This window comes from Garra rufa, chromosome 17, assembly GCF_049309525.1.
Source record: "Garra rufa chromosome 17, GarRuf1.0, whole genome shotgun sequence".
In the NCBI taxonomy this organism is placed as follows: domain Eukaryota; kingdom Metazoa; phylum Chordata; class Actinopteri; order Cypriniformes; family Cyprinidae; genus Garra; species Garra rufa.
The window spans coordinates 15,994,005-16,066,093 of NC_133377.1; the positions used below are offsets into that span (position 1 = coordinate 15,994,005).

General features: G+C 35.4%; 1 protein-coding gene across 1 annotated transcript; it reads left to right on the plus strand.

The window, feature by feature from the left end:
* The first annotated feature begins 4,931 nt into the window (after positions 1-4,931).
* zdhhc18b (zDHHC palmitoyltransferase 18b) lies at positions 4,932-46,659 on the plus strand. The gene is made up of 9 exons (XM_073822051.1): positions 4,932-5,446; positions 15,158-15,318; positions 24,920-25,075; positions 29,048-29,185; positions 31,856-31,907; positions 32,628-32,730; positions 36,095-36,207; positions 36,334-36,430; positions 41,439-46,659. The coding sequence occupies exons 1-9, from the start codon at positions 5,208-5,210 to the stop codon at positions 41,784-41,786; spliced, it is 1,407 nt and encodes a 468-aa protein (XP_073678152.1). The 5' UTR covers positions 4,932-5,207; the 3' UTR covers positions 41,787-46,659.
* Positions 46,660-72,089: the final 25,430 nt, after the last annotated feature.

Here is a 72,089-nt window from a genome sequence, read left to right on the forward strand (position 1 = left end):
AAATTCTTGTTTTCAAAATAAGAACAAGTCAAAATTAAGTGCGCCAAATAATCCGCCAATGAGGTAAGAAAAAAAAATCTTATTTCAAACAGAAAACAAGATTATTTGTTTTACCCCATTGACAGATTATTTTGCTTGTTTCAAGCAAAAACGCACTTAATTTTGACTTGTTTTTTTGTTGTTGTTTTTTTTGTTTTTGAAAACGAGACAATAATTTTTACTCGTCTAGAAAATCCTTCTTGATTTAAGAATTTTTAGATATTTTGGCTGGAAACAAGACAAACAAATCTAAGTAAGAAAAGCGTTTTTGCAGTGTAGCTAGTTACGGTCTGATTTCCTTTAGTGTGTTTCTGCCGTAATAATGTCATGCTTGTGAGATGCATAACCCAGCAGCACAACTACTGAAACCTTGCTGAGTTCTGTTTTCTTCATGTTCTTTGTTACCTTCATTTTTTATCATATGCTTCTTTGTATCTTCCTTCTTTTCTTGTTTTAGTTCTTCTTCATTTTATTCTCTATGCACGGGCTGTAAAGAACTAATCTAATGATATCCATTCAAACCTGGAAAATGTTCTGTTGTTCCAATTTAGCTTATTGACCTTCATGACATGCTTTAAAAATGTATTTCCTGAACACGCTGATATTCAGACTCTGTCTGATTTTCAGAAGTGCAAACAGGATGCAAAAGACATGCAACACTTCCAGAAGACAGAGCAGAAAAACTCAACACAGCTGTCAATTACTAACAGTTAACATATAACAGATATGTGACCCTGGACCACAAAACCAGTCATAAGGTTAAATTTGACAAAACTGAGATATATACATCATTTGAAAGCTCAATAAATAAGCTTTCTATTGATGTATGGTTTGTTAGGATAGGACAAGCTTCTAGAGGGAACATAAGTTTGAAGTAATGAATTTAGGTAAAGGGGTGCAGAGCCAGTGGTGTTGTTTTTAGGCAAACATCAATGCCTTGAATTTTATGTGAGCAGCTCTTGTTAGCCAGTGCAAATTGATGAAGACAGGTGTGACGTGCGTTCTTTTCGGCTCATTCAAAATTAATCTTGCAGCCACATTCTGGGTTAATTGCAAAGGTTTGATAGACCTGACTGGAAGACCTGCCAAGAGAGCAATGCAATAGTCCAGGAGTTATGGCAACATGCTCTTTATGTTCATTTCCTTGCCACTGTCTCTTTAAGACAAACATTTAATTTTTTTGTTGGAAAGAGAAGACCTTAGTTTAGCCATTGATGTGCTTTGATGTGCAACAGACTGACGTCGATTGTGAGTAGCTGCTGAATGCAAACCAAAACGTCTATAAAAACAAAGGATCAACTCGTGTCACATCCACAAAAAAATCAGAGACATCACCTCCAGGAAGTTATGATGACATATTCACCACTCAAAAAAGTTTTTATGAAATTAGTTTTTTGTAAATCGATCAAATGTATGTGTTGCCAAATGGCAACACTGTGCAATAGTGGAATGTGCAATATTGCAATAGGTTAGCTAGCTAGCAGGGTCAGCTAACAACATTAATGCTAGTAATATAATGTTGATTAGTCGTAAGTTAATGGCATTTGTATTATGGATGAAATCAAATTTTAATGGCAATGGTACTTTTCAGCGAACAGTATATCAGTGAGCACCAGCATGTTCTGTGGCAAGGGAAAGAAGAAAATGAATTTTCATGAACTGCAATGCTTTTGGGTTTTATACCAATGTTTATGATACATGATAATACAATATTATATTTGTTTTCAATAATATTCAGCAAAAAAAGAATGGAGTAAATAAAAGCCATTGGAATACAAGTTGTTGGATATTATATATAAGGTGTCATTTTTAAGTTCTGTGTTAAAGCTTATAATACTGCAAGACCAATTAAATCAACACAAACAACATTTCAAACAACAAAATTATTAATTATAAGGAAACTTAGAAATTTCTAAGTTAGATCCAGGGGAGTTGCTAGACCTAAAGCTCTACTGGGGCACAGGCCCCCATTACTCGTTAATTCAGTTGTTGCATGTAGTTAAATGTCTTTATTTTGGGATTATCAATGTAAATTATAACTCAAATTTGAGTGCCCCAGTGAAAAGGGTCTAGCAACGCCCCTTAGATCCACTATTGGATGTTGTTGCCATATGGCAACATATCATAAAGTACCTTTAAAAAATTCCCCAATTTTTTTATTATTTTTTTTTTTTTTTTACAGCACTTCAAGTTAAGCCTTTCTAAGAAAAGAAAAACAGTCAAATATTTTTTTTTATAGGTCTATCATAATGCGTGCAGTAGAGGGTTCAAATATATATGTATAAAAATGTACAAAATAAATAAATGTACACTTTGGGGTGAGGAAAATTTAAAATCTTTTATGCATGCATGCTCAGCTGCATTTATTTGAAAATATATGCATAATAAAAGTAACATATTTTTTTTAAATATTATGGTAAAATATTAAAAACAACTGTTTTCTATGTGAATAAACCGTAATTTATTCCTGTGATCAAAGCTGAATTCTCAGCAGCATTACTCCAGTCTTTAGTGTCAATAGATCCTTCAGAAATCATTCTAATATGCTGATTTGATGCTCAAGAATCATTTCTGATTATTATCAATGTAAAATTTAGCGATTTATTAAGTAAAATCCTTATAGGACATAGGCGTAATTCTATGGGGGGACAGGGGGACACGTCCCCCCCAATATTCAAAGAAGGACAATTTGTCCCCCCCAATATTTGATCATACTGTATGATTATGAGGGCAATATCGACGTGATTGCAAATACGTCTTTCTTTCCAGCTCCGAAAATATAAAATCCTGGCCGGTCCATTTCCCAAATCCATTCGACTGGCCTTACTCTATACATTAACAAAACCTAATCCATGTCATGTTTTCCCCTATACCTTTAGTAGCTTGTGCACCATCAGTGAGTTAGGAAAAAACAAACAGAAGAAGAGCGCGAAATCTGACAGACATTTGGCACATATCTATGAATGGTAAATATCCTGTTTTTGGCTGACATAATCCCTTAGATAACGACCAGGTGAATTTCACTAGAATTTCGAATTGTAGAATTTGTAAATTTCGACTGTAATATTATACAGCTTGTATGAATGGGGCTAGTGACAAGCTAGCCGACAGCTAGCTAACATTACTGTATATACGCTAGCATGTAGCCTGGCTTTAAAGCAAACTGGGATAGCGGTCAGTGACAGGCGTTTAAAATAAAAAATAGAATGCAGGAGTATCTGTGATGATACATTAAAAATACAAGTAAATGTTTTATTTTAACGTGCAAACAGCAGCATACAGAGCAACAACAAAACTGTATTGACATATACTCAAATTATCACGCATCAGCAGCGCTTCTGAACAGAGAAAATCTGAATAAAATAAAACATATAGGCCTACACTTAATATATAAATTAAATAACTATCTATTTAAGATGACAAAACTAAAACACACTGGCGCTTTGAAGAACGGTGCCGGTCTTGTTCTTCCCGTCGGACATAAAAATATATAGCAGGCCAGCCTCTGCCTCAGTGTACCTAGTTTTTAACATGTGGACATGCTGTACGGATAGACTGGACCGCTGCCTGTTAACTGTTAGACCCGCGACAAAAACATCATCACAAAAATCCTTTCAATTTGGGGTTCGGGAGTTCTCATTCACTGTCATATGCTGTGGAGAAGCGCATGTTTTACAGCGTTCAGCAATAGCTAATCACAGACACATATGTTGATTTGATTATCACTGTGGTCAATCAGAGGAGGCTATGGTACAATCCACTCACCACTCAAAGTGCCGGTTTCAGTTTTGCTGATTTCTACACTTTCGCGAACTCTCTTATTAAAACAAAGAAAGTGTAGGCATTATATAAATAAGAGATTAATTGTGCAGTGTAAATGTTATTTTATTACTTTTTAATAACTTTATGAGATTGCGATGAACTACTGTAAGATGAGTGACAGCTTTGTAACTGAGCGCCTGTTGCGCACTTTCTAGACTGTAATTTATTCAGAATTTGAATACATTCACTTACGCATTTACTCTCTAATAACCCAATAACGCCACTTGCCATTGAGTTGCATATATTACATCAGTTTACTAAGCAAAGGTGAAGCGAAATATTTCTGTACACTGCACGTGTCGACACGCGCACGTGAGTAAACAGATAACTTACAAATAGCATTATTTATTTCACCATGCAGCAAACGTAAAAAAAAAAAAAAAAAAAAAAAAAAAAAACTTTTAAACCGTTTAACTGATAGTAATAATCGGTTAAAATTCTTACTGTCGGTTAACGGTTAAACTGTCAATGCATCCCTATTTCTTACCTCACCATTTTCATCCCTTGGAATTGCGTTGCTGTTATATTTCACAAAATGTGTGCATGCGCCAACACAAAAAGTCCCACAGCTGTCCCCCCCAATGTGTGATTGACAATTTCGCCCTTGTTATAGGAAGAATAAAAAATTCATAACAATAGCATTTCTTTGAAATAGAACAGGTTTACAGCAACTACGATGATTTATATCCCTCTTCTAAAAGCTACAGTAAGACTGCAATAGGTTAAGAAACATTTCTGCAATTATCTTTGCATACTGTTTATGATTTTCTCAATTCTTAGTATTGAGAAAACGAAACGTGTCTTTCTTATGTCAGTGCTTTAATCACTCCACATCCAGAGTGTTCTCACAGAATGACACGATAAACGCCATCGATGGCTAATACATCCTCCATGGGGAGCTTTCGAAAGATTATGACATGAGCGTCTATCACAGCCCTGCTGCCATGCGAAGAGCATCTGAGGACTGAAGCGTCACATCCTGTGTGCCAACCATCATCTGTGCGGCGCTATGACTATGAATATGTGCGGCTGGTCACCATTCATTGCGCTCTTCATGTAAATACCGATGAAAGCGGAACGGCAGCGTTCGCGTCCAAACAAGAAGCGTGCGTTTGCCTTTGCGTCTTTTAAAGCATAAAGCCGCTGCTTTATTGAAAAACATGTAGCGAGGACGCGTCTGTGACGCATCGCGTTACGTCACATGCTGGTAAATCCGTCGCGTTTCGTCGTGCGCCGATTGGATTGCGTTCTGTTTGCTAATAAAGCGGGACGGCGCGCGTTTTTGGGAATGACACCGTCGCGCTGCAGCTGATGTTTGATTGATGGACACTGAGCCGCCGTGAAGGATGAAAACCCGCGAGTATCAGCAAATAGATCCTCAGGCGCTCGCGACCCCTACCCCGACACCTCCACCGCGACCTCTGCCCGAGCACAAGCCCAAGCGAGCCCGGAGAAAATGGGAGGTGTTTCCCGGGAAGAACCGCTTCTACTGTGACGGTCGCATCATCGTGGCGCGTCAGAGCGGCGTGCTGCCGCTCACACTGGGGCTCATCCTGCTCACCAGCGGACTCTTCTTCATTTTCGAGTAAGTCCGCTGCCTTTGGCTGGGGTACAGCATGGTCACTAGCCTGGCGGGTGTTCAGACAGCAAGAGGTGTTGAGGAAATTGTGAGGAACACCACGATATAGGCCCAGGAAAGTCACAGGTGCATCTCAGATTTCGAGTAAAAACCTCTGTTTACACACCTGCTTCAAAATGCTCTTGAATTAGGACGTGTTTGTTAATTAAAGCTTGCTGACCATGTGAAAATGGTTATTTCTTCGCTCATGTCGTTATAAAACTGCACGAAGATTTGTTTATTTGTCTAAACCTGTTTGGTTACTAACAATGCTGGGTGGATTACTTGTAATCCGTTACTAGAGCTGAGTGGATTACTTACAAATTGTAATCCGTTACTGATACCGAATTATATGACAAAAATTGCCCTTAGTAACGTAATCCATTATGTTACACAAACTAGGTAATGTAATCAGATTACTTTTTTGATTACTTTTAGATTACTTTTGACCTAACTCAAAAGAGTAATCTTGTACCATAGTGATGAAAATACAAAGAGTGAGAAAATGTATTGAAATTAACAACATGAAGTGCATTATCATTTTGTTATTATTATTAACCTCTGTTAACCAGGTTTCCTAAACTCAGAAAAATGTCAAATAGATCATTTTAAAATAACAATCGAAATAATTAGCTTACTAAAAAATAAATATTTTATGTCATGCAATATGACCATTAACCAGTGTCAGAGAACTGTGAACATGCAAATGTGATGCTTAATTATTTAAACATTTATTTTAAAATCTCTGGGGTACTTAAGGGGGTAATTGATTATGATTTCGCTTTTTAAACTTAAAATAAATAAATGAACACTTTGGGGTGGGAATTATTTTAAATCTTTTATGCCTGTTACACTCAGCTGCATTTATTTGAAAATATGGTAAAAACAATAAAATTGTAAAATATTATTACAATTGAATACAGCAGTTTTCTCTTTGATTATATTGTAAAATGTAATTTATTCCTGTGATCAAAGCTGAATTTTTAGCATCAATACTGCAGTCCTTGATGTGATTTATCTGTTTTTCAGGATAAATAAAATTCTCAAGAGCAGGAATTATTTGAAATAAAACAGGTTTACAGCAACTATGATGATTGTAATTGGTTATCACATGGTGGGTGTTCAGACAACAAGTGTTGAGGAAATTGTGAGGAACACCACGATATAGGCCTAGGAAAGTCACAGGTGCATCTCAGATTTCGAGTAAAAACCTCTGTTTACACACCTGCTTCAAAATGCTCTTGAATTAGGACGTGTTTGTTAATTAAAGCTAGTTGACCATGTGAAAATGGTTATTTCTTTGCTCATGTCGTTATAAGACTGCACGGAGATTTGTTTATTTGTCTAAACCTGTTTGGTTACTAACAATGCTGGGTGGATTACTTGCAAATTGTAATCCGTTACTGATAACGAATCATATGACAAAAATGGTCGTTAATAACGTAATCCATTATGTTACGCAAATTAAGTAGGCTAATGTAATCTGATCACTTTTTTAATTACTTTTAGATTACTTTTGAGCTAACTCATTTATCACAATGATTTAAACAGAGTAATATTGTACCATGGTGATGTAAAAATACGAAGAGTTACTAAATAACTCTCTTATAGTAATTAACAACTTACAGTGCATTAAATATTATATTATCATGTTGTTCTTTTTATTATTAGCCTGTGGTACCAAGGTTTCCCAAACTCGGGGTTCGTAAAGGAACTGTAGGGGGTTTTGTGGGTTTAATGAAAGGCTAACAAGTAATTAAATCATAAAAATGTCAAATTAAAATAAATTATTTTAAAATAACAATCAAAATAATTCACTTACTAAAAAAATGTAATATTTTATGTATACTTGCACGCAGTATGACCATTAACCAATGTCAGAGAACTGTGAACATGCAAATGTGATACTTAATTATTAAAATATTTATTTTAAAATCTCAGGGGCACTTAAGGGGGGTCATTGATTATGGTTTCACTTTTTAAACTTTATATAAATAAATAAATACATACATAAATAAATGTACACTTTGGGGTGGGGAAGGTTTAAAATATTTTATGCCTATTACACTCGACTGCATTTATTTGAAAATATAGTAAAAATAATAAAATTGTGAAATATTACAATTTAAAACAATGGTTTTCTGTTTGAATATATAGTAAAATGCAATTTATTCCCATGATCAAAGCTGAATTTTCAGCATCATTACTCCAGTCTTTGATGTGATCCTCCAGAAATCATTCTAATATGCTCATTTGCTCGTTTATTTATTTTGGGAAATCTTTTTCAGGATAAATACAATTCTCAAAAGAGCAGGAATTATTTGAAATTGAACAGGTTTACAGCAACTATGATGATTGTAATCATTACTAATTCCAAATTACATGACAAAAAATGTTGGTAATAACGTAATCCATTATATTACACATTTTAGGTAATATAATCCGATTACTTTTAGATTACTTTTGACGTAACTCATTTATCTCAATGATTTAAACAGGATAATCTTGTACCATAGTGATCTAAAAATACAAAGAGTAAATATATTCCTTTATTATTCAATATTACTTTATTCCTTTATTATATTACATCAAGGTTTCTCAAACTGGGGTTCGTAAAGGAGCTGCAGGGGTTTGTGAGTTTATTGATATGTGCAAAATGTACAGAAATGTCAAATTAAATTAAATAATTTTAAAATGCCAACATAGTACACTTACTAAAAAAGATTGCACGAAATATGAACGTTAACCATTGTCAGAGAACCATGCAAACATGCAAATGTGTTACCTAAATATGAAAATATTTAGGGGTACTTATTACTGGTTTGAGTTTTCTTGAACTGATAATGTAACATAAGAGCATCAAGTTAAAACAACAAATTACCATTATTTTAATAAATTGTAAAACGTAACTTCTTGAGTTGAAACAGAGTATCTTCAAGTTGAGATAACTCACATTCATTCTAAAGGCAGCAGGTTTAACCAACTTAAAATGTTTTACAGTGGAGTCATTGATTATTTCACTTTCTAAACTTTAGTGTGTAATGTTGCTGTTGGAGCGTAAACAACATCTGCAAAGGTGCGATGCTCAAAGTTCAATGCAAAGAGAGATACTGGGTCTCATTCACTAATAATTGCGTGGATTATTCATATTCGTACGCACATTCAAACTTCTCACAAAAACTTTCTGCCCAATTAACATGAATTTGTTCTTATTCTGATTGTAGTGAATTTGGAGTATTCTAAATGAGTGGTCGTGTGCACGAGGTTAGTCATTTGCATAAAACACGCCCAGACCATCTCCATATAAGGGTTTTCCGCGCATACTTTCCTTACAGCCTTTTGTCACTCCCGTCAAAAAAACTCCACACAACAACCTCATATGACGCTATCTACAGATGCGCTCTCGCCAGATCTTTGAGCAATGCCGAGTGCGCAATCCTCAATATCAATTCATACACAACAAAACAACTTTTATACAGATCCAGTTGACAGAGCTTTCATTAGCCTGCTGTCATTCAGAGAAACCTCACAGCTCGAGCTATAGTCCAACTCAACTTTTCTTATCTTTTCACTATAGGCTATATACGATTAAATAATTTTAAGATGAAATATATGCATTTTATCGAAATTATATATAATTATATCATATGTAATATATAACTATTAACTACAAGCATAAACAAACATTATATATAGCCTGTATTATGTAGGTTACACTGCAAAAAAACGGCTTATCTTATTTAGTATATTTGTCTTGTTTCTAGTCAAAATATCTTAAAAAAAAAAAAAAATCTTAACTTAAGATGCATTTACTAGATAAGCAAAATGATAATATTTTTAGTCTTGTTTCCAGGGGGGAAAACTAATAATAACTATTAACAAAGTAAAATATTCTTTTAAAAAATTATTTTACTGTACTTACCCCACTGGCAGATCATTTTTCTTATTTTAAGCAAAATGCACTTAATTTAGTTTTCTTCCCCTAGAAACAAGACACAATTTCCTACGTCATTTGCTTATCTAGTAAATGCATCTTAATTTAAGAATAGACAGACCATCTTTTGCAGTGTATTAAGACTGGGCAGAGTGTGATTTTTTTTTTATTTATTTTTTTTTATTTATTTCAGTTGTTCCTATATTTGTTCTTAAATTTAGAATCAATTTTGGTATGAAAGTTTTAGCGAATCATGATTTGTTCGTGAAAACGTTCCTACGCTGCTTTCACGCACATATCTGTGTGTACGTATGCTTAGTAAATGAGACCCATTGTCTTTTGCAGAATTGCTGATTGACCATCCCTTTAAAGTAAATAAATTCGCAAAAAGAGGTTCAGATGACAAAACGTTTGTAAGAAATTGAAAGTGTGTGCATTGGAATGAGTTTGAAGGACAAAAGCCTTTCAATAATGCATGTTTAAATAACCCGACGAGTGATAATTCAGATAAAAATGAATGTGTTCATCAGCAGTTGATGCAGTGTTGAAACACTTCTTAAACCTGAAATGATTTTTGTAAATCCAGTGGTCGAATGCTGTGACTAATGACTAGTCTATGTCTGAATGTCTACAAAAATGGATTTTCTAAAAGCGGTAGACTATTTTAGAAAGGAAAGTTTAATAAAAAAGTAATTAGAGAGATTTATTGCTATAGCATTGTGTGAATAATATGTAATAATGTAATCAATAATAAAAGTAATTGTAGTCTGATTAAGGGTATTTTAAAATGCAACTTACTCTAATTGCAAGTATTTGATTTTTGTAATCCAGATTACATGTAATCAGTTACAACCCAGCTCTGTCTGTTACTTATTGCAATTTTTTTTAGCCAATATAATTAGACTACTTTTGGATTACTTTTAGTTTATTTTGACACTTTAATATGTAAAAGTGTTATGAACAATTCATTGCTGTTGCGTGAATAATATGTTATCATGTAAGCGAGTATAATGCTAGTAGTTTATGTAATATAATCTGATTACAACTCAAGTTTGTAGTCTGATTGCGTAATCCAGATTACATGTAATCAGTTACTACCCAGCACTGGTTACTTCAAGAAGTCTTATTTTGTGTTCACAGAAGAAAGAAATGGAAACAGAAATGAAAGAATTTTCTTTTTTTAAGTCAAGCATATACTACATAATGAAGGTAATATTGAACTGCAACTGCAAGATAAACAGTAGGTTTCCATTGTGACAACTTACCTCATTGCTAGTATACATCCCATTTTTATGTTATAAGTTCTTGTTAACTTACAGTTGAAGTCAAAAGTTTACATACACTTTGCGGAATCTGCCAAATGTTAATTATTTTACCAAACTAAGAGAGAAATAATAATTGAATTAAAAAAATGACCCTGTTCAAAAGTATGTTCTTGATTCTTAATACTGGGTGTTGTTACCTGAATGATCCACAGCTGTGCTCTTTTTTGTTGTTGTTGTTGTTGTTGTTGTTGTTGTTGTTTAGTGATAGTTGTTCATGAGTCCCTTGTTTGTCCTGAACAGTTAAACTGCCTGCTGTTCTTCAGAAAAATCTTTCAGGTCCCACAAATTCTTTGCTTTTTCAGCATTTTCGTGTATTTGAACCCTTTCCAAAAAATGACTGTATGATTATGAGATCCATCTTTTAACACTGAGGACAGCTGAGGGACTCATATGCAACTATTGCAGAAGGTTCAAATGCTCACTGATGCTTCAGAAAGAAAAACAATGCATTTAGAAAACTTTGGGAGGGTGAAAACTTTTAGAATTTGAAGATCAGGGTAAATGTAACTTATTTTGTCTTCTTTGAAATAGGCTTGCTGTGATAGACGGTGATGACGATGATACCGGTGTGAAGCTGCAACACCGGTTTTGTCACTTGCCCACCGTGGCACCACCCCACAACCGTCGTTTGCTATTTTTATAGTAATAAAAATTTAGTTCAGTTAAAGAACAGACAATTAAAAACTGAATGTGGCTGCTTAATGCAGTGTGCTGAACAACAGTTGCATCAGATTTCATTTATCACGTGAGGAGAGTGAGTCGAGCTGACTGACGACAAGAGAGAGATGAGAAAGACAAGACGATAGCGGATTTAGTTTCAAAACGAAATGCAAAAGATGCAAAAAATGTTAATTTTGAAAAGCCTGAATTTCGCCGTTTATCTAAGGTGATAGGAAGTGTGTTTTAAAAACATTAATTTATTTAATTGGCACCAGAGTGTTTGCAGATTTGAACTTTTATTTAAACTTAACTTGTAATTTGTTTTTTTTGTTTTTTTTGACGTCAGTGTGTGTGCCGTGCCTCCAAACTTTCTTATTCGTTCAACTATAAATTATCTATGTTTTTTTATTTTTTTTTTATTTGGTTCCACATGTTTAGCCTACTTATTTTTTAGTTTTATATAGGCAACCTTAAACTTTGTAAGTTATTTGTTATTTTATATTAGGCATATAGCATGGTGTATTGTTATTCATTTTGTTAAAGTTATATGACTCATATAGGCTAAATGAGTTTAAAGGCCTGTTTATTGTAGTTTGAGTATTGTAGGCCTATTTTGTGGTTGCTTGAATTGCATTCGATCAATTGACGCCGAATTGCCGCTAATTCAAAAGTGAAAGTAAAATGTGCACGGCACTTGAGGAAGAGAGGGAAAATTCAAACTAACTAAAAACGAACAATTGCTTTACGCAGAATTGCCGCTAAAAATGAAAGTAACATATGCACAGCGCTTTTAAGCTATTTAAAGGAACACTCCACTTTTTTTGGAAATAGGCTCATTCTCCAACTCCCCCCGAGTTAATAAGTTGATTTTTACCATTTTGAAATCCATTCAGCCGTTCTCCTACCCTGGAAATCCAGAGATCTCGCGAGAGCACAATTTGAATTGTCTCTGCAAGACACTCTGGCCTCGAGCAATGATGCATGTTACTGCAATACGTAAGCAATTGTGGGAACCAATCAAATCGGTGTATCTGATGTAGGCGGGCCAGAGGTGAGCTAAACTGATGACGACAGCGCTGCGACGTACGGAATCATTTAGTAAACATTCAAAGAGATCTATTCTACAGATGAAAATCAGTTATTTGAAACTGCTTTGGCCGCTACAAAAGAGGAACAGAAAGCCGCGCTCGAATCGTTCCTTTGCAAGAAGGACGTTTTTGCCATTTTGCCGACTGGATACGGCAAGAGTTTAATCTTATCAGTTAGCTCCGCTGGTAGTTAAGCACGAAGAGGAACAGATCCGAAGCGGGCAATGCCAGATAGCATTCGGCAGTCTCGAGTCCTGGCTGTTAAAAAAGAAGTGGTGATAAATGTTATCGAACAAGGTCTACCGGGACAACCTGATCGGGATTGTGGTGGATGAGGTCCATCTCATTTACAAATGGTAAGAATCACTTGGTAAACTTACTGTAACGAAAAACGGAACTATTCAATAGTAATACAGTAGCCTAACTGGAACAGGACGATATGTCTCGCTGCTAAATGAATAATCCACATATTAGTTGATAGTTAATGAATAGTTTGATCGGACCTAATTGTTTTAATGAGATTGATTCGGCTGTCGTAATTAATAGTTATTAATCTTGTCACATTGTTTATGTTATAACATTGAAATCCACTCTTATATGTTCACCGTCGCTCTGGATACGTCACACCATGTATTGTTGTGATTGGTCTGGAGTTATCCAATTGCGTGCAGTGAGAATTTCAAATGCATGCTTGGTGCCGCCCCTCGAGTTAGGTCCTTTTCATTGCTTGAGGCCAGACCCATAATCTTAATAGATTAGGGTCTGGATTTTTCCAGGCTACCGTTCTCCTGTTCTGGCGATATCACTTTTAGGATAGCTTTGCATAGATCACTGAATCCTATGAGACCAATAGCATCAAGTTCAAAAATGACCAACGAGTTTCGATATTTGTCCTATTTAAAACTTGACTCTTCTGTAGTTATATCGTGTACTAAGACCAGTGGAAAATGTAAAGCTGCGATTTTCTAGGCCGATAAGATTAGGAACTACACTCCCATTCCGGCGTAATAGTCAAGGAAGTTTGCTACCGTAATATGGAAACAGCAGGTGCAGTAATATCACGCAGCATATGTGCAAATGCTAACCTAACTGGGAACTAATTTCAGACGCTGCGTGATATTTCTGCGCCTGCTGTGTCCATATTACTGCAACAAACTTCCTTGACTATTACACCGGAATGGGAGTGTAGTTCGCAGCTTTACATTTTCCGCTGGTCTTAGTACACGATATAACTGCAGAAGAGTCAAGTTTTAAATAGGACAAATATCGAAACTCGTTGGTCATTTTTGAACTTGATGCTGTTGGTCTAATAGGATTCAATGATCTATGCTAAAAGTGATATCGCCAGAACAGGAGAACGGCTGAATGGATTTCAAAACAGTAAAACTCAACTTATTAACTTGGGGGGAGTTGGAGAATGAGCCTATTTCCAGAAAAAGTGGAGTGTTCCTTTAAAGGCGATGGAAAGTGAAGAAAAAGGGAAAACTCCCCACCCACTGTGATACTGGTATTATCGGTGTTGTCACACGTCGATTAACCGGTGGGAAAATTTCCTCACTGTCACAACCCTACTAGGAAACATGTAAGTATCTTCTGTAGTTTCTGAAGGGCTGTACTAAATGAAAAACAAAAACAAAAAACAATTAGGCAAAATAAGAAAAATGTACATATCCTCATTCTTCAGTACAAAGTTTTTCACCCCCAGCTCATAATGCGTTGTTTTTCCTTTTAAAGCATCAGTGAGCATTTGAACCTTCTGTAATAGTTGCATATGAGTCCCTCAGTTGTCCTCAGTGTGAAAAGATGGATCTCAAAATCATACAGTCATTGTTGGAAAGGGTTCAAATACACAAAAATTGTGGAAAACCAAAGAATATGTGGGACCTGAAGTATTTTTCTGAAGAACAGCAGGCAGTTTAACTGTTCAGGACAAACAAGAGGCTCATGAACATGTATATGTAAATGTATTTTATGTTAAATATCTTATTCAGGTCAGTACTAAATGAAAAATAACATGCATGTTGTATGATCCCTCTTATTTTAGTAAAATAATTAACATTTTGCAGTTTCTGCGAGGTGTATGTAAACTTTTGACTTCAACTGTAGCTATATGCAGTACCTTAATTGTTCCTTTCAGCTGTAAGTATTCAGTAGGCAAAATTATTACTCCAAACCGAGAATGAACTGAGAAATATTCACTGGAGCAAGATCATCTCTATTCTGATTCTTGCAATTAGAGATTGCAGTATGAATCTACACGCGTCTCTCAGGACATTATTTGTACTGAGGCCACTTTTAGAAACTTAATTAATGATGTATGGTTACTTAAAAGTGGCTCATTTAATTTTGGCGTTAATCATCCGCTCATTTTAAAGCGGATCCCTGTGGATGCCGCACATTAAGTAGATGAGTTGAGTTGAGTTTAATACTGTAGTCCAGATCATTAGGCTTATGTTATTTATTTTCAATGCACTGCAACACTTTAGACATCAGTTACTGTTTGGATCCTCTCAGTTGTTCTCTTTATAGGGCATTTGTTTAGCGTTAGATGTCGGATTGGGGATCCGCAGAGCTGCAGGAAATGGAACGGCTTAATGGAGCAGCGCAGTGTTTTAAAGCCTCCTTGTTCCACAATCAATGTTTTCCTAATTGAGGCGTTGTGTGGTTCCAGCTGCCCGTTCCTGGTGAAGCACCTCACCAGCTGCATCCCGGCCATCGGAGGGGTCCTGTTTGTGTTTGTGATCATCTCTCTTCTGCAGACCAGCTTCACAGATCCGGGGATTCTGCCCCGGGCCACACCAGAGGAGGCCGCAGACATTGAGAAACAGATCGGTAAGGGAGCACGTGTCCAGATTACTAGTGCACTGCTTACACAGCTTAATGCAATGCACACTTTTGAATATAGAGGTTCTTTATTGGAATTTCTGGTTCAGTGGAACGTTTTAATTTCATACAAAGGTTCTTTATATTTAGAACAAAGGTTCTTGCGGCTTCCATGGCATTGCTTTGAAACCCCTCTTTTGGAACATTTATTTTTAGGAGTATACATACATCAGATTTCATCTACAGAAATAAACTGGATTACTTTGCATTTTTAATCTATGTTTGGCCAAAATGTCTTTTGACAGTTGATTATATAATGAGCTAAGAATGAGACGTCTGATGTTGCTTCTGGTTCATTCGTCAAGTCTAGGGCATTGCATTATGGGATAGAGGGTTCGGTGAAGTGTGCTTTGTTGCTGCTACGTTTTTGCAAATGTATTTGCATATTCATGCATACAGATGTAGATATAGATCTACACACTTACATGCTCCTGGAGTATAGAATAAGAAAATCATGTTATTCCAAATTTTCAACTTTAAAACTGAGATTAAACTAAACAAACAACAACAAAGTACAAATTATGAATACAATTAGTACATTAAATACACTGTAAAAAATGTTTGTTTCAACTCCACTTTTTTTAATTTTCAAAAATCAAGTTTTTTCTTAGTTTATCATGGTTTTATTATGTTAGTTAGCTGTATTTTTTTGGTTGTTGTTGTTATTTTTACTTGCTTCAAAATAACCCAACTGCAGTTTGATGGAATAAACATTCACAATGAAAAAACATGGTTTTTGAAAATTGTTAAAACGTTATGTTTTTGCAAATGAACTCTTCAGGTGTTCATGCTGCCTTAATTTTTTACATTTAGTTAACTTATATATTCAAGTTGTCACTTAGTACAACTTAAGGGTGGGCAATATGGCAAAAAATATAATTTCACGATTTTGTATTTTATTTATTTGAAAAAAAAAAACACCATTTATGATTTTATCACTATTCTTTTTTTAAACTATTATTATTATTATTATTACTAAGCTGTCTGAGCAGTACAGTACAGTATCATACATACAATTATCATACAGTTAGTTCTTATTAAACCAGTTGTATTAAAGTTCTTAAAGACTTGAGTCAAGAGCAGTTTGTGATTTTTCTCTTTTGTGTTTGGTTGTTTTATTCACATTAAATGGACAGTTCATGCAAAAATAAAAATAAAAATCAGTCATTTACTCACTCTCAGAGTTAAACCTGAATAAGTATCGTAGTATAATAAGTATCTAAAAGTTATTTTGAAGAATGTGGGTAACCAGACATGATATAATATTTCTTCATAAGCTGATTGTGGAGACATTTTAATATAGCACAATAAAAAAACAACATGATATTGCACACACCTACAACTTAATATTTCAAGTTGACTGAACTTAAAATTTTAAGGCAGCATGAACACTTGAAGTTGAAACTATATATATATATATATATATATGTGCAAAAATAAAAGCATTGTTTGAAAAACTGATCAAAAGAAAAATATGTGAGTTATGTGATGCATTCCACTCTGACTTTCCACTGTTTTTCTTTCTAAACATGCACAAGACGAAAGTCTTTTGACTAGGGCTGGGCGATTTGGCCTAAAATCTAAATCTCGATTAATTGAACATTTTAACTCAATTACGATTAATGAACGATTATTTTATTTATTAATAAAATTATATTTATATAATATTTATATAGTATTTATTTTTTTGCCCTCATAGTTCTACAAGTTTTGTACAGTAAATATGTTTACATTTTTACAAGTAAGATTTTTGAATGAAGGGTGCATTACTTGATTTTAAAATAATTGAAGGAAACACACACTATCTACTATCTATGATTATTTATTGAACATCAGTGTTGAACAACTGAAATTAAAGCACACATTGCTTAAAATGAAAAGTCAAATTTTTCTTAAATTAGTGAAAATAAATAACTTGGACTTTTGGAAACAAAATGAATTATTTTCAATGTTTTTATATTAAAAGTAGAAAATAAGCAGTATTTGTTCTAAATAAAATTACTCTTGTATATTCTGTAAATACTTTTAACTGTATTAATACTGTTTAAGCTCTCCATGGACATGTCGGCGGAATAATGTAACGTATCGGAGCAGGGTCACGTGACTCCACACGCGGTAGTGTTTTTAAAGGGCAAGTAATTGAAATAATCGACCTGGAAAAATTTGATCGATTACAAGTTCTAAATGTCGATTTCGATTACTTTTCGATTAATCGCCCAGCCCTACTTTTGACTGTTGTCTTTGTGTCGTTTGCAGCATATATCATATATAACCAGCCACTCAAGTTAAAATAAGTTCAACATTAAAACAATGCATCTCTAGACTTTCCTTGTTCCTCGTTTTTTTTTCATTTAATTGCTATGTGTATCATGTTTTTTTAAATGCAAACTATGAACAGAAGTAAAAGCATTGGTTGGAAAAACAAAATAAACCAAAAAAGTAGTTTTTGAAATTGAATTATTGTTACGCTCTTAAAAATAAAGGTGCTTCAAAGGGTTCTTCACAGGGATGCCATAGAAGAACCATTTTTGGTTCCACAAAGAATCATTCAGTCAAAGGTTCTTTAAAGAACAATCTTTTCTCTTTCTTACCTTTTTATAATCTGAAGAACCTTTTTTTACCACAAATAACCTTTTGTGAAACAGAAAGGTTCTTCAGATGTTAAAGATTCTTTATGGAACCATTTGGACAAAAAAGGTTCTTCTATGGCATCGTGAAGCACCTTTATTTTTAAGAGTGTAGTTATCTAACAGTGTCTGCGGAGGGGTGAATAATCCATATGAATGAAGAATTTTGCATAAGAAAGATTTCCTAATGCAGATTTCTCATTGGGTTCAAGTTACCGGTAGTCATAAATTTGGATTTGCGGCATTGACCATCATAAAGCTATTTGGTTTGAAAGTGACTTCTTTGTGAACACATCACTTAATTTTTTGCAAACTTCATTCATCAAAACTTGCAAAGTCTTCAGATCTCTCTTGTGTGTGTGTGTGAGAATTTCTCAGGTAAAATTGAAGTCACATTTTCCATTGTGCAATGAAATTCTGCTGGCAAAGTCATCTCAATAGAAATCCAATCGATCTAAAATTTCATGCGAGAAGAGTCATTCCCCACGTGGATTTTACATCGGATTCTAGTTTGTTGAATTTTTAACACTTTACTTGCCATGTTGACCAATATAAAGCTGCTTATTTTATAAGTGATCTCTGAGTTGCTGTGCAATGCTTTCTTGCATTGCTACATTTAATAATAATGGAAAATAGACCATTTTTGTTTGAAGTTTTCAAACTCTAAGACATTTTCAAAGCAAATCTATAATAACCTTGTCTAATAAACCTGGCTTTGTGTGCTTTGAATATTGTTAGCTCTTTGATGAATTGCTTTGTTTCTCTGTTGTAAGTCGCTTTAGATAAAAGTGTCTGCTAAATGCATATGTATAAACATAAATAATAACCTTTTTTGAGAGGATGAGTCTAAACTGGCTGTCTTGTTTCCAGCCAAAATATCTAAAAATTCTTTAATCAAGAAGGATTTTCTAGACAAGTAAACATTATTTTCTCGTTTTCAGAAAAAACAAGTCAAAATTAAGTGAGTTTTTGGTTAGAACAAGCTGCCAATGGGGTAAGAAAAAACGTCTTGTTTCAAACAGTAAACATTATTTTTACCCCATTGGCAGATTATTTTGCTTGTTTCAAGCAAAAACGCACTTAATTTTGACTTGATTTGAAAATCTTTTTAAAATTGTGCATAATTTCTGCTAATGTGACCTCACTTTAAGACATTTGCAAAGCAAATCTATATAACCTTGTCTAATAAACCTGGCTTTGTGTGCTTTGAATATTGTTAGCTCTTTGTTGAATCGCTTTGTTCCTCTGTTGTAAGTCGCTTTAGATAAAAGTGTCTGCTAAATGCATATGCATAAACATAAATAATAACCTTTTTTGAGAGGATGAGTCTAAACTGGCATCGTTTTAGCTTCTAACAGAGAAAGCTGCATTCGAGGCCCTGAATACGCCTTTGAACAGCTCCGGATGTGCTGCCATCTCTTCATCTCCATGACAAATTAGAGGACATTCTGTGCTAATTACAGAGGACAGCACTGACACGATGACTGCCACATGACAGAATGATTGTCATGAACGCACTCTCCCCCAGGACTCAAAATGAGATCTTAACCTGCTCAATAGTAATACATTCATGTCCGGTTGTTGCAGTGAGACGTTTGTTACTCTCTGAACAAGGTCACATGATTTCGGTGCATGCAGACTCCATTATTATCCATTATTTTGATGTCCTCCAAACAGAAACATAATCTGCCAGTCAGAGAGCTGAAACGGTCTGCAGTTAATAGTTTTAATAATAATAGTAAAAACAATCATCGTAACAGAAATTCTGCTCTGCTCAAGCTGTTCAGACTGACGTGTTTGTGAGGGACTGGGAAATAGAGAAGTGTGTGATGTATCATTTTCTGTAACAGGGTTTTTTTTCTGGCTCAAGGCAAATTTATAGCCGTCTGACGTCTGTCTTGCTTTCACACTTATGACCTTCACCACAGACTGTTCCTGGAATAAAAGCTTAGTTTGTGTGTAGTTTTACATCTGTAATGCGTGTTATTTCTGACTGGCAAATTTGACATATTTCATTGTCACCATGTTTAAGTTGAAGTTAAATCAGAATTGATCCTTCGCCAGTAGTGAAAAAGTACCTGAAAGCTATACTTAAGTAAAAGTATACATACATTGCAAAATGTTTTTGTTATTATTATTATTTGTCTTGTTTCCAGCCAAAATATTTAAAAATTCTAGACAAGTAAAATTCTTGTTTTCAGAAAAAAAAGCAAGTCAAAATTAAGTGCGTTTTTTGCTTGAAACGAGCTAAATAATCTGCCAATGGGGTAAGAAAAATAATCTCGTTTTCTGTTTGAAATGAGATTTTTTCTTACCCCATTGGCAGATTATTTAGCTTGTTCTAACCAAAAACTCACTTGATTTTGGCTTGTTTTTTTCTGAAAACAAGAAAATAATGTTTACTCGTCTAGAAAATTTAGAGATGTAGATATTTTGGCTAGATTTCTTACAAAATCTAAGTAAGAAAAGCATTTTTTTGCAGTGTACAGCTTAAGTAGCAAGATTTCAGAATTCAATTGTAACTTTTTTATGCAGGTTGTATTTTTGGGTAAGAATAAGAAGCACTTCATCCGGTGCTTGGTGTCTTTCATTGCATAAAACATAAAAAATTCTGTTCTGAAATCTGCATCTGAAATGGCATTTAGATGCATTTACAGTTTAATGTGTCTCAGAGGGGACATGAATGCATTTAAACTGCCGTTATAGATACATAAACAGGCATAATGTGTTTTTTTTTTATCAAAAAACATTGAATACTAATATTTGAAATAATTTATGAGACAAAAAAATAGTTAAAATGTGAAATTAAAACCGCCAGTAGGTGGACTATTAATGAGTGAGTCATTGAGATTCAACAGATTCACTCAAACGGCTGATTTATTCAGAAACAAAGCATTTGACTGTTAATGAGTGAATCACTGAATCATTTTTATCAACTGTCAGTTCGTTCAAAAAGCTGATTCATTCAATAAGTAAACACCGTTCATTGCTCAGAGACACAAAACAGTGCTGTGATCTTTGTTTGGAACTATTTTCGTTGGCAAAATTCAGCAAAAACAAGCAGTGTAAAAATGTATAAAAATGATTCTTAAATGTGTTATCATGCTGATATGTGCAGAAAAACGGTACTCATTGTACGATATAGATTAAGTTAATTATATTAAATTAGATAAATATAAAAAGCATGACCAACGAGTTTCGATATTTGTCCTATTTAAAACATGACTCTTCTGCAGTTATATCGTGTACTAAGACCGGCGGAAAATGTAAAGATGTGATTTTCTAGGCCGATAAGATTAGGAACTACACTTCCATTCTGGCGTAATAGTGAAGGAAGTTTGCTGCCGTAATATGGCCGAAGCAGGCGCAGTAATATCACACAGCGCCTGAAATTAGTTCCCAGCTAGGAATCTTCCAATGTGATGAAGTTAGCGTTTCCACATGTGCTGCGTGATATTACTACGCCTGCTTCGGCCATATTACGGCAGCAAACTTCCTTGACTATTACGCCGGAATGGAAGTGTAGTTCCTAATCTTATCAGCCTAGAAAATCACAGCGTTACATTTTCCGCCGGTCTTAGTGCACGATATAACTACAGAAGAGTCAAGTTTTAAATAGTACAAATACCGAAACTCGTTGGTCATTTTTGAACGTGATGCTATTGGTCTAATAGGATTCAATGATCTATGCTAAGCTATGCTAAAAGTGATATCGCCAGAACAGGAGAACGGCTGAATGGATTTCAAAACGGTAAAACTCAACTTATTAACTCGGGGGGGGGGGGGTTGGAGAATGAGCCTATTTCCAGAAAAAGTGGAGTGTCCCTTTAAGAGTCTAACTTGCAAGTGCCAGGCCACTGATTCGCCAAACCTGCTTTCCTGCAGTTCGTAGTAATTAACGAATAAGCTTCGGGGATATGTATCGGAGTAAACGTATGCATTTTAATTAGGAAATGTAGTGGAGTAAAAGTAAAGGTAGACTGAAATATTGACAAATAAAACAGATAGGAGAGTAGATGAACTTTGGTGGACAGTTAAACTTGAAAAATTGTGTATTGACGTTTTTCTGTGGTTGAAATCAAATACAATCTGATGTTCATTCATGTTTATGTTGTGCTTTAGGTAAATAAGAAAAGACGGCTGGTTCACGTGTTGATTGATCTAATAGGGCAGTACGAGCTATCCTGACACATTAAAGAGCCACAAAACAGAATTAATTGTTTGAATTTCTTAAAAACCCAACATTTTTAAGTTGAGACCTCGTTTCATATCAGAAGTAACCTGCTCTGTCTTGTCTGTCGGCGTGTTGTCTGTTTCCTCTTTGTTCCACAATTTATTTTTCACTGAGTAAGAACATGATGTGCATTGTTTGTTGGACACAGCAACAGTAACTAAGGAGGGTGGGTTTTTATTTATTTAATTAAACAGGGGAATTCCTGGTGACAGATATCAAGCACTGTTTGTTTTTGAGAGCGTTTGAGGATCAGTTCGATGTAGGATAAATGTTGTCGTTGAATAGATTGGAATCAAGCATGTAAGAAATGAATCAAATTCTGGTGCAGAAAACAGAAAATCACAGATTAGAGGCCGTTCACAAAGAATGTGTTTTTGCATTCCATTGCACTGGTTTACCATTGTTTTTCTGTGTAAACATGCAGAAGATGAATGTCTTTGACTGTTGTCCTTGTGTTTTTGTGGCCTGTTGCATGACAAGTCCTTCTAAAAACAAGCAGCTGAAATTCAAGTAAGTTCAACTGTTGAGGAACACATCTCTAGACCGAGTGTTTATTTGACTCTAGACTTGGTTTTAAGTGCATAAATGAATTCTGTGTGAAGTGAACTGGCTCTAAAGGGTCTTTCACACACAAGACGTTTTTGCATTCCACTGTGCTGCTTTTTTACAGCTTTCCAAAAATGCAGTTTTCTAATTAAAAGAAGCTATTTTTACATTAAAAGTATTATCTGTAGACCTAAAGGATTGGTTCACTTCCAGAATAAAACAATCTGACCATTTACCTGCCGCCATGTCATCCAAAGACGTTCATGTCTTTGTTCAGGTTCAGCTCTTCAGGTTTTTGAGTAAAACATTCCAGGATCTTTCTCGATATAGTGGACTTCAATGGTGGCAAATGGGTTAAAGGTCAAATTTGCAGCTTTAATGCGGCTTCAAAGGGCTCTACACAATTCCAGCTGAGAAATAAGGGTCTCATCTAGTGCAACAATCTGACATTTTCTTAGAAAAACACAAATTTCTTTACATTTTAACCACAAATGCTCATCTTGCACTAGTTTGAGTTCGTCATGCGTGATGTAGGCGAAAGTACCAGCCCAGTGTTTACAAAGCGAACATGCAAAGTCAAAAACTGTTTACAAAAAAGGTAAAATAACAATGTTTGAGGATATGAGACAGTTTTTCACACCTTTTTGAACCAACGAACACAAACATAGAACTACAGCATGTGATTTACGTAATGTGTGAAGATGCGCATCGCAGAGCCAGTGTGAGCATTTGTGGTTGGAAAAAAGTATACGAATTTGTATTTTTCTTAGAAAACGACAGATAAGACCATTATTCCTCAGCTTGGAGCCCCTTGAAGCTGCATTGAAACTGCAATTTGGACCTTGAATCGATTGACCAAGTCCATTTTAATGGAGAAAATGCCTGGAATGTTTTCCTCAAAAACCTAATTTCTTTTTCGATTGAAGAAAGAAAGACATGAACATCTTACATGACACAAATTATCAGGAAATTTATATTCTGTAAGTGAATTTATTGTTTATTTAACTCTAAATCTTGTGGCTTTAAATGCAAAAATATGACACACAGAGCAGTGGCGTTAAGAGTTGAATGTTGCGTTTTTGGAACACCACTGCAAATGATAAAATGCATATGTTTACATACAAACACAATCCAAATTTTGAATTAAATTCTTTTTATATCACTGCAACACGTTTTGTGTTTTTAAATGCAAAATATCTTTGACTGTGTGCTCAATCTTTTGCAGTGTCCTCAAATTAAAAGCAACTTTTCAAGCAAAAACATTATAGACCTTAATTTGTCCTGTTTGTCAGTTTTTATTACACTATACGTTTTTTATGCAAAAATTTGAAAAAAAAAAAAAACAAACAAATAGGGTTCTAGAATTGCATGTAAACCTTTTTAACATTGTTTATTTTGAATGGCGTGTTTTTAGACCACAAGTGTTTACAAAGAAATGCAATGGAAAAATCAGCACAATCGAATGCAAAAACCTGTTTTGCGTTAATAGACTGTGAGTCTCTGACCTATTAGTGTGGTTTGCAGTTTACTGAGTGGATCACATTTAGCTACTTAGATCTGTTGATATTGTTCAGTCACGTGTTAGATTAAATTTAGTGTGGGTGTGTTTCTCTGCTTTGATGAACTGGAACATACAAATATATTACCCTGTCAATACAAGAAGTGAGTTTGAAATTCATTCAGTCAGTATGAAACCTAATGGGACAGTGTGCGTTCATTCAACAGATGCTTTTACCAAAAAAGTTGCCTCATGTATTATCAGCCTGTGACTTACAGTGAAGAATACAACAACAAAAGCCAACACAAGACAAAAGGAAAAACCATTTCTTTAAGCAATTCCTTCTTGCTTAATGCTTTTAATGTAACATTAATGTGGTAAAAGTAGCACTTCTAAATAACATGTGCTCTATTTATTACACTAAATTGATTTTTTTCTTTTTTCTTGCAAGTGTGTGCATCTAATTTCAAAAGACAGGAAGTGTTCAAGCTGTTTAGAGCGAACTCTGTTCAACTTGAAGAGCTTTTAAAAATCAAAATGATCCCAGCCGCAAGATTAGAGTTGTTTTGTTTAATGTTTGTTATTGAAATTCCTTTCCGACATCTCATCCTCTGCTGGAAATGTTTTTCTCTCTCTCTCTCGCAGACAACCCGACGGGCTCGTCCTCATCCTACCGCCCCCCGCCGCGCACGAAGGAGGTCGTCATCAATCAGCAGGTGGTTAAACTCAAGTACTGCTTCACCTGCAAGATCTTCCGGCCGCCGCGAACCTCCCACTGCAGCCTGTGTGACAACTGTGTGGGTGAGATGAGCTTCGAGAAATGTACAGTGGCGCTCACACGCAACAAATCTGAGGCCGTTTTTAATGATGACTATTAATGGCGATTACTAATGCAAGTGTCATTATTACTATTGCTCATACTAAAGGTTACAAGTTTGCATTCATGCATTTGGAAGATGCTTTTAAGCACTGCAGGTATACATTATCAATTCATATCAGTTCATCAGCCTAAGTGCATTAATGTTTGATGTGCAGGAACACCACTTAGATATAACTAGAGCTACATAACAGTTTGTGTGCAACAACACTGCACGGTTAATAATCAAAATAAAATTTGAGATGTGGCTGAGTGGGATTATCAAATTGCTAAAGCTGTAGAAGAGCAGCACTGTGTTCATTTATACATGAGCAGCTCATTCTCAGTGTTTTCAGCATCTCACAGGAAATGCTGCTCCACATGAATCTCTGCATCTGCTCTGAGTTTAGGTCGTTTTAACACATTTAGGAACAAAACATGAGCCAATAGGGCTGGGCGATAAATCTGTAACGATAATTATCATGCAATAAAAATTTCCTCGTTAAACAATAATGAGAGTTTGATAAATACATGATATAATGTTTATGCAGCAAATAATCACTGAATTTCACTGAATAACACTGTTAAAATTAGGGATGTTCAGCAACCGAAATTATTTGGCCGAAAATAGCAAAAAATGGTCTTTCAGTGTTCGAGCCAATAAGCGAAAAGGCAGAATAAATTATACCGAAAAGCAACGTGACGTGATCAAATAGAGGCTTGCACTAATGCAGCAAATGTGGGCAGTGTGGAAACATTTAAAACTGTCTGAGAAAGACAAAAATCATCTCAAGCGCCGACAGCGAGAGACTGTTTAGTGTCACATCGCATGTCTTCCATGAGAAGAGAAAGGGCTGGTTGTTGCTGCTTACTGTATGATGACTGAAATCACCAAATGGCCTTAAACCATTAGTAAATAAACTACAGAACGTTATGTTGTCTAATACACGCACCAATTGTATTTATTCTGACAGCGCTGCATGAGCTCCTTAGCCAGGTTCAAAGTCCAAAGCGCGAGGGAAATTAAAATGAGAATTATTCATAAATCTGCTGCTGTCAGCAAAAAGTAGTACTGAGGTCTTCTTGCGGGTTTCCACCAAAATAAGTCAACATTTATAAATGTTAATATTGTAATTTTACTGTTGTTCTGTAAAATAAAATTAAAATGTAACACAAAAATGATAACAATCATTACAACAGCTATATTAATACATTTATTATAACATTCTCCTTTGCTCAGCAAGTCTGCATTTAATTGTACATTAAAAATACATGCCTGATTCAAGAAGGGGGTCTTAAAATGGCCAAAGAATATTATTTTACAAACTTATTAATGTTAAGTTAAATTGTGCTTTTTTTGGTAGGCTATAATGTCTACTAGAATGTTAAAAATGTTCAGTGTTAAATATTTTTTAAATTGTTTTGTAATTGATTTTTTTTTCTTTGAAAAGCAAGACAAAACTGTAAAAAGCAAATATTGGCTATTTAATTTATGCAATGGTGAAAAAATTCAAAAAAACGTGTTCAGTAATCGGCCTTCGGCCCAGTGTGTTTTCACCATTGCATAAATTAAATAGCCAAAATAGTCTTTATACATACATACATATTTTGTCTTGCTTTTCAAAAAAGGAAGAAAAAGAAGAAAATTACAAAACAACAATTTAAAAATATTTACTTAACACTGAACATTTTTAACATTCTAGTAGACATTATAGAGCAAGACTGAGCAAAGGAGAATGTCATAATAAATGTATTAAAGGAGCTGTTGTAATGATTGCTATCATTATTTTTGTCTTTTTCATTTTATTTTACAGAACAACAGTAAAATTACATTGCTAACATTTTATAAATGTTTACTTTTATTTTGGTGGAAACCCGCAAAAAGACCTTAGTTGTAAAGAAATGTTTTTTTTGAGGAAAACATTTTAGGATTTTTCTCCATGTAGTGGACTACTATGGTTCCCTGAGTTTGAACTTCCAAAATGCAGTTTAAATGCAGCTTCAAACGATCCCAAATGCGGTTGTAAATGATCCCAACCAAGGACGAAAGGTCTTATCTAGCGAAACGATCGGTTTAAAAAAAAAATAAATAAAAAAAATAAACATATTTTAACCTCAAATTATCATCTTGTCTCGTCTTTGCTTGAACTGTTTTTTCCATTTCAAGACAGAGTATGTCGAAAAATCTTATTTTCTCCCTCAACTTCAAAAGTAATTTCAAAATCACCCTAAATCGCTGCAAAAGTACCGGCCCAGTGTTTGCAAGTGAACATGCAAAAATGATCAAACACCCTTAACAATAAAGGTAAAACAGCAATGTAGAACAATTTAGAAGTTGAGGGAGAAAATGAAATGGGGGAAATGGAATTTTTCGACATATCCTAACTGTCTTGAACTGGAAAAACAGAGTTCAGGCAGAGCAAGACAAGACGAGCGTTTGAGGTAAAAAGTATATAAATTGTAATAAAAAAAGAAAATGATGGTTTTGCTAGATAAGACCCTTCTTCCTTGGCTGGGATCATTTAGAGCCCTTTGAAGCTGCATTTAAACTGCATTTTGGACGTTCAAACTTGGGCACCAAGTTGGAATATGGACAAAATTCCATGTTTTCCTCAAAAAACATAATTTAAAAAAAGTAGTTCACTTTCAGAACAAAAATGTACAGATAATTTACTCACACCCTTGTCACCCCTTGATGTTCATGTCTTTCTTTCTTTAGTCGATAAGAAATTATGTTTTCGGATTTTTCTCCATATAATAGACTTCAATGGTGCCCAAAAGTTTGAACTTCCAAAATGCAGTTTAAATGCAGCTTCAAAGGGCTCTAAACAATCCCAGTCAAGGAAGAAAGGATTTGTCTACAGTAGCGAAACGATCGGTCATTTTCGAAACAAACTATTTATGTACTTTCTAACCTCAAACGCTTGTCTTTTCTATGTCTGCGTGAACAGTTTTTTCCGGTTTAAGACAGTTAGGGTATGCCGATAAACTCCCATCTCGTTTTCTTCCCCAACTTCAAAATCATCCTACATTGCTGTAGAAGTCCTGACCCATGTGTTTACAAGTGAAAATTTGAAAAGATGATCAAACACCGTTTCCAAAAAAATGTAGGTTAAAAGAGGTTAAAATGTATATAAATAGTCAATTTGTTTAGAAAAGATAAGTTTCGCTAGATAAGACCCTTCTTCCTCGGCTGGGATCGTTTAGAGCCTATTGAAGGTGCATTTAAGCTGCATTTTGGAAGTTCAAACTCGGGGGCACCACTGAAGTCCATTATATATGGGGAGAAATCCTGAAATGTTTTCCTCAAGAAACATAATTTCTTTATGACTGAAGAAAGAAAGACATGAACATCTTGGATGAGAAGGTGGTGAGTACATTATCTGCAATTTTTTGTTCTGGAAGTGAACTTCTCCTTTCACAGCTTTGCAGGTAGGTCTCTTGAAGCATCTTGGAGACGTTGCCACAGTTCTTCTGGTTTTAGTCTAAGTTTGTTCCGTTTCGTCATGTCATTCTAGACAAACTGGATGATGATGAGATCAGATCTCTATGTGGAGCACTGAATGTTTGGAAATGCAAACTGGTATTTCCTACTGACACACTACAGCAAGCGAAATAACTGACTTAAAGCCATTTTTTAGCTGCTGAAAATACTAGTGTTCTGATAATTTTGGCCACCAGTGTATTTATTGTGTGCAGTTTCACACTCTTCTGTATGTGAGTACATGTAGGACATTATCTTCCTCAGATTTGGCTGTGTTATTTATAGTATTAGGTTTATAAAGCCGGTTTAAAGCAGTCTGGGTTTTGGTTTGATCTCTGAAGTTCTCACTTGTTTTTAAACCAACAGACGTTTTAATTCCTGCTGTAATAAATCACGAGCCGCGTGACGGCCTGCTGTCTTGTGTGTTTGGCAGAGCGCTTCGATCATCACTGCCCCTGGGTCGGCAACTGCGTGGGAAAACGAAACTATCGCTTCTTCTACACCTTCATCGTCTCGTTGTCTTTCCTCACAGCCTTCATCTTCGGTTGTGTAACCACACACCTGGCTCTAAGTATGTGTCACTTCATTTTCCTTGCCAACTCTTTCTGTGTCTGTGACAAAAACAAAAATATGCATCGCTGAGTGGTGTGTAAATTTAACATCCGTTCAGTAATAGTTCTGAGCTCTTTGTATACAGAGATTTGTAATCAGACTAGTCCTTTTTAATGCTTTAATTTTAAACATGCACATACATTTAGTTTTGTTTCTGTTTTGCCTGTCATGAGTTATTGTTCAGTTGTTGTTGGTGCATTTAAATTGATCAAAAGTTGCATTAGAGCCATTTATAATGATACATTTTTGTTTAAAACAATTTTATTTTGTACTTTGTTCAAAGTCATGAAAATCATGCTCTCCACAAAAATGTTAAGCAACACAGCTGTTTTCAACAATGATAATAATCAGAAATGTTTCTTGAGCAACAAATCAGCATATTAAAATTATTTCTGAATGATCATGTGACACTGAACACTGGAGTAGTGATGCTGAAAATTCAGCTTTACATCAAAGAATAAATTACATTATAAAATATTACAATTGAAAACGGTTATTAGGGGCCAAGCACCGAAGGTTGAACTGCTTGCGAGAAAGTTGTGAAATTTGGCATACAGATAGAGGATGGTCTGAACTGTCACCATAGCAAATTTGGAGTCTCTAACTCAAACTCTCTAGCGCCACCACTTGTCCAAACTTTCACTTATGTTTATGCTAATAACTTTTGAACCGTAAGGCACAAATCAAAATCTTTTCTCTGAATCCTTGGGTCATGTTGAGTCGAATGAACACCAAAATTAAAAAATCGTAAGTTTTTTTTTCTATTTTTAATTGTTTAAAAACCCTACTTTTTCAAATGGAATTCAAGTTGATTAGTCAAACCGTTCTCAAATAACGCACAAACTAATTCTACGAAAAGCTCGCAAAAATGGATGCAAGGCTATATCTCTGTAACGGTTTGGCGTATTGAGTGCCACCTAGTGTTAGGGAGATATGAAAAATGGCTATTTTTGCTTATAACTTCTCAATGGTTTGGCCAAAAATCTCGAAACTGGTCTCGTAAGATTCGGAGAGCATGCCGAGAACCATATCCAATTTTCCTATGTCAGCCATTTTGGGCATCAGCCATTGTGAATTTTATCATAAAATGCTATGTTTTACAAACGCATTGACGTATCGTTACGAAACTCTGTATGTGTCCTGACAGTACTCAAAAAGTTATAAGGAAATTTTGACAAATGCTAATAACTTCTGAAGAAAATGGCTTATTGTAATGACATGATCTCAAAATATTCCTTGGGTCATGCTGAGAGCATTGATACCAGTAATGCCAAAATTGGCCAAACTTCCTGTCCGCCACTTTTTCGAACTCCTCCTAGAACGTTGCTCCGATTTTCACCAAATTTGACTCGGATCATCTTCAGACCATGCTGACAAAAGAGTTATGGATTTCGTGTCTATATACGAAACCGTTTTCAATAAATGCATCAACGCATTTTCTGTAAAATTCCAAAGTGCATCTGAAGCTGTATCTCTGCAAAGCTTTGAGATATTTGCACCAAATTTTATATGAGGCATTGTCACTTCACACTGATTACACCACATCAATTTGGTAACAGCGCCACCTGTTGGTGAAGAGTAATAAACCTTTCATTACCATTAATTAAAAAATTACCAAAATTGCTAATAACTGTAGACTGGTCTCAAAATAGTCCTTGGGCCATGCCGAAAACATAGATACTAATTATAGCATAGTTGGCCGAACGTTCTATCCACCTTATTGTTTTATGTTGAAAACCTACTTTTTCGTACTTTTCCTAGACCGTTTGTCCAATTTTCACCAAAATCGAGTTAGATCATCTTCAGACTGTGCTGACAAAATATTATGGATTTCGCGTCGTTTTTGATGGCAGACTATTTCTGTACGGCTGTATCTCTGTAAAGCTTTGACATATTGACTCCAAACTTTGTATGTGCAATAGTCTCCTTACACTGACCACACCACATCAATTTGATAACAGTGCCACCTATTGGTCAAAAGTGAAATCCCATTAAATCATATTATCAGAGTACCATTGTATTTATGATATTTCAACCATTATGACTAAAATCATTCTAAAATTGCTTTAATTGTTGCAGTTGGTCTGCTGCTCCTTGGCATTCTTAGATTACTATTTTGCCTCTGATTGTGCTTGGCCCCGTAATTGCTGCTTGCAGCTATATTTTTAAAATGTAGTAATATTTCACAATATTACTGTTTTTATTATATTTTTGATCAAATAAATGCAGCCTTGGTGAGCCGAGGAGTCTTTTTTTTTTTTATAAAAACAAAAAATATATACTGATGAAAGTGGAACATACAATAGAGTCACTTACTTCATATACAGCTTTGAAGGAGTTGTATGCTGGACATTATCCTTTCATATCCTTTCCTAATTGCAACAATTTAAACACAACCAATTTCCAGTTAAGCATGAACCATTTAATTTATACAGATGTGTCCAGATAATTAACTGGAAGTGTTTACATCAGCTGTTTTTTAATCATAAAGTTTGTTTGTTTGAACTATGCTGTATTTATAAAGCCAAACACAGATGACCCGGTGAGAGGCCATGTGAATCACTAATTGGACTTAAATGGCTTAAGATCTGATAAAAGCTTTTAGTGACTAATGCTCTCTTTTTTATAGGGTCACAAGGAGGAAATGGGCTGGTTTTCGCTCTCCAAGCGAGTCCTGCCAGATATCCTTTCTTTTAATGTTGTTTGATTTCAGAAACAAAGTCTGTTATTGCCATAAAGGAATGTGCTGGGTTAAATACAAGTGAAGTTCAATTACCAGCATCTGTGACACATTTCAACTCGTGCCTCAGTTTATAAAAACAAAATCTAAATAAAAGTAGTTTGTAGTAACTTACAACTTGTACTTACTATCTATGGGACTACACTGGAATAAACCTTAAAAAAACTGTGGTTTTGATCGTATAGTATAGCTAGTATAGCCATAGTGCTTTTTACAGTTCACACTTTTAAGTGCATCTGAGTACAGTTGTTCCCAGCACCCAAAATGTCATGTTTCTGCTTTTAAACACTTCTGTATTGAGCAGTGCTTATGATATGTGGGGAACAAATGGATATGATGGCCACAGTCTATTTTTCTTTCGTTTTAGTTACAATTTGTTCACATGACTTAATGATTAGTTCCTTCATTTTAGGTAAATTATAGCCACATTGTATTAATTCACTCCTTTTAATTTAGTTAGACTGTGGCCATGATTTAGCTTAAAAAAAGAGAATGGAATTCCTAATCCTAATTCAATATTCTGTTTGTTTGTACAAACCAATGGACAAGTCAACATGATGCTGTTGATCAAGTTATATTTAGCCCAAAATATTCCAGTACAATGTGCTATTGATGTTCCTTGTTTGTATAAATTCTGAAGTCTTCCTTGACTTTTGTCCACTGCTCTTGAGTTAGTGGTCTGCTTCTTTTCAGTTTGGTCCATTTTGGGCCTCTCAGGTTTCCATACATACCTGGTGGCTGCAAATCTTACTACCAATGAGGATGTGAGTGTTTTTCTTTCATATCTTAAGATCTGTACAAGTTGTTTTTACCTCTAATACATGCAATAATTTAGGCCTAAATTTAAGATTTATGTATTTGAGTTACATATTTAAATTTCTACCCATTTGGATTGCAGTGTTTTGACATAAATTAATAAACCTAACGAGATGCATGCTTCTGCGTCATACATAAAGTCAAATAGCTGTGAATACTAAACTACAGTCCTGGCCAAAAGTTTTGAGAATGAAACAAATATTAGTTTTCACAAAGTTTGCTGCTCAACTGCTTTTAGATCTTTGTTTCAGTTGTTTCTGTGATGTACTGAAATATAATTACAAGCACTTCATACGTTTCAAAGGCTTTTATCGACAATTGCATGACATTTATGCAAAGAGTCAGTATTTGCAGTGTTGGCCCTTCTTTTTCAGGACCTCTGCAATTCGACTGGGCATGCTCTCAATCAACTTCTGGGCCAAATCCTGACTGATAGCAACCCATTCTTTCAGAATTAGTGGGTTTTTGTTTGTCCACCCGCCTCTTGAGGATTGACCACAAGTTCTCAATGGGATTAAGATCTGGGGAGTTTCCAGGCCATGGACCCAAAATGTCAACGTTTTGGTCCCCGAGCCACTTAGTTATCACTTTTGCCTTATGGCACGGTGCTCCATCGTGCTGGAAAATGCATTGTTCTTCACCAAACTGTTGTTGGATTGTTGGAAGAAGTTGCTGTTGGAGGGTGTTTTGGTACCATTCTTTATTCATGGCTGTGTTTTTGGGCAAAATTGTGAGTGAGCCCACTCCCTTGGATGAGAAGCAACCCCACACATGAATGGTCTCAGGATGTTTTACTGTTGGCATGACACAGGACTGATGGTAGCGCTCACCTTTTCTTCTCCAGACAAGCCTTTTTCCAGATGCCCCAAACAATCGGAAAGAGGCTTCATCTGAGAATATGACTTTGCCCCAGTCCTCAGCAGTCCATTCGCCATACTTTTTGCAGAAGATCAATCTGTCCCTGATGTTTTTTTTTGGAGAGAAGTGGCTTCTTTGCTGCCTTCTTGACACCAGGCCATCTTCCAAAAGTCTTGTCCTCACTGTGCGTTCAGATGCGCTCACACCTGCCTGCTGCCATTCCTGAGCAAGCTCTGCACTGGTGGCACTCTGATCCCACAGCTGAATCCTCTTTAGGAGACGATCCTGGCACTTGCTGGACTTTCTTGGACGCCCTGAAGCCTTCTTAACAATGCAGTGGAAAGTTTTTTTCGGGATTAAGTTAATTTTCATGGCAAAGAAGGACTATGCAATTCATCTGATCACTCTTCATAACATTCTGGAGTATATGCAAATTGCTATTATAAAAACTTAAGCAGCAACTTTTCCAATTTCCAATATTTATGTAATTCTCAACTTTTGGCCACGACTGTATGCCATGATGTTTTTTCATTTATTTAACTGATCATATTTTCAAAATACTTGAATCAAAATAATTATTTAAATTGCTTAAAATCTGTGAATTCTGAAAACAATTAAATGCATTGAGTAAAACAATATGAACATACTTAAAATATGGCTAGTTGTGAAACAAGCAATATTCAGTTAAATTTATGAGATTGAAACAAACTATTTATTGATTTGCATTAAGTATATAAATACACACAACACAACCAAATACAAAAATGCACTGTGAATACTCTCAACGTGGCCAAATACAGAAACATGCAGCAAATACTCACAACGCAACCAAATAAAGAGAAACACTGCAAATACTAAAAACATGACCGAATACATAAGCATGTTGCAAATATTTACAACACAACCAAATAGACAAATGCACTGCCAATACTCACAACACGAATAAAGAAACACACTGTGAATACTCTCTAAACTACAGAATAGGAAACGCGCTGCAAATACTCACAACGTGACTGAATACAGAAACACGATGCAAATACTTACAAATCTACTATATACTCACAGACTAAATACAGAAACATGCTTCAAATACTCACAAAGCGACTAAATGCAGAAACATGCTGCAAATACAACACAACCAAATACAGAAACACTCTGCAAATACTCACAACACAACCAAATAGACAAAGGCACTGCCAATACTTACAACACGAATAAAGAGAAACACTGCAAATACTCTCTGAACTACAGAATGGGGAAACGCGCTGCAAATACTCACAATGTGACCGAATACAGAAATGCACTGCAAAATACTTACAAATCTACTAAATAATAAACACGCTTCATATACTCACAGACTAAATACAGAAACAAGCTTCAAATACTCAAAGCGTCTAAATGCAGAAAGATGCTGCAAATACTCACAAATCGACCAAATACAGAAACGTGCTGCAAATGCAACACAACCAAATACAGAAACATGCTGCAAGAACAGAAACACACTGTAAATACTCACAGTGACAAAATACAGAAACATGCTTCAGATACTCACAAAGTGACTAAATGCAGAAATGCTTAAAATACTCAAAGCGACTAAATGCAGAAACGCTTCAAATACTTACAAATCAAGCAAAAACAGAAATGTGCTACAAATACAACACAACCAAATACAGGAACAGGCTGCAAAAAAGAAACACACTGTAAATACTCACAACGTGACTAAATACAGAAATGTGCTGCAAAGACTCACAAATCGCCCAAATACAGAAATGTGCTGCAAAAAAAGAAACACACTGTAGATACTCACAAAGCAACTAAATACAAAAACATGCTGCAAAAACAGAAACGCACTACAAATACTCACAGCGACCAAATACAGAAAAATTTCACAAAGACTACAACCAAAAATGTTTCAGGGAAATCGCAACAAGTGATGAACCTGGCTGGGACATGTTTATATTTCACTGTCTTCTCTTCTTTATTGTTGTCAATGACCTGAAAGGTGAGATATTTACTTTGACATTCACATCATGTGATTCCTTAGCTTTTTGGACATTATAAGCCTAAATAAGCTGACGAAATACACAATTACTGTAACTGTGACACATTATGTAAGCTAGCTAACTAACTTTGACAACTTGTTGGGGTCACCTTGAAACATTTCCACTGTGGTCTGTACCACTTGCAACGCTTTTCTGTATTTGGTTGTGTTGTGAATATCTACAGTGCGTTTCTACATTTGGTTGCATTGTGAGTATTTGCAGCAGGTGTTCTCAAACCGATGAAGATGTTTTATTAATTTGCTGGTGTTTTTTTCTATTTGCATGCATTTCGTTATGTTGCAGCACGTTGAGCACGTAGAAGATGCACACAAGTACAGTTTTTATTATTGTTATTAATCTTTCGGTCAATACATTTCATGGATTGTATTGTATTTTTGTGTCTGTATTACAGATTAAAGGTTCCTGGTCAGGGAAAAGTGGAAATGAGGACGTCGGAAATCCTTACAGTTATAACAGCATTATCAAAAACTGTTGTTCTGTGCTCTGTGGACCCATGCCGCCCAGGTGAGATGCGTTTAGATGAGTGTATATAGACTCCAGTATGCAATGGATAACCACACACAATGTGAAGCCTCTATTTATCCCCGTGGCTATTTTGTAATTCCTTTGCCCTCTCTCTTGTCTTGTCAGTTTGATTGACAGGCGAGGCTTTGTGCCCTCCGATGACTCCGTCCAGACCAGTCCCGTGGAAATCGAACTCCCGGCTGCTAAAAACGACATAAACATGGTAGGACGAGCAGTCACCTCAGGCCGACCTCCTCCTCCTCCACCCCCGGTCGTAACCCTACAGCAACCTGCCATCTCCGTTCAGAGCCACTCGACAACCTGACTTCCTGTGTCTGATCCAAAGCCAGCATTTCCCCCTCTTGCGATGTTGCTTGATGCGTTTTGGCACGGGTCACACCCTTCATTTAGATGTCAGACAGCGTTGGGCTCGCTGGGCTGCAGCCAAGTGCGGCTGTCTCAGATTTGTTTGGTGTCGAGGAGAGCCGTTACGGCTGTGCCGCCTCGGTCAAAGTCACATATACAGATGAGATTTGTGTTGTTTACTTTGAGTTTGAAAGGGAAATAAATGTTTACGGACTCATTCTCTGTGGTTTGGCTCCCTCGTAGATTAGTGGGTCGGAGTGTATAGGGTTTACAGAGCAATGGATGTAGCCGGCGTGTTACGTTGCACAACAGTGTGTTTTCTTGTTACAAAAAAGGAAATGAAACTTCTGGCTTCCTGTGACATTAGGTAGAATTCACAGTTTATGAGCAGGAAAGACACTAGTTTCAGGTGATGGTGTTTGTTTTTGTAGGTCTTTATTCGAAGGTTCAAAGACTTAAGATTATGACGCACAATGGTGCTCTTGAAAAACATCTGAGTGTAAGCAAACACCTCTCAAAAGTATTTATTTTTCAGTCATTTATTTGTTTTTGTTAGAATGTGAGCATGTAAAACAACTCAAGCTGTTTGTTTGTATTATGTAGGTTGTTTGGTTCAAACGAGCAACATTTTTTTTTGTTTTATTAAGTTTTTGTATCTTCTTGTGGCTGTTTATCAACTTGAACGTGGCTTGAAGTTTCTTAGATCTTTTTGGTTTATACTCAGATGTTGACCTTGTCACCAAAACAAAAGTGCCTCTCATCACGTCACTGAACAAACAAACAAACGGCGCTAGTGTTTGTGTACATTTCTCTGGTCGTAACTTTGTGGGAAATTCCATGTCATCTTGTAACTTCTATTAAACTCTGGAAAATATCAGTTTGATTTGCAGAAAAATGCAGGTAAAGTTAAGAAGGTGCTAATGCATCTTTGCACTGATGCACTGTTCACTGTTACGGTAGTGCAGGGATATTCACACTCGTGATTGTGTCTGTGTGCATGTGTATATGTTGTGAAATAGTTTGCATGTGACATGGAAATTTCCCTATGGGTGAATGCATGGGTTTAAATCCCTGGCCTTTTTTACAATGAAGAACATTCCTGACATTTTGTATTCTCTTGTGCTTGTATATATTGAAAATGCATTTTATTGTTAAATAAATATTTTTTTCAACTAAATCACAGAGTTTTTGTCCTGCATGCATATGTTGTTTTAAGTATGTAGGGCGAGCTGTTTGTTTACTTGTTTAGTTGTGTGTGTGTGTTTCCTGGCATGTTCTGATGCATTAGTGCACATTAGTGATGTTACACTTATCGGTCTTAGCACATTAACCCTTGTCCTCTATGTGTGTGTGCATGTGTTTAGGAAAAAGATTGCCTGGATTTCGCCCTGTCTTGTGCCGGCTGATGGTTCAGTGGGCAAAAGTAAGGGATTGTGGGGAGGTTGGTAAGACTCAGGCGGGTTTTTTGGGGCACACTGATAGATTCCTGTAGGTGGCGTCACATTGGCTCCACATGCTTTTGGCCTGCATGCTGCCTGAACGACTGCTGCTGCCAGAGCTAATAGTGCTGATGCACGACGGCTGATGTTTTACAGCATCAGCACACGATCAGCACTGCTCCTCCTCCTCCCATTCTGACCACTAACCACTATTTCATGTTTTGTTTGTGTATAGATATCCTGACTTTAATTTGGTTCTTTCTGGTTAAGCTGTAGTATTTTGTCATGGACCAAAATCTTAAAGGGGTAATTCATCCAAACAAATGACTTTAGCTATTTTTTACCCTCATGTTGTTCCAAACTCAGATGTTCATTCCATACACATGCATGCAGCAGCTTCCTGATTATCATTAATATCAATTCAGTAAGTCAATATGATCTGAATTTCAAGCTATGTGATTGCTTTGTGTGAGGAACAAGAAAAAAAATACGTGCTCACACTATTTTTAGAAACTATATCATTATGACAATATGCATCTTTAATTAGATGTTGTCATATGAAACAGCACTGCCATCTAAATAGACTGATGCATGTCATGTTCTGGTTATTTCGGATTGGACATGACAAAAAATCTTGTGGTTCAGTAATGAATTCAGACTGAGAGTCTGATTCAAACCACTAACTCACTAGGCTGTTTGAAAATGTTTTGTGAATCTTGGTTAAATGAATGGTTCGTCTGTGTCTGAAGCTTGGGAAGCTATGCTAATTTCTCCTTTCTCCACAAAAACAATTACGTTTTTATGATGTTATTATTTTTTTTTTTTATCTAGCAAGTTAGTCTGAAGATGGCTACTCGCAAATTAGAGCTGGTTGTCTAACTAATGGTGTAACTGTTCATCGTTCATTTAAAAAATTGCTTATGCGTGATGAACAATATTGGAGGGAAAAAAAGGCCAAAATTAATTTATCACTTATCTTCCCGCAGGTAGTCTGAGTCGATTTGGCTTTGTGTGTTCTGGAAACTGATATGATGTCCTGCGTTGCCAGATTGTTTATTATTTCTAGCCCAATAGCTCTCCAAAAACCTGCCCAAAAAATTCACTGCCAAAAGAATGTGATAGAATTCCATTGCCAAGTCAACGACAGTTAATAAGGACCATTTTTACCTCCCTAAAGGTAACAAGAGGTAAAAATGAAACAGGATAACAATACGTGAGAAATACAGTAAAATAAAATTAGCAAATACAAATAATAATAATAAAATAAAAAATAAAAAAATAAAACTATTGGAGTATGTAAAATATTTGGAAGTCGCAGTCAAGAAACGGACTTCAATCCTTGAAAACACATGCATGATTTTCAATGTCAACAAGTACAGACCAGAAAGCAGGGTTGCCAGGTTTTCACAACAAAACTCGCCTAATTGATACTAAAACTAGCCCAATCCTTTTGGGTGTTTCAGGAAGTAAAAGACATGTTTTTTTTTTGTTTTTTTTTTAAATACACCTTTAACCCTTAAATGCATGAACGTTTCGCCAATCACTATTACATATTCAGGTTTTTAGCGATCCAGACCTATTTATCCAGCACGGATGGATCTCTGCCTCCTGCAAAAGCAAAAACTGTCTTGAAATTTTAAAAACAGTTATAAAAGAATAAAATAAAGCATATTTCGTTACCTTTTGAAACTTAGAAGGGTTCAATTTGAGCAGATGATTTTACTATCGCCATCATCCTCACAACACACTTCCACAGTACATTCAGCATCTGGCTCATATTCGCCATCTCAAGCATATTCTCAAAACTATCATTTTCAATGACTTCAAAGTCAGTATTTTGATCGCTGACAGCTTATTCACCAAATCCACCATCAAATAACAGTGACATTTATATTTTATAGCGTTTATTCAAACCAGTTAAATTTTTTGCTTATGATATTCTTTTGATTTATGCTTGCGATAATTATGAGTGAAACATCACGTCATTATTGTCTATTAAACAGAGGAATAAAAGTGAATTACACGTATTTAGACATCAGCGCCCGTATTCAGATTTAGGAGAAAATCTTAAAAATAGACGGCGTGTCAGCCCTAAATTTAGGACTCCTAAATGTTTGCTCCAAAAGTATTTTCACAAAGCGTTTTAGCACTAAAACTCCTAAGTCACTAAGACCAAATCCCAACTATCCTAAAATCTGTTTCTGAACTTAAACTTTTTTTAGAAACACTCTGTATTTATTTGCACACATATGTGTTTCCCCACGCAAATTTTTTTTGGTTTTGGAGGTTGTTCAAACTCAAACTCTTTTACAGTTGCATATCTTATCAGCCATGATTATTCTATTCTGTTAATAAAAAAGGCTGTTTATATGCATATCAGCTAATTGTTTATAAGAAGCACACAAGTAATAGGCTGACAATCAGCTGAACATATACTTGTTTAATTTGTGACACTTAGCCTGCATTTTAAAATCTTGATGGCAACATTTTTTTAAAAAACTTTATTTGAATATGGCATTCTAATATCATGCTCTACAATATTTCTATGAACAAATCTCTGACAGAGACCCTTCTCCTATCAGCCAAACACAGTGTGCATAGATAGTAAGCATGCTGACATCATCCATAGCAACGAGGTCAACCCATGTTTACATTTTTTTGCGCACAAAAAATATACTTGCAAAATTAGAAAAAAGACGTTATTTTATTTTCTTTTTTCTTTTATTGTTTATAATGAATATACTGAGGAATACTTAAAAAAAAAGTTGATGTCAAACTTGAAGGAGGGCAGTGAATGGGTAGTGAATGACGTCCCGGGTCGCTAAAGACCCAAGGTATGCATTTAAGGGTTAAGTATCACCTGTGTGTGTGAATTGGACATCGTGGCTTGTGTTTAGTCACAGTTTTGAAACAGCAGCCCATCTACTTAGAGCAGCTTGAAGTACTGCTAAACATCAATTTTAGATAAAAAGTCAAATGGGTTTTAAACAACATGAGGGTGAGTACATAATCATAGATTTTTTTTTTTCGAGTGAGCTACCCTTTAAGATGGTATTTTGTGTAATAATTTCTGATTTGACTCCTTATCTGTAATTCTCATGATTTTGCTGTTTTGATGTTAATTTCCATTGTTCTCTCCTAGCAGAATTTATGCGCGCACTTCAATATGACTCAATATGACAACATGAGTTGGTCATATTCAGTTCCAAATAGCAGAAGAAGAAGAATCATCTGCATGAGACATCAGTGACGCTGATATCTGATTGGCTGTGGCTTTACTGCTCAGCTATTTAAGCTTTTCCTTTTAAACCACCTCAAATTACTTTTACTTTCACTGTTTCTAACTTGAACTCTACTTCCTTTTTTCTCTTTGTCACACCCATTCCCTTATCCTTGGTTCTTCATTTCCGTCATCTACCTCCACAGTGCACACAGGGAACCAAAGGTCTGCTGGAAACGGCCTCTCGATCTCCTCTCCTCACGAGCTCCTGTCCGCAGGCCAAACCTCAAGCCGTGCCGGCCGTCTTGGAGACTCTTCCAGAGATCGTGCCGTCACCTGCTCCGGAGCCGCCCAAGACCGCTGGAGGACGTCAGTCGACCAACACCCCTCACAAACATCACTCCCACCACAGATCCAAGGCAAAACAAACCACTCATCACACCCACAACCCCACCCACAAGACTTCCAACTCCTCTCCAAGACCCCATCACAGCCACAGCTCAAGACGGAAAGACTCCAAGAACAGAGACCCAAAATTCAGTTCTCTGCGCTGAGCAAGAGATGATGAACCTGCATGTTGATGCGTTTCCTGGATTATTTGAATTTGTCCTTGTGTGATTGATTCATAGGGTTTCAGTTTTGACTTCCAGAAAAGCCTCCAGGTTTACTTAACCGTTCTGTAGAGGAATATCATCAACTCTGCAACCTGGAAAGCAAGTATGAAATATGGACTTCCGTTAACAGATTGGTGACTGGAAAACTTTGTAAAGTATTTCCTTAAAGACAAGCACAAAGGTCTCAAGAGTGAACTGCAGAGCAATTGCCTTTAAGACAATTGTCAGTCTAAACAGTGAGTTCCAAAATGAGCTTCATCAGAGCAGCAATAATAGAACAAGAACACTGTCGTCCTCTATATGGACATGAACTCTGGGATCCATTTCTCTGGCCTCTTTTAGGTCTCATTGGGGATGCATTGGTTAAGCTTCAAAAGCAAAGTACCAATCATCTTTATGCAAAAAAATAAGAGCATGCCTGGAGAATATAGCTCACAATCATTCTTCACCCATCATAGGGCTGCACGATGAATCGTATATTAATCGTGATCACGGTTTCTGATTCTCTCATTTTTTTTGGTAATTTGTCCTGAAAACATTTAATTTGCCATTCGCGTTATCTTGCATTGATATCAAGCCTCCATGAGCGTTCATAGTTGTGGTTGCCAGATGTCAAGTGTTTAAATCCTTCAATCATCGCTTTTTTTCATGAATTTTCTGGCCAGTGGTTTACTCGAACAGTGTTGAGCAAAATTTCTGACCTACTACTTTCCAGAACTACTTGACTAATTGAAAATAGTGGGCAACACTATTCTTCCAAAATTGGCAACCGTTCACACATGGTTTCTTAACATTACGGAGAAAGCACCGATGAGCTGAAAACACCGGCAAACATGTAAATTGGAGTTTAACGATCTCTGTTGAGATATTCTACTCAAATTAATATGTAGTGGTGTGTGCACACCAAAAGCATATTTAAATATAGCTGCAAGCTGCAATTAAGGGGCCAAGCACAAAGAAGGCAAGACAAGTCATCCCTGCATGTCTGGCAGCATCAGACCAACTGCATCAATGAGCAATTAAAGATGTATTTATTATTTTAAGCAAAACTGCTGAAATCAATGTGGTGTGGTCAGTGTGAGGAGACAATGGCACAAATAAAGTTTGGTGTCAAAATGTGCAGAGATACAGCCTCAGAGTCATTTAGGCATCATGCCTCACGATTGTTATGGTTTTGTCTATTGACATGAAATCCATACGTTTTTGTCAGCACAGTCTGAAGATGATCTCAGTTTTGGTGAAAATTAGAAGAAGGGTCTAGGAAGAGTTTGAAAAAGTTCTCAACATAAATCAAAATGTCAGACAGGAAGTTTAACCAACAAAATGTATATAAATAACAAAATTTGTATATATGTCCTTGGTGAGACCAGTTTAATTACAATAGGCCAATGCAATCAAAACTTACTAGCATTTTTGGAAATTTTATTATTAATGGTTAATGAAAGGTTTATTACTTTTGACCAATAGGTGGTACTGTTACCAAATTGATGTGGTGTGGTCAGTGTGAGGTGAAAATGGCACACACAAAGTTTGTGTCAATATGTCAAAGCTTTGCAGAGATAAAACATTAGACGCAGTTTGGCATGATTCCAGCAAATTCATTGATGTGTTAAACGATAACCATTATCATCTATCAACACGAAATCCATGAGATTTTTCCAGCTTTTTTTTTTGAAGATGAACTGAGCCAAATATGGTGAAAATTGGACCAACAGTCTAGGAGGAGTTTGAAAAAGTAGGTTTTCAACATAAATCAAAATGGCGAACAAGAAGTACAGTTGAATATGGCAAAATTGGTATCTATGTTCTCAGCATGACCCAAAGAATATATTGAAACCATTACAATAGGCTAATACAGTCTAAAGTTATTAACATTTTTGCTATTTTTTTATAACTTTTGACCACAAGGTGGCACTGTACCTAAACTTTGAGTACCATCAGGGCATGATGCCGAAGACACATAGCGAGTTCCATAATGATATGGCAATGTGTTAATAAAATATAGAAGTTTATTACAAAATTCAAAATGACCGACACCCAAGTTGGCTGACATGGGAAAATTGGGTATGGTTTGACTCAGCGTGCTCCACAGAATCTAAAGAGATTAGTTTTGTTTTGTTTTCTGACCACTAGGTGGCACTGCCCTGAAACTGTGCAGGTAGCCTCAGGTCATGCTTGTTATAACACAGACCAAGTTTGGTCTCAATATGCCAAACCGTTGCGGAGATATAGCCTCGCATCCATTTTTGGTTGCTATTCGTAGAATTCATTCACACGTTATTCAAGAACGCTTTGACTAATCAACTTGAATTCCATAACTTTTTGCCAGCATGGCCTGAAGATGATCTGAGCCAATTTTGGTAAATATCAGACAAACCCTCTAGTACGAGTTCGAAAAAGTGGGTTATACAAACTATTAAAAATAGGGAAAAAAATGTTGGTGTTCATTTGGCTCCACATGAGCCAAGGATTCTAGACCTTAGGGTTTATAAGTTATTAGTGTAAACACGAGAGAAACTTTGGACAAGTGGTGGCGCTAGAGAGTTTGAGTTAGAGACTGAAAACTTGCTATGGTTAATGTTAAGACTGTCCTCTATCAGTGTGCCAAATTTCAACTTTCCGCAAGCAGTATTATGGGCTGCCATAGACTCAAATGCGTAAGAAGAAGAAGAAGAAGAAGCCTAACAGATACGCCTCTAATTATTCACAAGAGTAGATTGCATACACACTCAATGCAATGGCTTGAGTTTACACGATATACAATATATCTTCATATATGATTCAATGTTCTCCGAAAATAACTCAACATACAGCCATTATTGTCCAAATAGCTGGCAACAAAAGTGAGTTCACCCTAAGTCAACATGTCCAAACTCTGTCCAAAGTGTCAATATTTTGTGTGAGCACCATTGTTATCTAGCACTGCCAAACCATGATGCTACCACCACCATGCTTGACTGTAGGCAAGAGACAGTTTTCTTGGTACTCCTCACCAGGGCATCGCCACACATGCTGAACACCATCTGAGCCAAACAAGTTTATCTTATAGTCTCATCAGACCACAGGACATGGTTCCAGTAATTCATGCTCTTGGTTGTCTTCAGCAAACTGTTTGCAGGCTTTCTTGTGAGCCAGCTTCAGAAGAGGCTTCCTTCTAGGACAATGCCCATGCAAATCGACTTGTTGCAGTGTTCGGTGTATGGTCTGAGCACTGACAAGCTGACCTTCTACTTCTGCAACTTTTAAAGCAATGCTGGCAGCACTCCTGCATCTGTTTTTTGAAGCCAGGTTCTAAACCTGACGCACAAAACGAGTGCTCAACTTCTTTGATTGATGCTTGTGAGGCCTGTTCCATGAGGAACCCATCTTAGAAAACCTCTGAATGACCCTGACCACTGTAGTGTAACTCAGTTTCAGGGTGTTACTGAACCTCTAATAGCCTTGGCCATCTTTGTGGAGAGCAACAATTCTAATTCTCAAATCCTCAGAGAGTTCTTTGCCATGAGATGCCATGTTGAACATCCAGTGGTCAGTGTGAGAGAATTGTACTCAAAGCACCTAATTTTAACTGCTCTAATACAAGATACACAACTTTGTATGGTCCTGTCAAGCAGACTAAAACATAAACATGATGAATAGGACATGTGGCTTTGCATGGTTAAACAACATACTGCTGTTATCATTTAGGGTGTACTCACATTTGTTGCCAGCTATTTTGACAATAATGGCTGTATGTTGAGTTATTTTCAGAGGACAGTAAATATATACTGCTTTACAAGCTGCATACTGACTACTCTAAAATATATCCAAGTTTAATTTCTATTAGGGATGCACCGATCCTTATCGGCCGATCATTCTTGCGCGTTTTGTCAGTAAAGCCGGTTCTGTAATCAGCGGTAAATGCCATCAGGTGCGTGATTTCACGTTGAGCCGTATATACTACACACAGCCGTTGTTTACCGACGAGCTGCGCAAATCAATTGTATTGTCTCTTGAGAAGATATACTAAAATGGTTGCTGAAATGTGAGGGGTGTACTGTATGTGCGATATATGTATCAATTCCATCTTCTGGGAAGTTTAAAAAATTTCAACTCAAGCGGAAGAGCTTGCTGACACATCCAGTTTGGAAAATGGAGGAGAGTATTATGCTGTGTTTTCATTTTTTGTGTTTTTACGAAAAACATCCCACAAATAATCAAGAGCGGTAATGCAATGCGAATATTCACTTTGATTAAATGTAAAAAATGACAGTGATCGTGATCAACTGTTTAATCATTATCATGCAGCCCTGCACCATAATGTTGAACAAGAATCTTCTCACCATTACTGCATTTTCTCCCAAAGGACTTCAGCATGATTTTGTAACATATTGTGTTTGAACATGGTATTAAGTGTGCACAAGTACTTGCTAATGTGGATGAGATGAAGCCTCCGAGTCCCTGATCACCGTGTTGAAGATCTAGTTGCAAAGCTTAATGGTTAATCTGAGTGTTTCTCTGTAAACCTCGTCATGTCTGCTGTTCTTCACGTTGCATTCCTGACCCACTGCTGTCTATCAGTAATTAGTAATGGAAGAGTCTTAATGCACTAGCTCTCAATGCAGCAATACTGTAATGTTTTAGTTCTTCATCGTTGGACTCATGTGCTACTGTATGCGTGGACACCTTGTGTTTCGAATGGGAACGGGAATGTGGGTGTTGTATTGTTATCCAGGTTTTGACTTAATATGCAAACTGAATGTTATTTATGAATGCTGATCCTCTGTTTCTCAAGACCTCTGCAACATTTGCACAAATAAATACAAAGAACTAACAGGCCAGTCTGGAGTTTGTCATTCTGCTGCCTCACGAACATTAATGGAGGTCACATTACAGTATGTTCAGTGTACAGTGAGTGCAAGAACATGTTATTTAATTACTGTCAGAGGAACTATCACTTGGTAATTCTGATATTTAGGATTTAAAAGCATACTAGAGCTATTATCAGAACACTACTGACCTGCTGCATACAAAAGAAGTAGACTTTAGCATACCTTTAAAAGATTAGTACAGAAATAACATGCACTCTAAATATGGACCAAATGTTATGTTTTGAGACATTTAATTACATGCATTTGCATTTGTATGCAAATTATGCATTTAAATAAAACATTAATAGTTTACATTTATTTTAAATGCAATCAGCTGAACTTTAGAGCATTTTTTTGACCACATAAGTATGACTTTAGTACATCTTCATGTCATTTCATAATTCTGTTATCTTTGAAATATTGTGTATTGCAGAATGTATTGACAAACTATAAACTAAAATATTTGTAATGACAAATTTGCATTAGTCGACTACATGAACTAAGAATGAACAATAATTCTAGGGTTTATAAATGCTAATCATGCTAACAACATGCTACCACCTTGCTAATCATGCTAGAAGCAGACTAGCAACATGCTAGTAACTTGTTAATCATGTTAGAAAAATGCTAGCAACTTGCTAATAATACTAACAACAGGCTAGTAACATGCTAATCATGCTAGAAGCAGACTAGCAACATGCTAGTAGCTTGTTAATCATGTTAGAAACCTATTAAAAGCATGCTAACTTGCTAATCATGTTAGAAACACGCTAGTAACTTGCTACCCTGCTGAAAAAACCAGCATATGCTGGTTTTTTCAGCAGGGTAATAATACTAACAACAGGCTAGTGACATGCTAATCATGCTAGAAGCAGACTAGCAACATGTTAGTAACTTGTTAATCATGTTGGAAAAATGCTAACTTGCTAATCATGCTAGAAAACTGCTAGTAACTTACTAATCATGCTAAAAATATGATAGCAACATACTAGTAACTTGTTAATCATGCTAGAAACATGTTATCAACTTGTTAATTATGCTAGAAACATGCTAGAAACTGGCTAATCATGCTAACAACATGCTAGTAACACTAATCATGCTAGGAGTAGACTAGCAACATGCTAGTAGCCTAACATTAATCATACTAGAAGCAGACTAGCAACATGTTAGTAACTTGTTAATCATGTTGGAAAAATGCTAACTTGCTAATCATGCTAGAAACCTGCTAGTAACTTACTAGTCATGCTAAAAATATGATAGCAACATACTAGTAACTTGTTAATCATGCTAGAAACATGCTAGTAACTTATAAATCATGCTAAAATATGATAGCAACATACTAGCAACTTGCTAATCATGCTAGAAACATGTTATCAACTTGTTAATTATGCTATAGCACATGCTAGAAACTGGCTAATCATGCTAACAACATGCTAGTAACATTAATCATGCTAGAAGCAGACTAGCAACATGCTAGTAACTTGTTAATTATGCTAGAAACATGCTACATCAAAATAAGTGTTCTTATTGAAAACATGAAAAAAGATTATTAAAGTGATATAAAACAAAAAAAGCACTATACTTACACTAGTATACTAAGTGTGTTAAGAAAAGGTCCTGAACATGAACACTTGTTTTATCATGTATGCCTGTTTGTTTCATTAATATTCTGTTATCTGCAAGTTCTGTGTTTATACTTCTAAGATCTGAAGTACACTACAAGTGCACATTTAATACAACTTAACACACTTCTTTTTCACAAGGGATGTGCTGCTGGGTAATTTTTAACTGCTTATAACATTTTTAAATACAATAGGCCTAGTTTAAAACTATGCTACTCTTGTCCTATAAACTCATTCTGCTGCATAAAGGCCTATAATTTAGCAGTTGGTTTCCAGATGTCATTTTGTAAATAAATATGGTCGTTATTTCACACATTTTTTGTATAAAATATAATTAAATCAAAAAAGTGTCAAGACAGGGAAAACAGAAAACGTAAATTGATATTACTTTTATCTCATCAACGTGGTCAAGTTGAGTGCTTTAGTGTTGTGTTGTGTTTTGTTTAAAGGAATCAAGGTTTGACTTTGTGAGCCTCTTCTGGTGAAGCGAAACTGCACCATCTGGCGTTTACATTAACATCCGTTCAAAATGACCTATTCTTATTCTTAAGAAAATGAAAGTAATTTGTAGAAAATACTTTTTCTAAATGCTTATACTTTTTCTTTTATACTTTTAAATTTGTGCTTTGGATGTTCTGTGCTTATGAAAAGACAAAGTGTACACTATGTAAGTAACAGAATCTGTTAGTAAAATGTGTGCGTGTAGTTGCGAACTCTCTTTATGTCATTTCTGAGAAACCTTTGTTTACAGGCACGTAGGAGAAAAGAAGCCCTGCAAAAGTAGTAGCAATTTGAAGGTCACTTTAGACTAGACTTTTGGTCACTCTAAGAAGAAGAATGGGATGGGGCTGTATTTTCTTTTCTGTGCAGGAGCGGTTGGCGATAACAGGCCCTGATTGGAGGAGAATGGTCGAACAATATCAGGAGGAGAGACCTGCAGATCAAGAATATAAATAATTTAAAAAATACAAGCTACATTTAAACATCTGATATTTGCCAGGAGTGCTCTTTCTTAACACGAACTGGACTCACATTTCCCCCGTCTGGGATCTTGTCCTTCACAGCCGCTCATGACCACCAGATGGCGCTCGTCTCTACCAAATCCATCTGGAGGATTTTGAGTTGAATCCATGAGGCGCGAGCACCAAGAAAACAGTTTGATCCACGCAACTCCTCTGGAGACAGTTCTGTTGGAATAGCGCACTGGAATGTTTATTTATAGTTGGTCTGTTTGCTTATCTCATATCAGCAGCGAGTGAGGACATATTTTATGTTATTTATATCATTAAATCACTGCACATCATAAATAAAAACTCCCCACTAATAGTTTCTAAAATCGTTAAAACGTTTTATTAGCTTCTTCTGGAACTGATCTGAGACATTTTCATGTTTTTCCAGTGTACCCACAGATCTGATATGAACTGGGTTTGGGAAAAGTGGTTTCAAGTATTACTCACATAGCATTTAGCACAGTCTATGTTCCTCCGGAATCGATTCTGTGTGCAGTACGTGATTGAATGCAATGCTCTTGACCATTTTCAGTGTGGTTTTAACACCTTTTTTGACTCATTATTAAGTTGGCTTAAAAAAGACAACTTACTGAAATGATATTTAAATTTATTATTCTATTATTTTTCTTCTGAGACTAAAATGTTCAACTCTTAATCATGCTTTAAACAAGCTAGAAACTTATTTATGCTAACAAAATGCTAGTAGCATACTAGCTAAGCAGACTAACAGCATGCCAAACATGCTAGTGACTTGCTAATCATGCTAGAAACATGCTAGCATGATTAACAAGTTACTAGCCTGTTGCCTGTCTGCTACTAGCATGATTAGCAAGTTGATAACATGTTTCTAGCATGATTAGCAGATTCACTAGCATGTTTCTAGCATGATTAACAAGTTACTAGCCTGTTGCCTGTCTGCTACTAGCATGATTAGCAAGTTGATAACATGTTTCTAGCATGATTAGCAAATTCACTAGCGTGTTTCTAGCATGATTAACAAGTTACTAGCATGTTGTTAGCATGATTAGCAAGTCACTAGCATGTTTCTTGCATGATTAGCAAGTTGCTAGTATGTTGCTATCATATTTTTAGCATGATTAGCAAGTTTCTAGCATGTTTTGACAGTTGCAGTTTGAATAGTTGGCTCATTTGAACATTCCTTCAATGTAAGTCTATTGGATTAGTCCGATCAGTTAGAAAAGATGTAGCACACCAAGTCAGATCAGTCTGAAGATCTGGGCCGAGTTTGGAGTTAAAGCTCTAGGAGGAGTTAGAGTTGCTAGCAACTTGCGAATCATGCTAGAAACAGGCTAGCAACTTGCTAATCATTCTAGAAACATGCTAACAACTTGCTAATCATGTTAACAACATGCTAGCAACATGCTAGTAACCCTCTAATCATGTTAGAAACATGCTAGCAACTTGCTAATTATTCTAGAAACATGCTAACAACTTGCTAATCATGTTACCAACATGCTAGCAACATGCTAGTAACCCTCTGATCATGTTAAAAACAAGCTAGCAACATGAAATTATCCAATTAAAACTTTTTAAGACTTTTAAAATTTCTAAAACTTTTTCAAAAGTTCTGGTCTGGCATTCTCAAGCCAACTTAAAGTTTGTCTTGACAAACTTTTTTATCTAGTTTGATCTTACCATCTGACATTAAGAAAATTCTACACAAAGTTGGAACTGCTTTTATTCCCTCCTCTGTGAATTAAACACATCATCATAATCAAGATCACACAACACTGTCATTTCAATTAATGTTGCATTCAGTTTTAAATAAACAGCATTTATTGTATAAGCCTTCTCATTCTGAACACAGCCACATAATGCCAATCACTTCACTGAGTAATGCAACACTGTAAACACATTTTATCAATTATATCATTTGAGACATGAAACTGTAGTGCAGGAGAACCGAAATCAATACTCACTGGAGTACCTTATTCATGCACGCAGATTTTGAGCTGTGTTCACTTAAATTTGCCAGCCATTTGTTCACTTCATGTGATTAGAGTAAAATTAAATCAAAGATAGAAATGCATTAAGCTGCAGCAGCTATTTGTGAAGAAACAAGACATTGGAGACAAGAGAGAACATTGGAAAAGGCCATGCAGTGTTTCAAGAGCTTATTTGAGTGCTATGAAAGATTATCGAAAGATGTAATGCTCTCTCTCTGGCTGTGATCTGAATGAAATACTAGCAGACTGCTTACTGCACAATATACGATAAAATGGGGGTAAAACATATTCTTGACAGTTGACAGCACAATATCTCATTTCAGCACTTTTAATGAATAAGTTCTCTGCAGTGTGATGATGAGCCGTAAAGTTTACTTTAGCCGTGTTTAGCGGCGAAACTTGTTAACAAGCACATTATTAAGAAAGGCCATTTACAAAGATGCATAAAAAACCCTTATACTCACTTCTGCTGTGAGTGAAGCTGCATCACGAATGATTCGCACGAACATAGACGCATATGTAGATCAGGATCTGCGCTTTCCTTTCAAAAATGAAAGTAACGTTAATCCTCTGCGTCTTCAGCGGCTCAGATGTCGGAAGTAAATGACGACTGCTATGTTCATTATTACATCCAACAACAGAACACCTCAATCGCTCAATCGGAGACATTTTTGTCTTCCTCTGCACCTGAGTCACACAATGGCGATCAGAGACTGTTTCAGCTCGGTGAGGGCGGGTCTAAGGTAAGGCGCTCATGTCAATCAACTATCGTGGGAGTGGCCTCTGTCTGTGTGTCGTCACACCAACAAGAAGCTGAGAATGACCTGATTTTAAAAAGGGGATATTACTTTTAAAGATTAAAAAAATACCACTGGGTGGATCTTTATCATTGTAGGGTGGTTGTGTACACAAATTGCCAACACACATTAATGTTCAAACAACATGTAAAAGTGAGTTTTGCATCCGATGACCCCTTTAATAATACTTAAGCTGTTGCATCAGCACCCTGCTAAACTTATATCTGAATACAGGTATGTTACAATTTGAAGTAAATACTTGCTTTTACGGAGAAATTCACTTCCGGAACAAAACTTTACAAATAATGTACTCACATCCATGTCATCCAAGATGTTCATGTCTTTATTTCTTTAGTCGTAAAGAAATTGTTTTTTGAGGATTTTTCTCCATATAATGGACTTCTATGGTGCCCCGAATTTGAACTTCCAGAATGCAGTTTAAATGCAGCTTCAAACGATCCTAGCCAAGGAAGAAAGGTCTTTTCTAGAGAAAACGATCAATTATTTTTTTTAAATCAATTACAATTTATATACTTTTTAACCTCAAATGCTTGTCTCGTCTTGCTCTGCCTGAACTCTGTTTTTTCCATTTCAAGACAGTTAGGGTATGTCACAAAACTCCCATCTCATTTTCTCCCTCAACTTCAAAATCGTCCTACATCGCTGTTTTAACTTTTTTGTTAAGGGTGTTTGATCTTCTATGCGTGTTCAATTTGCAAACACTGGGTTGGTACTTGTGATAACCGATTATGTGTACTTGAAGATAACCGATCCTTTCACTAGATAAGACCCTTCTTCCTCGGCTGGGATCATTTACAACCACATTTGGGATCGTTTGAAGCAGCATTTAAACTGCATTTTGTAAGTTCAATCTCGGGGCACCATAGAAGTCTACTATATGGAGAAAAATCCTGAAATGTTTTCCTCAATAAAACAACATTTCTTTAGGACTGAAGAAAGAAAGACATGAACATCTTGGATGACAAGGGGCTCAGTACATTATCTGTAAAACTTTGTTCTGGAAGTAAACTTCTCCTTCATCCTCACCCATATCCCACATAGCAATTGACGTCTGGCCCAGCTCTGGGCCAAGCAAGCAGTTACACTCGGCCCATATGCAGCAAAGAATTATGGCCCTTGTGTGGCCCAAATCTGGACTACAGACATGAGCCACACATGAGCTATAACTGGCCCAAATCTCAGCCAAATAGTAACTTATAACCAGCCCTGAACTGGGCCAGAACGTGTTTTAATAGTGCTACCCAATCTCAGCCTTCAGTCAACCACATAGAGACCATCCCCTGATAGCAAGCAACCATTGAATCAATGTCAAAAATAGTTTATTTGTGAAACTTTTGCATTCAGCAAAAGAAAATGTTATGCAGAAATGCATGCTGGGTATCAGCATAGTACAAAACTCATGCATTGCAGTTGATCTGTTTATCTGAATTAGTTTGATGATTGTCACCATTGTTGAGGTTTGTATGATGAGTGTTGATGTCTAAATCTTTCTGTACATTGCTACAGTATTTTTGCATTTGTGATACAAGACATTTACATCAGTAATGAAAGATCATCAATCTTATTCAGTATTATTTCTCAACTTTATTGCAGCTTGACACCCATCACAAAAAGGTAATCTATTCCAATTTAATTTTAAAACATCTCTTTTTATATAAGTGTTTATATTGAAACACTATTGTAACACCAAAAGAAAATTAACTTAATGAAAGGTAAGAGCCAAGAGCCCAACTGAAGCAATTTCAACATTAATAGCTGATGATGTTAATTCAATATCATTGACAAATAAACTATGTTTGACATTGATTCAATGGTTGTTTGTGTTTGCTATCAGGGTGATCTCTATGTGGTTGCCTGAAGGCTGAGATTGGGTAGCACTATTAAAACATGTTCTGGCCTAGTTCAGGGCTGGTTATAAGTTACTGTTTGACTGAGATTTGGGCCAGTTATGGCTCATGTGTGGCTCAGGTCTGTAGTCCAGATTTGAGCCACACAAGGGTTGTAATTCTTTGCTGCATTTGGGCCGAGTGTAACTGCTTGATTGGCCCAGAACTGGGCCAGATGTCAATTGTGGAATTAACCCGTAGTGGCTCCTGCTGTATCTTGCCAGTTAGCTTCTATGTCACTTTGGTGAACCACTCGTTCTGGCCCCCATGCCCTTAAAAGAAAAAAAGAAAAGAAAACCCAAACCAAACCAGATATAGAGATGCAAGATTGGTGAGATTACAGTTTGCAAGTTTCTACAGTTTCTACAAGTTGTTCCCTCTTACATAATTTGTCAAAACAAAAATAATAATAAAAAAACAATGAAACAATGCAGAACACAAACTGAAATGGAGTGACACCATAACACATCCAGAATGGAGAACAAATGAAAACACACACACACACACACACACACACACACACACACACACACACACACACACACACACACACACACACACACACACACACACACACACACACACACACACACACACACACACACACACACACACACACACATTGGTATTCCTATCTTTATGGGTTTATTCCACATGCGTAATGGTTGTTGTGCTGTACAAACTGTATATTCTATCTCCTTACCTTAACCCTACCCATAAACCAATGGTGTGCAGTGCTGTTCTGAAATGAGGAGGCAAATTTATTTCTTTTTTTAATCACATGCTTGCTTGTTTGTTTTCAATATAAAAAGTTCTATTTTTGGCAAATATAAAAGCCTTTTTACACAAAAAGCCTCAGGCTTAGAGAAAAATAATTCACGTCTGTACAGTAGACCGCAGAAGAAAAAACGTCAACTCTTCAGCAATAAAAAAAGGAAAACAAATATAGATTATCTTGAGTCATTTTTGCTTATTATTATGGGTGAATTGGATCATCGAAGGTTGGCATTATTGCATTATTTAACATATTTAATTATTGCAAGTTTGCGTTGAATTTCACTGTTTTTATTCATTTTGAAGAATACTGTATCTGTTTTTTTTTTTTAGTGAGTGAGATGAATGAATGCATGTTCACATTTATTCTAGAAATAAAGTAATATCTTACTCACAATTTCTCTCAACATGGGGACAGAAGAGCTTTTAATCAATAAACTGGCATTACTTATTTGAAAAAGTGACTTAATTTTTTTCTTGTCAATTAAAAAGTAATGCATTACTTTACTAGTTACTTGGAAAAAGTAATATTATTATGTAACTTGCATTACCAAAAATGTCCCAACAAGGACAACGATTTTGGATAGTGCCATCTTTGTCTGCATAACGCAGGGTATATATAAAATATTTTTTAAGAATTTTTTTTTTTTTTTTTTTTTTTTTTTAATATTGCATATGTTTTCATTAGTAGTAAAATGCTAACAATCATTTAAAAATAGACACATTTTGATATACAATAAAAATAACAGGTAGCGCATCTGAGGCTGTCCATCTCATAGTAGCCTAACAAAATTTAACTAGAAGCTAAAGTTTGATGACAAACTTTAAATGTTGGCTTGGAGAGCCTTGGGGCAAAAGAGGCAGGGCACTTGTGTGTCCGTCGTTCTCGAGCTGCCCCGCTGCGAAAATGCGCCATTGATATTTCATATTCTAATAAAAAAAAGCAGACTAGGCTATGACAACAGGTTCAACAGAGTTGGCTAGCTGGATGTGAATTTTTTTTTATTGTTTTTATATGCGTGTAATTGTTTTCCCTGTTTGCTATTTTCAAAGTTCTCTCACCTAAATGAAACACTGTAAATAGTCTTTTAATTGAGATCTTGAAGGATTAGTTATCCTGTGGCCCCCTCTTGTGGACATTACCATTATTGCCTTCATCTCTGAATCATATTAACATTGCTTTTATTATATATTGATTCTTGTTAGAGCAATAAATAAATGCATACATAAATACATAAAAGAAGCAAAGACAAGTGAACGATTTTTTTTTGTTCATGGAGTAACATTGACGACAGAAAGCAGAATGCTTCCGCTTTAAATGTTGAAATCCAATATAATGATCCACATCCGATTTATTTCTCAACAGTTCATGTTCACTTGAGACATAAACGAGTGTTTTCGATTATATTCGTTAAGCTATGATATATTTTGAAATGATCTTGTCTGTGTTTGTCCGAGAAGTGTTTCTTATTGGCAGAAGCAAGGATTCATGTAGTGTGGAGCGCGTGCGTCAAAGCCACGACGCGTTGCTGTGCAGTTGACCACACAAGCAGAAATAAGCAAGCATTTAACCTTTTTAATACATTACTCTACTAGTATTGTGTTGAATCGCTGGAGTGTTTGTTTTTAAATACCTTTAAAAGACATGCAAAGGATGTCTTTGTTGACACAGATGGATAACTGAGCTTTAACTTTGAAATAAAACAGCTCGCAAACAGCTGATTTAGCTCTTGGTGTGTTCTAATGGGTATTTAGAATTAAATCGCTGTAATATTTTAATTTTAAAGGCAGTCAAATTCGTGCAAATAATGTTGTTTGTGGCCACATATACAGAGAAAGTACGCGCTGAAGGCATGCATAAGCGCTGAAGGAAAGCTTTCGGTTTTGAATAAAACAGCTCACAAACAGCTGAATTTATGTCTTGATGCGTTCAAATGGGTATTTAGAATTAAATCGCTGGAATATTTTAATTTTAAAGGCGGTATTTATTTGCATTTTCCACCGATTTCAAAGTGAAAGTAACATGACAATTATGCAGCTGTAAGCTTTTCTTTTTCTTTTGTTTCCACTCTCGATGTTCTAACATTAAAAAACACATTACATTATGTATTTCTTGGCACACTTTTTAAGTTTTACGGGTATTTGGCGCCATTTATGCTTGTGCGTGTATTACTGACATGTCAAAGTCTAGACCCTGGATATAAGATGACAGCGTTTTTTCAAGTGCATTTCCAATAAAACAATCTTATATTCGGATCAATACGGTATAACACACATAACATCATGTTCAGGTTTGACTGTTAAACGTGACATAACATAATGTCTAACCCTCGAAGACCCGAAGACCGATACAGCCGCCCGTGGCTAAAAATAACTATTGTTCTTAAATGTTTAATAACTTTTGAAAAACTATTCCAATTTGAATGCTTTAAAAAGGTTTGTAATGCACAGAGTCCACTCTTTTCAGTGATATCAATTTGTCTCATTTGGATATTCAGAGGCTTCGTAGTGAGCGTAATTACGTCATAACATTTCCTCAGCACTGATTCGTCAGATAACACCAATGCATTTGGGTCCTGTGAGCCAAACAAGAACGATTGGTGATGCTTAGTCCCACCCCTGTGCCCAGATTGGTTCAACCAATAAACATAGGTTTTGGTCTTTTGAACCACCGATTAGCATGTTTCTTTGGAATCCTGAACAAATGCAAAGTGAAAGTAAAGTGCATCTTGCGTGCATGAAAACATACGCAAAATAACACATTTGCATGACAGCACTCTTTGAAAAAGCACAGAAATACTCACGACAGAGACCTTTGACATAACACAAACCAAAAACAAGGATGAAACAGCAGTACATATTGGATAAAGCACTGGAATTTAGGTTTTCACGTCACTAGGCGATGTCCCGGGTAAATAGATTCCGACGCAGACTACCGCCAGCGGATCCATCTATTTGGTTGCTATATTATATAACTAATTCTTATATAGTTTGTAAAGATTATTTGCACTATTTTTTCTGTTGCACTTGTTATATTTCTCTAACATATTGTGTGTAGTTTGTGAATAATTTGGATTGTTTCTATTTTTGTTGAACAAGACAATTTGTGCAATTCTTTTCACTGCTTCCTACATGGTTCGTGTTTATTGTTAATTCTTTTTACTGTGTTTTGCTATTATATAACACTGTTTCTGCTATGACTTAAAATAATAATATTGTAATAAATGGCTATAACTTGCTTGGGGAATGTTATATATAGACAACATTTTATATGGAAGTGTAAAACACCTAAATACAAATTTCTAAAGAAATATTTTCCAATAGATTGCAGCAATCTGTCACTTATTCAAGGCATATTTTCCATGAACGAAACTGTGAAATGTAGATGTTTAAAGTCAATTTTGCATTAAATGTTGCTATTTTATATTAATGTATATATTCAAATTATTACAAATTGAGCCAAATAAATAATGAAAAAAACATTTTATATTTTACTGTTGTGCGACAGATCAGTAATATCCAGTGATGCAAACTACTGAACTTTTTCCCAAATATGGTAGTTTTGAAATGAAAATATGTTATCATTACGCGATTAATTCCTAACTGAATGTGACGAAATAAGAAACATTTTGTGTTTGACATTTCAGAGATATAAATAAAGTGCACGTGCATATTTTAAAATATCATTTGCCAATAGTTCAATAATTGGTGCCTGAAATAAGGTCTGTGGTTAACACAAGCTCAAGATATTTTCACATTATATTCTACGACATAAAATACATCTGCAATACACCATTGTGTCTAAATGGGACTACAGAGGTTGTCTGGGGCATTAATCACACTGAACAGGAAAACTCATTTGCTCGGTAGTCACTTTCTCACAGCTTCATTGTGTTTGAAATTGCACTCTTGTATTATTATTCTAACTCAGGGAAAATGTTTATAGATGAAGACTGAAAGAGTTGTCAGAAGGTTAACAGTGGTCACGCTGAAATCAAGCAACCATTGTGTAGTTCATTTGTCTTATTTTAGGTTTAAGCTCTGCTCATTTCCAGTTCTCCCCTGATATTTCAAGTAAATACTTAATTAATTTAACAACACATTTGCATGTTCTCTGATGTTGATTATTGGTCACATTGACATGCAGGTAAACATTTTTTTCAAAATTTGGGTGTTCAAGTGTTTTTATTTTTGTTTGTTTGTTTTTTTAAAATAATTTGCTATATTTAATTTTACATGTCAAAAGTAATCCAAAGTAGTCAGAATGCATTGAGTAATCTAGATTACTAGATTAACATTTTCATCATGTAATTTGTAGTCAGTAACAGACTGCAATTTACGTATTATAATTTTACATTTTTTATTTTACATTAACAAGTTACATCAAAAGTAATCAAAAAGTAATCCAAAAGTAGTCAGAATGCACTGAGTAATCTAGATGTCTAGAATACAATTTTCATCATGTAATTTGTAATCGGTAACAGACTACAATTTACACATTTTAATTTAAAATGATTGATTTTACATTAAAAGTTACATTATATGTAACCCAAAAGTAATCCAAAAGAAATCAGAATGCATTGAGTAATCTAGATTACTAGACTGCAATTTTCATCATGTAATTTGTAATCAGTAACAGACTTCAATTTACACATTTTTATTTAAAATGATTGATTTTACATTAAAAGTTACATTATATGTAACCCAAAAGTAATCCAAAAGAAATCAGAATGCATTGAGTAATCTAGATTACAAGACTGCAATTTTCATCATGTAATTTGTAGTCAGTAACAGACTACAATTTACGTATTATAATTTTACATTTTTTATTTTACATTAACAAGTTACATCAAAAGTAATCAAAAAGTAATCCAAAAGTAGTCAGAATGCACTGAGTAATCTAGATGTCTAGAATACAATTTTCATCATGTAATTTGTAATCGGTAACAGACTACAATTTACACATTTTAATTTAAAATGATTGATTTTACATTAAAAGTTACATTATATGTAACCCAAAAGTAATCCAAAAGAAATCAGAATGCATTGAGTAATCTAGATTACTAGACTGCAATTTTCATCATGTAATTTGTAATCAGTAACAGACTTCAATTTACACATTTTTATTTAAAATGATTGATTTTACATTAAAAGTTACATCAAATGTAATAAAAAAATTGCCAGAATGCATTGAGTAACCTAGATTACTAGATTACAATTTCAATCATGTAACTTGTAAATAGTAACAGACAACAACTTACATATTTTAATTTAAAATGATTAATTTTACATTACAGTTTTTTTCAATCGCTAACAAGCGTTTACCCATACTTCAGATACTTTTTCTAAACTCTTAACACAGACTCACACCTACAAAACACAACTGGCCAAATGGATAATTTTCTTCTCAAAAATACATTTTGTCAAATATATACTAACTCTTCATTTCAAAATAGAACACATCTTTCTCTGCACACACTAACTTTACCAAAACACTGGAAATCTGACTCAAAATGAAATTATTCTGTCAAAGAATAACACTTGTTTTCACTTCACAAGGTACATGCAGTCAATCAAAGTACACCAGGTTTCAAAATACTGACTATTGTTGGCATTACAAAAACTGCATAGACTTTTTATGTTTTAGTTTTACAGGTATTTGCATGCAAAACATGCAATCCACCATTTTGACACTAAATTTATTGGTTGGGAACTATCTGTCCACATGTACAGTAATGTTCACATTCAAAAGCATTTCCAGTAAAAAGCAAATAAGTTTCTTTTTCTGTTTATTACAGGAGCTACAGTAGAAACATGGTATGATAGAACAGAAAAAGTTTTACTGTATTGCTTACAGTGAACAAAATACCCATGAAACACACAAGAGCATTCTGAACAATAAATAAATAAATAAATAAATAAATAAAAATAACAACAGCAAAAAGCCCAGATTAAAAAAAAAAAAAGTGTGTGGGGGGGGGGGGGGGTCTAAAAAAAAAAGCACAAAATTACTGTATCTAATCTCTGTGATCTTGAAATGAATTGAATTGAGAATGAATGGTAAATTCCAATTCACTTCCTGGAATGGAATTGGATTTGGAATTGGAATGTCAGGAAACAGAATTGAAATCAAATTCCAAAAAATTCCACTTGAGTTGCTAGTTTATAATACATTAAATATTGTAAACCACATAAACAACAAACATATAAAAGAAATACAAAGTACTGTATGTTTAGTTGGTTAAGCATGGTCATTTTACATGCCAAATTTCAGGAAATTATGATAATTCTATGCAATAAAAAGTGAATGAAATACATGAATGAACATGACTCATTTTTTTGTGAGTTGAGACAAATATTATGTGGTAATCATATATTGAATGTATAGTACATACAGAAACTTATCACCACTGTCATTCATTTTATTTGATCAACTCTATTTCATACATTACTTGGTATTTGTAAAGCATCATAAATAAAGTTAAAATGTATGTCTCTAAATGCAATCACAGATAGATGCTCAGAAACAGCAATAAATGGAATTCATTGGAATTTCTCTGAATTGAATTACACTTCCTGTAATTCCAATTCAATTCCAACTCTGTTTCCTGTAATTGTTGTTGAATTCCAATTCCAATTCCATTCCAATTCCATTTCCTTCTTTGAATTGGAATTGTTGAGTTCATTCCTGAATTGACCCCAACCCTGTTTCCAAATCATCACTCCTCAAAGTCCTCCTTCTACTGTATAAGTGTAAATGTAATAGAAAAAAATAACCACTGCCTCTGAGTCTAATCCAGACTGGAATCTGCTGTGGTTGGCCCAATTTACCCAACATAAATCAGCTGTGTGTCAATTATTCAACTGTTTGTTTATTATCAGCTGAGACATATTTTTGATATTGAAATTGTTTTTGAACTGATATCCTTGCAGATGCAGAGGTTTTTATACTGTATCTAAGGTTTGGAATATTGTTTTTGCTATTGTGGGATGTTGTGTGTTAACATTCGTAAATACTACAAAAACAATCCATAATTTTGTTGGGAGGTATAGCTTGTCTGTTAAGAAAATGTAAGCATTGTGGAAATGTGTTCACTGACTGCATATTGGGTGAAAACGACATGAAATGTGTGAATGGTATGGCCACAAAAGACCGATGCTGTGCTAATTGTGTTTAGAGTTTAAAAAATGTGACAACTGTTTGGACAAACGCTTGTTAGCGACTGAAGAAAACTGTAAGTTACATCAAATGTAATCCAAATGTAATCCAAAAGTAGTCAGAATACGTTGAGTAATCTAGATTGCTTACAATGTTCATCATGTAATTTGTAATCAGTAACAGACTACAATTTACATATTTTGTTTTAAAATGATTGATTTCACATTAAAAGTTACATTAAATGTAATCCAAAAGTAGTCAGAATGCATTGAGTAACCTAGATTACTAGATTACAATTTTCTTCATGTAATTTGTAATCAGTAACAGACTACAATTTAAACATTTTAATTTAAAATGATTGATTTTACATTAAAAGTTACATCAAATGTAATCCAAAAGTAGTCAGAATGCATTGAGTAACCTAGATTACTAGATTACAATTTTCTTCATGTAATTTGTAATCAGTAACAGACTACAATTTACACATTTTAATTTAAAATGATTGATTTTACATTAAAAGTTACATTAAATGTAATTCAAAAGTAATCCAAAAGAAATCAGAATGCATTGAGTAATCTAGATTACTAGACTGCAATTTTCATCATGTAATTTGTAATCAGTAACAGACTTCAATTTACACATTTTTATTTAAAATGATTGATTTTACATTAAAAGTTACATCAAATGTAATCAAAAAATTGCCAGAATGCATTGAGTAACCTAGATTACAAGATTACAATTTCAAACATGTAATTTGTAAATAGTAACAGACAACAACTTACATATTTTAATTTAAAATGGTTAATTTTACATTAAGTTACATCAAATGTAATCCAAATGTAATCCAAAAGTAGTCAGAATACATTGAGTAACCTAGATAACTAGATTACAATTTCCACCATGTAATTTGTAATCAGTAACAGACTACAATTTACATATTTTAATTTAAATTTATTTATTTTAAATAAAAAATTACATCAAATGTAATCCAAAAGTAGTCAGAATGCATTGAGTAATGTAGATTACTAGATTACAATTTCAATCATGTAATTAGTAACTGACTACAATTTACATATTTTAATTTAAAATGATTAATTTTATATTAAAAGTTATATCAAATGTAATCCAAAAGTAATCTAAAAGTAGTCAGAATGCATTGAGTAACCTAGATTACTAGATTTCAATTTTCTTCATGTAATTTGTAGTCGGTAAGACTACAATTTAAAAATTTTAATTTAAAATGATTCATTTTACATTAAAAGTTACATCCGATGTAATCCAAAAGTAATCCAAAAGTAGTCAGAATGCATTGAGTAACCTAGATAACTAGATTACAATTTCCACCATGTAATTTGTAATCAGTAACAGACTACAATTTACATATTTTAATTTAAATTTATTTATTTTAAATAAAAAATTACATCAAATGTAATCCAAAAGTAGTCAGAATGCATTGAGTAATGTAGATTACTAGATTACAATTTCAATCATGTAATTAGTAACCGACTACAATTTACATATTTTAATTTAAAATGATTAATTTTATATTAAAAGTTATATCAAATGTAATCCAAAAGTAATCTAAAAGTAGTCAGAATGCATTGAGTAACCTAGATTACTAGATTTCAATTTTCTTCATGTAATTTGTAATCAGTAACAGACTACAATTTAAACATTTTAATTTAAAATGATTGATTTTACATTAAAAGTTACATCAAATGTAATCCAAAAGTAATCTGAAAGTAGTCAGATTGCATTGAGTAATCTAGATTACTTACAGTTTTCATCATGTAATTTGTAATCAGTAACAGACTACAATTTACACATTTTAATTTAAAATGATTAATTTTACATTAAAAATTACATTAAATGTAATCCAAAAGAAGTCGGAATGCATTGAGTAATCTAGATTACTAGATTTCAATTTTCTTCATGTAATTTGTAGTCAGTAAGACTACAATTTAAAAATTTTAATTTAAAATGATTCATTTTACATTAAAAGTTACATCAAATGTAATCCAAAAGTAATCCAAAAGTAGTCAGAATGCATTGCGTAACCTAGATAACTAGATTACAATTTCCACCATGTAATTTGTAATCAGTAACAGACTACAATTTACATATTTTGTTTTAAAATGATTGATTTCACATTAAAAGTTACATTAAATGTAATCCAAAAGTTGTCAGAATGCATTGAGTAACCTAGATTACTAGATTACAATTTCAATCATGTAATTAGTAACCGACTACAATTTACATATTTTAATTTAAAATTAAGTTTATATTAAAAGTTACATCAAATGTAATCCAAAAGTAATCCAAAAGTAGTCAGAATGCATTGCGTAACCTAGATAACTAGATTACAATTTCCACCATGTAATTTGTAATCAGTAACAGACTACAATTTACATATTTTGTTTTAAAATGATTGATTTCACATTAAAAGTTACATTAAATGTAATCCAAAAGTTGTCAGAATGCATTGAGTAACCTAGATTACTAGATTACAATTTCAATCATGTAATTAGTAACCGACTACAATTTACATATTTTAATTTAAAATTAAGTTTATATTAAAAGTTACATCAAATGTAATCCAAAAGTAATCCAAAAGTAGTCAGAATGCATTGCGTAACCTAGATAACTAGATTACAATTTCCACCATGTAATTTGTAATCAGTAACAGACTACAATTTACATATTTTGTTTTAAAATGATTGATTTCACATTAAAAGTTACATTAAATGTAATCCAAAAGTTGTCAGAATGCATTGAGTAACCTAGATTACTAGATTACAATTTCAATCATGTAATTAGTAACCAACTACAATTTACATATTTTAATTTAAAATTAAGTTTATATTAAAAGTTACATCAAATGTAATCCAAAAGTAATCTAAAAGTAGTCAGAATGCATTGAGTAATCTAGATTACTAAATTACAGTTTCATCATGTAATTTGTAATCAGTAATAGTCTACAATGTATATACTTTAAATTTACATTTTTGATTTGACATAAAAATTGTCAAATGCAATCCAAAAGTTGTCAGAATGCATCGAGTAAACTAGATTACTAGATCATCATGTAATCTGTAATCAGTAACAGACTACAATTTACACATTTTAATTTAAAATGATTAATTTTACATAAATAAATACATTAAATGTAATCCAAAAGTAGTCAGAATGCATTGAGTAAACTAGATTACTAGATTACAATTTTCATCATGTAATTTGTAATCAGTAACAGACTACAATTTGTATACTTTAATTTTACATTTTTGATTTTACATAAAAGCTTCGTCAAATGCAATCCAAAAGTCAGAATGCACTGAGTAATCTAGATTACTTCAAATTTTCATCACGTCATTTGTAATCAGTAACAGACCATCATTTGTAAGCAATCTGCCCAGCACTGCTAACAAGGACCTGCAATAAGATCTTAACTCTCTCTCTACTCCACATGCCGCAAATTCTCCTCCTGTTTGTCAGATCAGATGAGGGACAACGGAAGAGAAGAAAAGCAACTCTGAAGCATTTATGAGCTCTTTAGAAAAATAAATATGGGTTTGGAGAGCAGCCAGACGGGGGGTTGCGCTCGCGTGGCTGGCTGGTATGAGATGAGAGGGATATCCCACGTCTGGGGCACATGAGAGGCACCTTTGTCTGGGCGACGGAGCTCCGGGTCACAGCTTTTCAACACAATTTACTATGCGCTCCTCGCCCCGGCTCATGTTACTCCGGTCTTGCCCGAGCATGTTCCAAAAAAATTGATCAAAAACAATGTATGCTTTTGATGTGAGATAAAGTGTCTTTGAGTACCACGTGCGTGTCTGAGAAGATGAAATGGAGGTGGTGTGTTCACCTTGTCAGTTGTAAGTACACATCAGGTAGGAATGGTTCTGGTTGTTTGTAGGCCGGGTTCTGGCCTCAGAGAGCAGATTTACAGGGCCAGTGGGGCAGTCACATGTATCTGGGGTGTGTTTGGAGATGTGGTACATTATGTCTCTCTGGGGCTGGACAGTGTGTGAACTGCCCTTCCTGTCTGGCTGCCTGTGGCTGCAGTGAAAGCAGAGACACAGATCTGTGTGAAAGTCTGTGTCACAGCCTTCTTAGTATTCAGGCTTCCCACACTCATAGAAAATCAGGGAACGTCTAAAATTGTGATTATTGTGGGAAATCAAGGAAATTACTCACTGTCTTAAAATACTTCAGTCTGTCTGTGTGTGACTCATTAGACTGAAAATGTTACTAACCAAGTACCATCTTTGTGATGCACAAAGTACAAGTGGTCGATTTCAGATTTCAGATGCAAATACCTTAGAGATTCTCAAGCTTTTATTTGAGTGAAATACTGGTAAAATTCTGTAAACATCTGCTCCCAGAAATATTGGAAATTGTGCGAACTACTTAAAGTGAACTAAGCACATTTCCAAAAGTGTTCTCAAAATGCTTGTTAAAGGGTCATTGGATGCCCGTTTTCCACAAGTTCATATGATTCTTTAGGGTCTTAATGAAAAGTCTCTAATATACTTTGGTTAAAAATTCTCAATATTAGTGTAAAAAAACACCCTTTTACCTTGTCAAAATCAGCTCTGCAAAATGTCAGCTCATTTTAAGACATGGCCCCTTTAAATGCCACCGAGCTCTGCTCGCCCCGCCCCTCTCTGGGATTATGTTTACTTTAGCCGCATTTAGCCGCGTTTAGCTGTATTTAGCCACGTTTATCGGTGAAACTTGCCAACAAGCACATTATTAAGAAAGGCCGTTTGCGAAGATGCATAAAAACCCTTACGCCTGTTTCACACATACTCCGTATACAGTGCGTATGCAGTTCGTGTGCGTTATGTATGTGGTGCAGAAGCAGCACGGACTCGTTTTGCTTTCACATAGGACGCGTTTGCAGTCCGCTCCTGATCCGCGGCTGTTTACCACAAACACACCATTTATCCGTTATTTTGATTTCAAATACAAACGTGCTTTTATTGCAGTACAGTAATACAATCGTTCATAGACATATTCACGTTTAAACTTAATAAATAAAACGTATTATTCAATGCACTTGACTTTTAGATTTATATATTAAGTTGCTAAAGCAAGTTGCAACACATTTAAACAGCATAGGTATAGCTTCCTTTTCTAATTAAAATTGGGCTATCACAAATATTTTAAATTAAAACTTATCACAGACAGAAACAGTCGGCTCTCATGCCTTTCGCATTAAATCGTTATTAAAAACAATCTCTTAAAGAACTTTTCTACCTGGACAAGTGCATTATGTTGCCTTGTTTATTTAAAAGTGCACTTTTTCTAGTTTTAAACTTAGCCAAAAAGCCACGTGTTGACTGTAAAACACAGTAGACTTCATTTATATGCATTTATGGTGTAATCACCACATTTCCGTGTCAATCCATGTTTATTTTTACAGCTAACAATGCGCTGTCACTTTAATTCAGGGCTGCAGCACAGCAAAAAATAGACTCGGTGCGGAAACGATCGCTGCACTGCTGCAAACGCACCGCTTCTGGGACACACTGCCGGACAGCAAACTCGTGCAGTGTGAACGCTCTAATCCGTTAACATGGGTGCGGAAAAAAATATGCAACGCATACACACTGCAGACGAAGTATGTGTGAAACAGGCGTTATACTCACTTCTGCTGTGGGTGAAGCTGCATCACGAATGATTCACACGAAGATAGACACATATGTAGATCGGGATCGGCGCTTTCCATTTAAAAACAAAAGTAAAGTTAATCCTCTGCATCTTCAGCGGCTCAGATGTCGGGAGTAAATGACGACTGCTATGTTCATTATTACATCCAACAACAGAACACCTCAATCGCTAAATCAGAGTCTTCCTCTGCACCTGAGTCACACAATGGCAATTGTATTCGGACTGTTTTAGCTTGGTGAGGGTGGGTCTAAGGTAAGATGCGAATGACAATCAAATGTGGTTTGTCACACCGACAAGAAGCTAAGAATGAACTGATTTTAAAAAGGGGATATTACTTTTAAAGATTACAAAAATACCACTGTATGGATGTTTATCATTGTAGCGTGGTTGTGTACACAAACTGCCAATACACATTAATGTTCAAACTACATGTAAAAGTTAGTTTTGCACCCGATGACCCCTTTAAACTCACTTTAAAGTCCCTGTTGTGTCAATATAAAAGTCCTTTTACCAGCACTTATCAGCTAATCAGAAATGGCGATGATGTAATGCAAATATTGGCTGATGGATCACCTTGGCTATATATCAGTGGACGACTATATGACTAGGACGACTAGTGGACGAAAGTAGTCAAACAGGCGGAGTCTAATCTCAGGATGTTTTTTTTGTTTGTTTGTTTGTTTGGCACGGAACTGGATTTAGGATGCGGAATCCTTTGGTACAAATCCTGTGAAAAACATGACTCAAGAGCTGAAGATGAGAGATGAGAGATCAAAAACAAGTTAAAACAGCATGCTTGTGATTGCATTTTTACATTACATTTGCTTTTGTTCATACTGTCGGGTAGGTTTAGGTATAGTGCACATGGTACGCTATTTTAAAACACCATGGAGTATTAGAGTTATAGCGCCACTTAACGGACATTACAAGTCAGAAATGCAGTGACACGTAACCAATGTTGATACAGCTGCGTCCAGAAACTAACAATAAATTACATTTTCTACCTATTAGATTGTGTGTTTTATTAACGTCTACACCTAGCCCACCCACATCTATCTCTTACAATATTGCAAAAAACAGTATACCATCTAGCCTTTTCCAATAAATATACCATATGTATGTTCATCTGACATTTCTGTTGGAAATTGCAGTGATATATATTTACTGGCAAGTATTTCGCATCTTGGGAAAAAGTTCCCACAGGTATGTTTTTTGCCATGAGTCCATGGGTTTGGTGGTTGTTGATGTTTGAGATTTGTTTAATTCCATGTGGTGCCAATAAGGGTGCACAAATTACACTCTTCAAATGCTGTCCTGCAGAGTTTAGCTCCAACCCTAATCAAACACATCTGAACAAGCCTGCAAGCTCGCCCTGCTCAAGAAAGTACATGTACAGGCCCGTCTAAAGTTTTCCAATGAACATCTGAATGATTCAGAGGAGAACTGGGTGGAAGTGTTGTGGTCAGATGAGACTAAAATCCATTTCTTTGGCATCAATTCAACTCGCCGTGTTTGGAGGAGGAGGAATACTACCTATGACTTCAAGAACACCATCCCCACCGTCAAACATGGAGGTGGAAACATTATGCTTTGGGGGAGTTTTTCTGCTAAGGGGAAAGGGGGAAAGGACTACTACACCACATCAAAGGGACGACGGACGGGGCCATGTACCATCAGGGCCAGGGCATTGAAAATGGGTCGTGGATGGGTATGACCCAAAACACACAGCCAAGACAACAAAGGAGTGGCTCAAGAAGAAGCACGTTAAGGTCCTGGAGTGGCCTAGCCAGTGTCCAGACCTTAATCCCATAGAAACTCTGTGGAGGGAGCTGAAGGTTTGAGTTGCCAAACATCAACCTCGAAACCTTAATGACTTGAAGAGGATCTGCAAAGAGTGGGACAAAATCCCTCCTGAGATGTGTGCAAATCTGGTGGCCAACTACAAGAAACATCTGACCTCTGTAAATGCCAACAAGGGTTTTGCCACCAAGTACTAAGTCATGTTTTATACTTATTTCACTCATTAAAATGCAAATCAATTCATAACTTTTTTGAAATGCCATTTTTCTTGGATTTACTGTTCAAATAAATGTACTATTAAAATTATAGACTGGTCATTTCTTTGTCAGTAAACAAATGTACAAAATCAAAAAGATAGGATAGAATTAAGCATACCAGGACAACATCTTTCTGGATTAGCCTTTATAAGCATTTCTCACTGGAATATTCTCTGCAAAACTGAGCTCCATTCAGTTGAATGGAAACACCAATAGTATTCTTTTTAAATCATTCCACAGATGCTCAATTTGAGTGATCTTTACTTAAACTGGGCCGTTCCAGGTCACTAGCGTGATGTTTTTAAAGCATCATGGGTCACTGTCCTGTTGGAAAATGAATCATCTTCCAGGTCCCAGTGCTCGAGTGGAATTCTGCACATTTTTATTGGATTCTTCGGCACTTAGCTTCATCCATTCTTCCTTCTTTATGAGTTTCCCAGTTTCTGTTACAGGGAAGATTCCCAAAGCATGACGCTGTCACCACCATCCCTCACTGTGCCAGTAATGCTTTTTACAAATGCATTCTTTGTTGTGTAGGCATCTTGAAGGCACTTCTGCAGCTCTTCATGTCTGGAAGATCAGTCAGCTCCTAGCAAATTCACAGTTGTTTCACATTTTTCAATCATTTTATGACGGATTTCACCTGTTTCACTTATCTTTGGCTTTGACCGGAATTTTCCAAGAATCTTCTCTTGGTATTGTGCCACATTTTCTTTGTTGGGAATACTGCAGAAATGCTCCCAGATCCACGTCTGTTTACTCTGACATCATGTGAAACACTTCTACAGCACTGAGGTGAGAAGACTGGCAGTGCTGTCTATCTCTCACAACTCCATGATGTTTGACCCTGATCCTTCCTCAAACAAAAATCAAGCTCTTCATATGCTGGACTGGAATTACTTCAATCTGTACTCAAGCCAATATTAACGCAAAGGGATTCTGAATCTTCTTCCCTGATTGTTCATATGTGGCTCCAACTTCAGTTCACTTAAAGACACTTGATTTATGAGTGAAAAAACCAAAGCTCAAGGTGCATGATTTTAAGTTAAAGTATATGAGAGACAGGCGTAGCTTGAGTTAAAAAGGTTAGAGCTCAGAAGTTAACAAAGCTGTGTGAATATGTGAAGGACGGGCATATCGTATGAGGTACGAGTTAGCTCCAGAAGCTTAAAAGGAAAAATTCAGGACACACAGGAGGTATGAACGCCAAGCATTTATTGAGTTTGCTAGAGAAAAAGAAATCCTTTTGAGAAGTGCTACACTGATAAAATATAGCTTAAGAAGCTTAAAGGTTCATTCACCCCAAAAAATATGTTTCTGTCATCATTTACGTCGTTTCAAATCTGCATGACTTTCTTCTTTGCAAAAGGGCCACCTTTTTTGTATCAAGGAAGTTGTTCATTCAGTGAACTTGGTTGTCTGGTTTACAATCAGACTGATTCATTTGCAAAACAGATGTGATTACAGTTCTTGAGTTAGTGGGAAAAATTATCACTGTAACAACAATGAGCTAACAAATGACTTCAGAAGACTCATATTTTATTGCTTTTATGGCACTGATTTGGTGTTTTCTATCAAGAGGCTGGCATCAAACAAAGTAATCAAACAAAGACCACGTAATCAATCTAAATGATCCATGCCTCATTCTGACTCTTTCCTGACCAGAAAAGCTGTGATTGATGGAAGTGCTGGGAAGAAATATCTGACTACACAGTGTCAAAAGAAAAACGTACAGATTCCCCAAAAACTGCTTGTGCATGTATGGTGCATTTTCACTATGCTTGCAGTTCTTGCTGCATTTTTTAAATTGTTAGTCTTTTTATACATACAGTCAAGCCCGAAATTATTCATACCCCTGGCAAATTCTGACTTAAAGTTCTTGTATTCAACCAGTTTTTTTTTGGACCGGAAATGACACAGACTTCTCCCAAAAGATAATAAGACGATGTACAAGAGGCATCATTGTGGAAAAAAATAAATAAAATATTTCTCAGCTTTTATTTACATTTGAACAAAAAGTGGCATGTCCAGAATTATTCACACCCTTCTCAATATTCAATAGAAAAGCCTTTATTGGCTATTACAGCAATCAAATGCTTCCTATAATTGCTGACCAGCTTTTTGCATGTCTCCACTGGTATTTTGCCCATTTATCTTTAGCGATGAGCTCCAACTCTTTCAGGTTGGAGGGTCTCCTTGCCATCACCCTGATCTTTAGCTCTCTCCACAGATTCTGCAAAACGTTAATGTTTTTGTCTGCTAACCATTTCTTCACCACTTTTGCTGTGTGTTTTGGGTCATTGTCGTGCTGAAATGTCCACTGGTGCCCAAGGCCAAGTTTCTCTGCAGACTGCCTGATGTTGTTGTTGAGAATTTTGATGTATTGCTCCTTTTTCATGGTGCCGTTTACTGTGATCAGGTTCT

What these genes read in the sequence shown, in the direction of transcription:
- zdhhc18b (XM_073822051.1), top strand. Translation starts at nt 5,208, where the DNA reads ATGAAAACCCGCGAGTATCAGCAAATAGATCCTCAGGCGCTCGCGACC. An exon ending in CTCCAAGCGAGTCCTGCCAG is followed by an intron (nt 31,908 to 32,627) that starts ATATCCTTTCTT and finishes ACTTTTGTCCAC; the next exon opens with TGCTCTTGAGTTAGTGGTCT. An exon ending in CTAAAAACGACATAAACATG is followed by an intron (nt 36,431 to 41,438) that starts GTAGGACGAGCA and finishes CTACCTCCACAG; the next exon opens with TGCACACAGGGAACCAAAGG.